The sequence below is a fragment of the Lycium barbarum genome, chromosome 7 (genome assembly GCF_019175385.1).
Source record: "Lycium barbarum isolate Lr01 chromosome 7, ASM1917538v2, whole genome shotgun sequence".
NCBI classification, from domain to species: Eukaryota; Viridiplantae; Streptophyta; class Magnoliopsida; order Solanales; family Solanaceae; genus Lycium; species Lycium barbarum.
In genome coordinates this window covers 129106834-129178922 of record NC_083343.1, presented here as the reverse complement: position 1 = coordinate 129178922, position 72089 = coordinate 129106834, and the positions used below count along the sequence as shown (strand labels likewise).

At 36.3% G+C, this 72089-nt stretch overlaps 3 protein-coding genes across 4 annotated transcripts; 2 read left to right on the top strand and 1 right to left on the bottom strand.

Moving 5' to 3' along the window:
* Positions 1-2439: 2439 nt before the first annotated feature.
* Positions 2440-11468, top strand: LOC132604375 (protein arginine methyltransferase NDUFAF7 homolog, mitochondrial). Its single transcript, XM_060317858.1, has 14 exons — positions 2440-2625; positions 2741-2817; positions 4117-4228; positions 4354-4436; positions 6364-6429; positions 6560-6660; positions 7256-7374; positions 7600-7640; positions 8615-8700; positions 9536-9704; positions 9818-9934; positions 10445-10489; positions 10586-10717; positions 10808-11468. The coding sequence occupies exons 1-14, from the start codon at positions 2577-2579 to the stop codon at positions 10940-10942; spliced, it is 1332 nt and encodes a 443-aa protein (XP_060173841.1). The 5' UTR covers positions 2440-2576; the 3' UTR covers positions 10943-11468.
* A 1023-nt stretch (positions 11469-12491) lies between these two features.
* Positions 12492-15593, top strand: LOC132604374 (translation initiation factor IF-1, chloroplastic). The gene is made up of 2 exons (XM_060317857.1): positions 12492-12763; positions 14734-15593. The coding sequence occupies exon 2, from the start codon at positions 14777-14779 to the stop codon at positions 15242-15244; it is 468 nt and encodes a 155-aa protein (XP_060173840.1). The 5' UTR covers positions 12492-12763; positions 14734-14776; the 3' UTR covers positions 15245-15593.
* Positions 15594-22152: 6559 nt separating this feature from the next.
* On the bottom strand, positions 22153-39227 carry LOC132604373 (agmatine deiminase-like). Of its 2 annotated transcripts, none has more exons than XM_060317856.1 (10): positions 39011-39227; positions 28962-29075; positions 28753-28842; positions 28568-28652; positions 26341-26396; positions 26162-26240; positions 25528-25662; positions 23909-24141; positions 22982-23140; positions 22153-22494 (listed from the first exon to the last, which is right to left on the bottom strand). In XM_060317856.1, the coding sequence occupies exons 1-10, from the start codon at positions 39095-39097 to the stop codon at positions 22372-22374; spliced, it is 1161 nt and encodes a 386-aa protein (XP_060173839.1). In that variant the 5' UTR covers positions 39098-39227; the 3' UTR covers positions 22153-22371. The 2 variants fall into 2 exon arrangements, with proteins under 2 accessions (XP_060173839.1, XP_060173837.1); XM_060317854.1 differs by lacking the exon at positions 39011-39227 and adding an exon at positions 31452-31765.
* Between the last annotated feature and the right edge of the window lie 32862 nt (positions 39228-72089).

The window sequence follows — 72089 nt, the reverse complement described above, 5'->3', positions numbered from 1 at the left end:
GAAATCATAAGCTTGGGACTTTTAAATATGAAATCATCATCGTCGTCGTAATCATCATAGAAACATTCTCATCTTTAGCATCGTCATTAACATTGTAAAAACATGTCTGTTGTTGTTGTCATAAAAGCTTATAGAATCATAAATCTTTGACTTGGAAAATAGGGACATTTTGGAAAACATTTGTGGATTATCAAGAAAGAAGTCATACTTTTAAATCATGAACTCTAACTTTTAGAAGTAAGGAGGTTATGAAACATATGTAGGGAGTTATAACATAGGAATTTCTAGAAATAGGACCGTCGTCATCATAAAACATATTTATCTTTGGCAGCATAAGAACTCTATGAATCATGAATCTCTATCTTTTGAGAATAAGAATGTTCTTGGAAGACAGTTATGGATTCACATAAAAGGATCATGGGACATTTGGAAAACACCTATTGGATTCATAAGAAAGGAATCATGCCTTTAGAAGAAAGAGTAATAGCCTTAATATACCTTTTGATCTCCTTAACTACTCAACATTTATCCTTCCAAGCTCGTAAATCTACATGTAAACCATTTATATTATTGTTAGGCACATTGTTATACGCTCGTCTTAAACCGTTAATTTAAATCCATTTAGAATTTGCCGAAATTCGGGCAGCATCTCCCCTGTTTATATGCCTAGCCCGAAACCATAATATTAACGACCAATCAACAACAACAATACCAACATCATCAAGACCATTATCCATACCAATATATTTCCTAAAACATCCCACACGATGTTTTTCTAAATTTCTCAACTAACCAACTTGTGATACTACTATTTAATAACTTTATTTCCATAAAGAAGCCAAAATTAATACCAATAAGGAGAGTTTCATATCTTGTCCTTGTTATAACAATAATATCTCCCTTATCCACCTTGAATCCAAGCCGAAATCCACCGCAAAACGATGCTATAATCGTAACTATGCGTTAGCCGAGCCTTGATTAGCCAAAAATCACTTCAAACCCTCACTTTTTCTGACATATTTGCCCCTATATGTGTGCTGGGATTTAGGATCTGTTTTTGGAGCTGAAAAATGGGGTCTTGACCCTTTTATAGGTGGGCAAAGTCGGCATCACTGTAGCAGTACTGTGGCAGTACTGTAGCAGTACTGTAGCACGCGTTTCTGCTTTGTCAGCCAAACTTGTAACGTCCATAATTATCTACTCCGATGTCCTATCGACGAGCGGTTTATTGTATTGAAAACTAGACTCGACGAAATTCATTTTAAGCTTTTAAAACACCTTAAAACTCCTTATATACCTAGAGATATACCCCTCCAAAGTTGACCCAAAATTCTATTCTTAATTTTGCCAACTTGTTCCAAATTTTCGACAGACTTATTTCGTTAATTTGTTTGGTCCCAAAATCTTCCGAAACTCTGATTATATGATATTTATCACAAATCATACTTGATTATAGTCATGTCCTTTGGTTCCAAGGCTGTCCTTCTCAGTTACGACTTGCAAGATCATAATTCATCCTTTACCTAAACCACTTACTTAATAATGTTTCGTTCCTCACACTCCAAAGTTGTTTTACCTAGCCATAGCTCGACATACTTACATTTAAATTTAACCAGTGCTTCTCCGAGGCACGGGGTGTAACACTGAAAGTGCGGGGTATAACAATAACTTCAGAAGCTTTGCTTGGAGTTTGATTTTATCGAGCATAATTTCGAATATCGTATATCTGCAATGGATATTACAAAAATATTAAGAAGATGTGTACAAGTTAAAATGATAATATCATACAAGTTAAATGATAATATCAAAATAGGTTGCTTTGTGAAATTTTTACCTCAACATTCGAGAAAACTCAGGCAAAATTCTTTTCCAATAAAAGAAAGGTCTTCTTAATTTCCAGTTTTGAGGTTGTGACTTTTAAACTCTTTTAATAAAAGTGACGTTAGGGTCAACTCATACGCTCTTATGAATGATTTTATCCATAAACATCTTGTTTATTTTCTTATATACTTTCTACTTTTTTAAAATACGTATAAGATAACTCTATTCATAAAGACTTTGCCAATATATTAAAAATTCACTTAGTTTTCTCTTATCGTTACACTCTAGATCACTATGCGAGGTAGTCGTGAAATTAATTTTTTGACTTTTCTTTTTGTCAAGTAGGGCTTAAAAAATTCATGCTCCTTTTAATAAACCTATGAATTTGATTATTTCAAAAGAATTAGCTATTAAAATTTGTCTGAATAAAAGAACAATTTCATTAGATGCACTAAACAACTAAGTACCTTTTTACAGCTCAAGCATGACAAATAAGAAATTAACACTGCACAGGAGCGGATTTATCCTGTGTGCACTCGGATAGCGGCTGCGATTTCCCTTGTCCGTAAAAAAAAAAAAAAAAAAAAAAGAAATCAACACCTGATTTAGAGCAAAAATGAGGAAAAAAAATATTCCCAAAAAGAAAAGATGAAAATGCCAAAAGAATAATTCCTTAAACCCTTTCAAGAACAAAACCACAAATGTCAAAAACCCTTCAAATCTGAAACTCAAAATTAACAAAATTAGAACTTGTTATGGCACCTCTATCACGAAATCTCTTCTCCATATTCAACAAACCCAAAGGTTATTTTTCTTTCTTTTGCTCTATAAACTAATTTTCATTCGTTTATATTAATTTTCTTTTATACTTAAATATTTCTTTAACTTTTACTGAAATTTCAATATTTTTTGTTTTCAGTGATATCCTTTGAGTTCTTGGGTCAACCATCTCTAGCTTTGTTCTCTACTCATATTGTTGGAGACACACCAATTCTTGTAATTTCTCTAATTCTCTTTATTATTATGTTAATTAATTATAGTATATGATTGCATTTGGTAGCTGGAAAAGATTTTAGTTTTTGGAAAATGTTTTCATTATCTTTCAGAGGTATTTGTAAAAGAAAATAACTTTGTGAAAAATTTGTTCTTGGTGAAAACACTTTTTAGCTATTTAAGTTAACAAACAATGGGAAATGATTTTGTGTCGAGGAATCGTTTCAAGAAAACTTTTTTCTGGCATACCAAACACACCCTTTAGTTTTTTCTTGATTAATGTGAAGGTTAGAGATATATGTGCATTTGGTATGATGGAAAAGATTTAATTTTGGGAAAATGCTTTAATGATCTTCAGATATTTGTAAAGGAAAATCACTTTGCTCATAATTTGTGAAAAATTTATTCTTCAGATATTTGTAAAGGAAAATCACTTTGCTCATAATTTGTGAAAAATTTATTCTTGGTGAAAACATTTATCACTATTCAAGCTAAGAAACAGTGGAAAATGATTTCGTCGAGGAATCGTTTCAAGAAAACTTTTTTCTGGCATACCAAACACACCCTTTAGTTTTTTCTTGATTAATGTGAAGGTTAGAGATATATGTGCATTTGGTATGATGGAAAAGATTTAATTTTTGGAAAATGCTTTAATGATCTTCAGATATTTGTAAAAGAAAATCACTTTGCTCATAATTTGTGAAAAAATTGTTCTTGGTGAAAACACTTATCACTATTCAAGCTAAGAAACAGTGGAAAATGATTTTGTCGAGGAATCGTTTCAAGAAAACTTTTTTCTGGCATACCAAACACACCCTTTAGTTTTTCCTTGAATTATTGCTTTATGTTTATTGATTATAGTATATGTGCATTTGGTATGCTGGGAAAGATTTAGTTTTTGGAAAATGCTTTCATTATTTTCAGATATGAGTAAAAGTAAATAACTTTGCTCATAATTTGTGAAAAATTTGTTCTTGGTGAAAATAATTTTCACTATTTAAGTTAACAAACATTGGGAAGTGATTTAGAGATATATGTGCATTTGGTATGTTGGAAAAGATTTAATTTTTGGAAAATGCTTTCATTATATTTGGAGATATGTGTAAAAGAAGATAACTTTGCTCATAATTTGTGAAAAATTTGTTCTTGGTGAAACAATTTTCACTATTCAAGTTAACAAACAGTGGAAAATGATTTTGTGAAGGAAACATTTCAAGGAAACTTTTTTCTGGCATACCAGACACACCCTTTGGTTTTTCTTTGATTTATTGGCTTATTTACACGTTCTTTGGTAATGTGAAGGTTAGAGATTTTATTCACAAGGCATTGTATGATCCAAATGTCGGGTATTTCTCCCAGAAATCGGCATCAGTTGGAGTGCTTGATAGTAGCATTAAGTTCAATCGGCTTGAAGGTATATTTATTTTACTTTACTGTTTCTTCATTTATTCGATGACTTAATAGGGATTTGTTGAATTATAATGCTACATAAGTTCTAAAGAAATTGATAAAAGATTTGTTGATTTTTAAATGTTATAGGTAGGAAAGCATACATGAAGCATTTGGATAAGATTTACAAGCAGAGTGATGTTTCATGGTTTACTCCAGTGGAGCTTTTTAAGGTAATATTATTACAACAACAACAAGCCCAGTATAATCCCACTGTGTGGGGTCTGGGGAGGGTAGAATGTACGCAGACCTAACCCCCACCTTGAAAGGTAGGGCGGCTGTTTCCGAAAGACCCTCGGCTCAAGAGAGGAGAAAAAGAGAGGAAAAGACAAAAGGTTAGATATGGTCAAGCGTATCGAAAACAATATGAAAGGGAAATGGGGGAGGGGGAAGGGAAATGGGGGAGGGGATTACAACGTGGGGATTCGAACTCTCACCAACCAGGTGAAAGTTCAGTACCCAACCAACTGAGCTACTAGATCCCTACAAGGTAATATTTTTGCTTTTTATCCTTCTAAATAAATGTATTATATGTAAGAAAATTATGTTGACTATCTCTTAGGATATTCTTGGGAAAATTATTTATCTTATTATGAGTAGAGAATAATTACTTATCTTTATCGTAGACTAATGTTCCTATAGTATTATGTGAGAAGCCTCTCTTGTATATTGTCAACAACCAAAGAGTTTTTTTTTAATTTTTTTTTTTATTTTTTTTTATAGGACTTTTATATCATTCCGTGTCAACCAACCAGTCAAGTCAGCTCTGCGCGACTAAATGTCAAGTTAAGAGTCTTTGTCTGTTGACCTTTTAAGTATTAAGTCAACCGTCCCTATCTGTTCAAGGAGAACCACGTTAGGGGCTACATAGCTATTTAGTCAGCTGCGACATCTTTGTTCAACCATCAGTGCCCTGCTATGAAACTATAACTACTTTCGGCATACTCGAGTTGACTTTTCAGTTTTCACTTATTAGCTCAACTTTTTTCACCACCTTGAGTTTGAGATAGCGCGTTCAAAGTCAACAGAATTAATAAAGTTATATCTTAAAAATTGCTTAGATTTAATGAACTTGAGCATAGAATATTATGTAGGATATGCAAGAATGTTCTGTAGGTAAGAGAAGAATTATTACTTTATCTTACGTATAATAACACTACCTATACAAGGAGTCTCTCTTGTATATTGTCAATAACCAGTTTAAGAAGACTTCTCTTTTCTCTTCAGCTTATCTTGTTTTCACAATGTAGTAGCGCACTTCTCTAAGAGCCCGTTTGCCAAACTTCAAAATTTTGCTTGTTTTGGAAAGTACTTTTCGTCAAATGTAGTTTCAAAAAAGGTTCTTCTGGATAATAGCAGTTTGTGGTTGGCCAACACTTCTGTTAGCATTGCGGAAGCAGTTTGTGTCTGGTAAAGCATTCCAGAAGTGTTTGAGCATCTAATTACAAAAAAGAACCTGTAAAGATTCACTTTATAAATAGTACTCCCTCCGTGTGAATTTATATGAACCCATTTGACTGGGCACGACATTTAAGAAAGAGGGAAGACTTTTGAAACTTGTGGTTCAAAATAAGCCTCGAAAATTTGTGTGGCTGTAAATCATTCATAAAGTGAATTTGTTTCCAAATTAGGAAAGAGGTCATTCATTTTGGCACGGACTAAAAAGGAAATAGGTTCAAACAAATTGAAACAGAGGGAGTATTATTTACGTTGATAAATAATTTAAAAGATATTCAGATAAACAATTTGAAATGTTTGTTGTGAGAGACCTTAATTACGCTTTTCAGTCTCATTTAAATAAAAGTAAAAAAGAAAATCACAAAATCGAGAGAGGGAGCATATTTATGATACATTAGTCATGGTTGTGTTGTCAACAATGCATGAGGTGACTTTTTGTCCATATTGTTTGGTAAATATAAATTTATGCTGAGGGTATTCTTGTGCTGAAAAAAGGTACTGTACTATATTTTTATTTTAAGGCAGTTTAGTTCAGTTAGCCAAAATTTTCATGTATGTGAATCTTTCCTCTTCACGGCCTTTTTGTTGTTTACTACTAGTCTACTTGCTAGATGAATTCATGTCATATGGAATTTTCTGCAGCCCTGGTATGCACATGGGATAGCTGAATCCATTTTGCGTACTACAAACCTATCCGTTCCATTAAAAGTAAGGTCCTTAATATTGAAAGAACATAGCTTTTTAGCTGCATGCTCTTTATTTATTCATCTTAAAATTTTACTTTATTGATAAATCCTTCACTCGTTTTACATGTTGGCTGTCCTCTTTTTGGGTGTAGATATATGAAATAGGTGGTGGATCAGGAACCTGTGCAAAAGGCATCCTGGATTACATAAAGTTAAATGCACCTACAAGAGTTTATGATAATATCAGTTACACGTATGTGATAATGCTCCGAATGCCTTTCCAAATTGAGAATGCTACACATGATGAACGTATTTGCATGGCTTTAAAGTTAAAAGAGTAAACCATTCTTGCAAATTATGCATGAAATGAATTGAAGAACAAATTTCTTTAAGTACCTTAGGCATCCAAAAGGGGTTATAAAGGTCTTGTGCTACTCCATTAAATAGAAGAAGCACTTTAACTATTTTCCTGTTACCAACATGACGCCAAAGAAAAGTTGATGATTTACTATATGTTTCTCGTAATTTAAGAAAGTTCAAGAATCCGAAAAAAATAATTAAGTAATGTTAGACACATGTCAATGTTGTGTAACAATAAAGTGATTATATCTTTTTCTGATTGTGACAAGAAATGATTTGTAAAAATTATAATTTTTAAATCAATATTAACCTTATAGTTGAAGCATCTAAAGTTTAAAAAGGGTGTCCAGTAAGTTTAAAACACATGCTGAGCAGAATATCAGTGCAACACAGTGTATGCTGTTCCTTTTATCATTGTTTTCTGCACAAGTGCTTCATTCAATCAATCCTTAAAAGAATTACTGAAGCCCCTCTTCTCTTGAGTACAGTTCGGTTGAAATCAGTTCCTCACTTGCAGCAAAACAGATTCAAACTGTTGGCGAAGTTGATAGCCACTTATCAAAGTTTAGAGTTGAGCGTCGTGATGCTACAGACAGGAATGGATGGGGTATGATGCCGTTATTTATCTGGTTGTGTTCTTTTTTTGCACTATTGCTTAACAGCTTAAGTTGCGTTGCCATAGATGATATACATGCACTGCCAAGTATATCTCATTGATCCTATTATGGTGGATTGAAATTCAGTTCCTTTTGGTTTCTAAAGGTTGATCTATTCTGCACTAAAAGATCAACCTTTAGAAACCACACTAAAAGAAGTTTCCTTGATGAAGCAGGGGATGTATATGAACAACCTTGTTGGGTTATCATGTTAGAGGTATGGCTACTTTCTTAATTCTTCTTTTTTTAAAAGGTAATAGTTTTATTAATGCGGGAAAAACTCCCGTATACAAGCCATGTACAAAAAAGGAGAGAATCTACACAATTGATTGTTCTATACAAATGTCACCCAATCTTCTATGTAGACAAGGACTATATGGGTGCACCACCAACAACAACAACCCAGTGAAATCCCACAACGTGGGGTCTGGGGAGGGTAGAGTGTACGCAGACCTTACTCCTACCAAACTATATGGGTGCACCAAAAATTAAGAATATGAGGCTATTCCTCAGATGTACAAAATCATTTTCTATCCTCAAAAGCTCTCCTACTTTCTTTATTCTTCTACCCCCCCTTATGTGACACTGTTCAAAGTTTATGGGACACTCTTTCTTTTTTAGTCAGTCCCACAAAGGATGACTCCCTTTCTATATCTAGTAACAATTTGACTTTAAACTTCTCATTTTACCCTTAATGGGGTGATTTATAGCCACTCAAATATCTATGGCTTATTTTAGACCACAAGTTTCAAAAGTATTCCTTTCATTCTTAAACTCCGTGCCCAGTGAAACACCTTCACATAAATTGAGACGGACGGAGTTTATTTATGTTCATAGGAAAATCTGTTAAATTTCTTTTGTATTAAAATTGAGTGACTTTCTTACTTGGTTGTTTATGAAGCTCAATTTGATGAAAGAAATTAGCTAGTTGGTGAGAAATTGACTCCTCTCTTACAATGGCGATTACAAAGATATGACACACTCGTAATGAACACTTCGCAAATTCTACAAGAATGTAATCTCAATTCATGTATTTTGGATTCTGCAATACTATTGAACTGTGAGCCTGAAAGATTCTGTCCTCAGTAAGAGTAAAATTGCTGGCTTAAACTAAGTAATATATCTATAAAGTAGATATTGAACCATCAACTTTATTCATTGAGCTTATTAACGATTGGAGTAATCTTTTAGGTGCTTGACAATCTTCCTCATGATCTCATTTACTCTGAGAATCAAACGTCTCCATGGATGGAAGTGTGGGTTGAAAGAAAACAAGGGTAATTCACTTTGTACTGTTGAAATGACATATTGGTGTTTTCTGCTCTGGAATTTTTTTAATTGAGCAAATTTTACATTTTTGACTGAGATGGTTCTTCAACAGTATATAGGCGGATAGCCTTCTGAATGTCGCTAACAATGCAGTATTTGCACAAGCATATTTATCTGTCATACGTACATGCCATTGGTTTTTTTGGTCAAAACTCTGGTCAAACTTTTTAAATAAACCGATCGAAGAACCGACAGAGCTCAGTTGATTTTTGTTTTCCCCTTTTTTTTTGTAAAAAATAAAAAGACCGAGCTCAGTTGGTTTTATTTAAAAATTTGGGATCAAACCAATCGAGTCGGTCGATTTTCGGTCGGTTTGAAAGTTGGTCGGGTTTTCTCTGGTCGTTTTTTGCCGGGTTTTTGGTAGTCACCGTTAGTTTTTAAGTCCATTCTGTTAGTTGGACCAAAGGTGCTCCACTTTAGCAAACTTAAGGGACTAAAGGTTATATTTGAAGGACCAAAATAGACCTACTCCCATAGCTAAGGGACAATTTTGGCTAAAAACTCCCTTTTGGTTGATAAGAGAACTAATAGAAGTAGTAGTAAGTATTGGTTTTTTGTCATAAGGACCTCTGATGCCACTCCACTCAATACAAATATGGAAAAAGGAAACTACACAAAGAAGTAAGAGAAGATAAGAGAGATAAGTTTGCTTTGTAGCTGGATTTAGCTTGATACTGAATTATTATGGATTGGTGATTTTGTCCATTAGTAGTTTTAATGGCCAAGCAAGATTGTCATTCTGTCTATAATGCTCAAACACATATCTTTGTCTTCTTTTAACAGGGAAAAACTCTCAGAGGTGTATAGGCCAATTCAAGACTCCTTAATCAAATCTTGCATGGAGGTCGTAGATATGCCTGATGCTACAACGGGTGGAAGCGCGGTTATGAAAAATATTTGGGCAAAAGTGTTTCCTAAGCCAAGATGGTGTTGGCTTCCTACTGGTTGCTTGGTAATTATTCTGCAATGTTGATTGAGCTCTTTCCTTAGTTTAGGTTAACATATTAAATGCTCATGCTTGGAAAAATATCATATACTCATGCAGTACTACTTCCTAAAATTCAGAAACTTCTAGAAGTTTTACATGGAGCTTTACCGAAGATGTCTTTAATCGCTTCCGATTTCAGTTATCTACCTGATGTTAAAATTCCTGGTGAAAGAGCTCCACTGGTTTCAACCAAGGTACATTCCACTTTTTCTCTTTATGCCATTGATTTTCTGTGCTTCTTTGTAGCCTCTCTGAATTTTTATTATACTCGTACAACTAAAACATCTTGGTCAAATAGTTTATCAAATGAGACTGCTGAGCTCCCACATTGGCTTTTCAGGGATGGGATGATCTATTTATATGGTCTTGAAGAATCGTCACTTCAGTGATGGTGTTGAGTTAGAACTGTTTCACTACTCTTTAGACCTTTTGCAAGCATGTAGGTTATAAATTTACAGATTGAGATTTGTTGAAAAAAAAAAATTGGTATCAAAAGAACCAATGTGAGTGGTTGATTGCAATAGTTTCCTTTTACTTAGTATTTTTTCTGGGACTTACCCTTTTTCTTGCAAAATGTTACATGGGATAATCCCTTGTCACTCAAAAGGCAAGAGCTTGCTTTTAGTGTAGCACTTTTTTCCTTTTAGGCAATTTTATTATAACAAGTTTACCGAATTCTTGTAAATTCTTCATATTAAATGCAGAAAGATGGCAGCAGCTCTGATTACAACAGTTATTTGGATGCAAAGGTGATCTGATCCTTATCTTTTGTAATTCTCCCTGGATTTTATCATGAAATGTTGTTTATGAGAGGTATTTGTCTGATGAAATGTTTTTATTTGCAGGGGGACGCCGACATATTCTTTCCAACAGATTTTTTGCTCTTGGAACAGATGGATCATTACTGCTCTGGGTGGATGAGGCAGCAAAAAGATGGCGAGTCATTGAAGCGGGGAAAGAAAAGGCGTACTCTTTCGGTAGTTCCTACTCTTCAGCTGTGAGAAACCAAAGTTGTCCTTTTCTATATCTCGTTGGTTTATATTCATTCATGTAAATATTTGTTGTAGCTCGACACAGCAGCATTCATGGAAGAATTTGGTCTCCCAACAAAGACGAGAACTAAAGATGGATATAACCCCCTCCTGGACGACTTCAAGAACACCAAATTTTATTTGAGCGTTCCCACACACAACATCAAATAGACCATTCCGCTTTTTCTCTTCTATAGCAAGGGCATCAAGAAGGCACGTGATACAAGTGTAGAGAGGACACTTACCAGTGTGGCTTGAATTGATGAAACACATTGTGCAGGCTTCAGTTCAGCATCTACAACAAGTGTTGAAGAGGCTGGAGATAACCGAGTTCTTGACGTTCTTTTATAGCGATGGTACTGAGGTAGCAGTATCAGGGGGTTCGTTTTGATCAGCTTAAGAATGTTTCTGGTTCTTGGTTTCGGACGTGTTAACGATGGTATCAGGAGCTGAGAGTGTAGAAGACATTGATAATATTTATTTTTCAGACTCTTCAGAGTTCAACAAGAGTCACAATGGATTTGGTGAGAGCATGGTAAACTTAATACAAGATTACATGTCAGAGAGTTCACTTCCGAGCAATAAAAATATAGCACTGGCAAAGGTGTTTCTGATTTTTTCTGTTCTGTGCACTTCCTCAAATGACCATATTTACAGGAAATAATGAGAATCTATTGGTTTCTAATTTCTGTGTTAAGTGTTTTCTTCTTCTTGACCCCACTTGTGAGATTACACTGGGCATGTTGTTATCAGTGTGTGTGTGTATTTTTTTTTTATCTTTTCTTCTTCTTCTTCTTCTTCTTCTAAATTTTGGTTTTCTAATAATCCTTTAAGCTGGTCTATCAAATTTGTTTCAAAATATATGGTCTAATAAACAAGTATGCTTCATGTAAGCATTATGTAAAGAACGATTAACAAGGCAGTGTAAGTTTTACAATTTGCTTAGGATAATTATCAATAGAGGATACAAAACTATTCCTTAAACATCAATCGGAATGAACTGTTAGACCTTTAATGATTAAGTATATTTATCTTTTCAATTTTTATGTGTAATATCCTTGCATGGAGAAAGTGTAGTAGTATTAAAGTAAAAAAGGTTAAGAATAAAATGTAGTACCATAAGAGACGCACCTCGTGTACCATCTCAAAAACTATCAAATTTATTGACTTTTACTGATAATTTTGTATTTGCTATTCCCATCAACACACTATTCAACATGTGATTTGGCTAGCATAAAAATAATCTAATTTTCTAGCCAAGAAAATAATCTAATTATGATAAATTCAAACTTTGCTTCTTGAGATTAAAATAAAATGAAGTATTGCATTTTTTTTTTACTTTTCCTAGTCATTTTAAAGGGAAAAAATGTCATAATTTCAAATTAGGTAGTGTTTTTACTTTTTCATCTTGTTTCAAAATAAGTGGTGTTATACCAAGAAGACATTAGTGAAGTTTTTTCAATTTTACTCTTATTTGAATAAAAAAAGTTTTACGTAACCAAGAAACTACTAGACGACTATCTTTTTCAAGGTATTTATTAATGATAAGTTACTAAAAATACATTTTACTTTCTAGGAATCAGTAATTTTCTTAAGAAGTGTACTCAAGCTAAAAATATCACTTATTTTGAAACGGAGGAAGTATCATTTTTAATTTAAAATGAGTCAAAATGATAGTAAATAAATAACATATAATCAATTTTTTCTTTTCTCATTTTTTGAAGGGATAAAGAGAATCCTGTTTTGGTCCTTTCCTCTCTTATCCAAAATATAAAGGCAATACTAATTTTAGTTTCAAGACTGAAAATAGTGAGAGTAAATTACTCTCTCACCGGCGCCGAAAATATATTAAACGGCGAATTTGTGTCCATTTTTTTTGCAGATAAGGACCTTAAGTTTCAAGAAGTTCCAAATTACACCCTCATCTTCTCCAGCAAAGTTGAAACTACTTTCCCGTTTATCATTTGCAGTTTTTTCAGGCGAAATTGAGTTGTAAGTTCTCACTTTCTCTAAAAAATTATTAGTTTCAATTAGATAATGGTTTTGAAGATGTTTGTTTTTGGTAATTTTGCCGTTCTGAAATCATAGTTTGGATAATTAGAGAGTTTATTACTCCCTTCGTCTCAAATTATTTGTTTACTTTCCTTTTTAGTCCGTTTAAAAAAAAGTTTTTTTTTTTGTTGTAACTCTTTAATTTCAAATTTACACGTGTCATATTTAAGACAATAAGATTAAAGGATATTTTGGTACATTTTACATGTTTTACACCATAAGGTTCAAAGTCATGTTTACTTTATTAAACTCCGTGTTAAGTCAAAACCAGACAAAAAAAATTGAAACGGAGGGAGTACTAAGTATGTATATTCTTATTTGCTTCTATGTGATAATGGCTCTAAATATGTGTATTCTTATTTCACCAAATTGTTATGAGAAAAGTTGCAACTTTTAGTACTTTTCATGTAGTTTTCAAATATATTAATTTTAACCTTAAAACAGATGAATTAATCTAATCCAATTTAGTTTCAAAGTTTAGTCAAATTGACTCTCAAAAAGCGAACAATATCACGTAAATTGGGACAGAGGGAATAGCAGTTAATACCTCTAAATATTTATATAACTTTCTGATACTAGATTATTTTAATGAATGAAAATCATTTTAGTAAATATTCATATAGTTTATTTATCAGGTTCTGTTTGATTTATCAAAAAAATAAGACTATGAATCTCCAAGTCAGTGGTTGAGCTAGGAGCTGGCAACAACTTTTGCAGAAAAGAAGAAAGAAAGTAAATATCAATTTATACAAAATTTCGAGCTTTAGGAGGTGTCAAAACTCAAAAAAGTATACTTTGAATGCTTTCAAATCTTTTAGAAATTTGTAAGGTGAAAAACATGAAAAGCTAGGGAGCCGCTGCGTTTAAACCCCCTTTGTAAGTTCTGACGGTAGTTCAAGCCGAGCTGATAATGTTCACACTAGATAACGGTGCCAGGGAGCAAGAAGAATCTTATTGAAATATGTAATAATGGTGAAAAATTGAGAATCAGGGATACTTTATCTTTCAAGTGTGATTCCTACGGTGTTACGTTTGATGTGTTAAACCAACTTGGTTGTATTCGAGGGAGATAGCTCATTTATTCTATGTGCCAAAGTAACTTTCGACATGTAAGGAGATGCGAAATTTAGCAAAGGAAGTTGAATTAAGAATAATGAAATGCAAATGAACAGCCTTAAAATTTTAGCTTTGTGACACTATATGTGGCGCCTTCACTCTTAAGCTTCAGACTTTTGTTGCCTTGTGACACTTATTCATTCTGGCCCTTTCTTTTTGTCTGTGTCTGTTACTTTTACTTTCTCCTCCCTCTCCCCAATTGGCACCCATCAAGTGTGTATTTTGTGGTTTAAATTTGACAAAGGAAGACGAGGACAGAAAAGGAGGGAGATTAACAGTAGTATGGTTTGCAGTGGGACTTTTATAATTGTTGAGAAGTGCAATGAAAAAGTGTGTGTATTGAGTGAGCCTCCAGTGGAGTTTATATACAAAACAAACTCAACAGATTGTGCTAGCTAGCTCCTAGAAAATAGGAGCATATAAACAGTATGGGAACATCCTAACTGAATGATAGAATGGACAAACTTAAAGCCTAAATTTAACTGAAGCCTCATCCAAATTTACAGCTAGTGCTGAGTAATATGTGCACTGTTAACTTTTGGGTTGCAATGGTGATTGGAGGTTCGACCTAGGAGCTGAATTGAAGCTGTTGGAGTGGGATGAAGGAGGAGGAGGAGAAAAAAGAGAAGTAGCACCGGCAGAAGGAAAAGATAACATAGAAACACGAGGAGATCGAAAGAAAACCTTTATATGACTGAAAAAAGAACATAAAAAAAGAACTAATTTTGTGTTCTCTTACATACTTCTTTTATCTTATCTTGATGGTAGCTGTGTTGTCTTTTGGCTATTCTTAGATTGCTGTGTTGCTGAGTTCGTGTGCACCATAGACTAGCTATAATGGCATCTCTCTCATGGTGGAATCCCGCTCCTGGCACAACTGCAATGACCGCTTGTTCTCCAACTCCAATGTCCTGTAAAACCTCTAACTCATTAGCACTGCCCCGCTCCTTGTATGTCAGCAAGCTGGCAAATTTAATGAAACAAACGAAGGGTCTTTTGGTTAAAACACAGCAACAGTCAAAGAAGAAGAATAATTTCACCAATTCCAGAAGTACTACCAGCATTCAGTGTCTCTCACAAGAACAGAAATGGACTCATGAAGGTTCCATAACTGAGTCGCTCCCCAATGGCATGTTTAGGGTCAAATTGGATAATGCAGATGTGGTGCTGGGATACATTTCTGGGAAGATTCGAAAGAATTTCATACGGTTGTTGCCCGGAGACAGAGTCAAAATTGAAGTAAGTCGGTATGATTCCAGTAAAGGACGCATCATTTATCGACTCCGTGGTGGTCGAGAAGGGTAGAAGTCAGTGGTGGTGGAAGGCTATTTTTGTAAGTGACCATTTTTGCTGATGAACCACCATTCACTTGTTCCTATCCTTGCTTATGAGAAGAGAACCTAGAATGTATATTCTTATACTTGGGATATTCATAGGCATTTACTTTTGTTCTTGAAGTTATGTTTTGATAGTAAACCAAGTCTGGGAAAGCAAGACCTGCGTACCTTTCTGGCTATTTTCTTAGTTGTTAAATTTGCAATTTAGGAATCGTCTTGCATGGAAATAGCTGAATGTTATTGAATTCCTCTACAGACTTTTGTTGCCTATTTTGAGTTCATCCAATACAAACAGAAAAGTTCACCTTTGCAATTCATTTGCTAAGAGTTTATGTTCTGGGCACTAATGGTGTAAAATTATATATTGAATGCCGAATGCGTACAAATTCTTTACACTGTCAAGTCATAAGACAATAAGTCATTTCAATAGAAGGTGATGAAATGATGAACATGTCTAGAGCCCTGCCATTTTTTTTTTTGGTCTGTAGCTGCATGCTGGATTTGCACTTCCCTTTCAACTTAGCAACATGTAATGACTTCTGAGAAACATAAATCCTGCAAAGCATGCACAAGCATGAATATTTTATGTGTTAGGATGAGTTATGTTAACTCATATAAGAAAGGACATTAATTGCCAAAAAGATTTTGTGAGCAAACTTAATCAAATATAGGATGATCATCTACGCCTGCTGTCATGGCTCAGTGGCTTGCAGAAAAAAGAACTGGCAATAGATTAGATCACTTGTCAATTCGGGACATTTAATAAAATTGGAACAACACAAATAATCTATACATAATAGAAAGCTAAGCATAGACAAGGTGATGTGCACCTCTCTATGGCTTAGAATACTACTATTTATCTTTTTTCTCCACATTTCTCCTTCATCTATCTATTTATTTTATTTTGAATAGCCTATTCATATCATTTAATTCATCTTAATTTATTAAAGGAATATAGAGTCTATCCACGTAAAGAAATACTAATGCAGCCATAACTTGCCTGTTTCCCTCCCCTAATTGGAAGCTCAAATTGTGTTGTAGTAGTGTTTGCAAAAACATACTTTCTTTTATTATTTCAGTATTCAATTATTATAAAAAAAGGTTCCTAAATTTAGAGAGGTCTTTTACCTCCGCGCGAAGCTCGGATAAATTCCCTAGTATATCTATTAGCTTAAGATACAAACTTAATATGGAATTGACTGGTTACGTTATGGAGCCATCAAATGCACAAGGGAACTGTTTCTCAAGCGATCACCTCGGTGAAAACTAACCTTGTATTCTATGTGAGTCAGATATAAGGACTGAAGGGGAAATATATGAATCTTGTATGAAACAGAGTTGAAGTGTTCAACATGAGAAGGCATGGTAGGTAAAAAAGGGTGAGGATTAGAGATGTACACAGTAAGTTAGTATTGGTTAAACTTCATTGGATCATACCTCTAAGTAAATGCAATTTATACCAATATAATTAAGCAAGTGCTTTAACAATAGCTTTGGTAAACTTAACTGATATTTCATGTGATGAGAATAATTAAAGATACCCTTTTTAAATTTCATTATAAGACACTTATAGTATCTTTGCTTTTGGGAAGTCAAAATTACTTATTTTTCGAAAGAAAATACTAATAAGAAGTTAAAATGTTTGGCCAAGCTTTTAGAAAAAATGGCATGCCCCGAATTTGGGCCTGGACGTAACATGGCACCCGGTGCCTGACTACATGTGACTGAGCGAACCAACTGACTGACTGAATCAACATGTGGTATCATAACATACTGAATGCGAAAAATAAACTAACACATGTTGATATACTGAAAGTTTGAATGATACGTAATCAAAGTGTGGAAACACTAATATAAGTCTGAAGCATAACTGTAGCCAACATAGGTTAACATGAAAAGCCTGCGACTCCGTCTAGCTGTTACTCTAGTCTATAAAGCTTCTAATGAAGTACTGAAAACACTAACTGTATGTAAATACTAAAAGACAGTAAAGTAATAATAATGCCCCTAAAGAACTGGGGCTTACCACATAGCTGGTACAAGAATCCTAACACTCTGAATCGTCAACCTGTAAACCGTTTCTTGCATCTGACGATGCAGGCCCCGGCGAAAGGGGACGTCAGTATATTTGAATTGCACTGGTTTGTAAAGCAACTGAATGAAAGAATTGTAAGTGGGGTCCTCAGCGAAAGGGCAGCCCAAATCAATAAACATGTAATAAGTACTGAAACTGAAACTGTAACTGAACATAATTACTTCCTATTTTGAATGAGAAACCACCTGTTTATCTGAGTAAATAAGCTACGGCCTCGGGCCCAAGTATACGTATACATAACTATGGGCCCAAGTCATAAGATCCAAACCAAAGATTGTTATATATCATTCTACAATGCCATGAAATATATGAATGTCAAGTCGACATTTGGTAGGGGATTTGGGCGTGGCATAAAATGCAAGGGGATAGGGATAGGTTCTTTTAAGCTCAATTTGTGTAGGTAAGTCCCTGTGTAGGTGAGTACATATATCCGCTTTTGGTACTCGTTTTGTTCAGTTTACTTCCCCGTCTCAATCATCCTTGTCCTCTTCTTTCTTTCTCCTGACTTTATTTGAAGTTAGTTTGATATAAGGGCTAAATATACCCCTGTACTATCGAAAAAGGGTCAAATATACCCTTCGTTATACTTTGGGTCCAAATATACTTCTGTCGTTATACTTTGGGTACAAATATACCCTTCCACAGTTAAAGTTGATCCCAATCCTACGTGACATTAATATTTTAATAAAATAAATATTATGTGGCATGACACCCACTTACAAACCCAATTTTACCCCTCTCCTCTCTATCTTCTTCCACCACACCTACCCTCTATTACTACCACCCTTATGCCCACCAGTCCACCACCATTAATTGGGTATTTTTTTTTAATAATTTTTAGAACTTACGGAACATGTCCTTTTTAAACAGCATGAAATATATTTTTGAAAACTATGATACAAAATCAGTTTTTTCAAAATTTATATGGGAATCTATGGATCAAACGTTGGCATAGTGTCACCGGCTAAGCATTATATATACACGAAGCAGAAAACTTTTTACAACAAAAACCAAAGAGCAAAATATTTGCTCCAATTAAATTTGTGAAAAGATACACAGTAAAAAAGCCAAATATTTTCTAGATCAAAAATCAAAGAACTTCTTCACACAAGTCATAGAATGATAGAAGTAACCCCGTCTTTCGTGGGCGTCTTTTTAGGCGTTATAACATCATTATTATCACAACAAATTAAATTAAGTCAGTCACAATGTAGAGAAGAAGAACAACAGTATTAGAGGGGGAGGTGTAGTTGGAGAAGATAGAAAGGGGAGGGGTAAAATTGGGTTTGTAAGTGAGGTGGCATGCCACATAATATTTATTTTATTAAAATATTAATGCCACGTAGGATTGGGGTCAACTTTAACTCTGGAGGGGTATATTTGTACCCGAAGTATAACGACAGGGTATATTTGAATCCAAAGTATAACGAAGGGTATATTTGATCCTTTTTTGATAGTTCAGGGGTATATTCGACCCTTTTCCTTTTTTTAATACTAATTGAAAAGTTCTATTTTGTTAATCCCTTTACCTACTAGACACTAACTCTTCTAGTGTTTCTCCATGTCCGGTGTCTTATCTTCTTTTTTCAAGTCTCACTACTATATCCTTCCCCTGGGTTACTGCTTATGTTCTATAGTAACAAATCTTTTATGACATGTAGGCCTCATTTGTTTGCACTTAATAGAGATCTGAATCTGAAAGGTTCAGAGTTCTGACGTTAAGCTATTAAGTGCATTTGCTTACATTTAGATCTAATCACTTATTTAGTCTGAATAGGTCTTAATCATTAAGATCTTGAACGAAGTCTTACTTTCATTAAGAGGTATTTTTGTCTGAATTTTATTTACACCATTCGTTCCATAACCACCAGCTCCACCCCTCACCCCTGCCCCCACCACCGTCCCCCACCCACCACCAACCGCTACCCCCTCCCCCGTCCCTCACCCACTACTAGACAGTCCCCCACCCACCACCAATCCCCACCCCACCCCACCCATCATCACTAACCACATCTGCCATCACAAGCACCACCGCACCATCACGCCAATCACTACAACACCAACATACTAGCTCCACCACAGCAACTTTCACCATTACTAGCCACTAGCATCAACCATCACCACCACCATTACAAAGCATCTCCACGATCATTAATGGACATAAATGTTTTTTGTTATCAAATAATAATTTTATTTTTTGAATTTATATATATTTTTCTATTATTTAGTTACTTTTTTATTTGAATTGTATAATTATTATGTTTAAAATAAATACATTTTGCACATTCAAATGTTAAAAAACAAACAGTCTTAATCATTCAGTGTTCAGATCTAGAGACAACATCTTAATTGTTCAGATGTGTATTTAGATTCAGACGTCTTAACCTTAATGAAAACAAATGAGGCCGTAGACATGGATCCAAAAAATAAAACGAAATTAAAGAAGACCTATATCGTAAAATCAACCCACCCATCCACCCACAAATGAAAACGGGTCTTCATCTAAAACCCCTATTTCCCCTCTTCAGAATATATCCTCTTATAGTTTTACTAATATAGAGTTATGAATAAGAAAAAGAAATATTTGTTAGTCTTTCCAGTTTTACTAATATAGAGTTATGAATTAGAAATTTATAGATTAACTTTCATACAATAAGAAATTTATAGATTAACTTTCATACAATATGTTTATTTGAGATATCCATCTGAATATTTCATGTCGTGAGAGATGTTTCACCGAAGATTGGAGATGTGAATTGGTTCTCAGGCATTAAGAATGCGAATGAACTAAAATTCTTCTTTTCTTCATGTTACGAGAAGTAAATCTAAGATTAGTTCAATGTCTTCCTGAATAACCAGTTCTTGAAAAGATTTTTGTCCATAGATTATACTAATAAAATGATGCTCACAATAAAAAATGAAATATCTGTAACATGCTAAAGAAGAGACTCAAAAACCTGGTATGGTTTTCATTATGTGCTTGTTATCTAGTTTGTGATGATTAGTGTCAGCCATATCGTTCGCAGGAATTAGGGGAAAAAGGGGATTCTATGATGTTTTTTCTAGTCTCCGGTAGATTAGCATGCACTGAAAGTCGAGATATTGTTATTATTTGTGGGGCAGATCAGGGTGTGTGACATGAATCTTCTTTAATTTTTGTTTTAGGGAGAAGTGTCAAATATATCGCTCTACTTTATTTTATTAGTCAATTTTATCATCCGTCAGTGAAAGTGAATAAATATACCCCTGCCGTCAACAAAGTTTACGCATGTACCCTGTTTGGATGAAAATCCCATATCAAATTAAATTACCCGATTTTAAAAAACACCCAATTCCTTCCCCGACCTAACCCCCCGACCCAGCCCTGATTTCATCTTCTTTTCCAACAAGAATGCTCAAAAAATTTGAGCCAATCTCCTTCGATTCTCAATCAAATGAGCTCAAATTTGAGATTCGAATTCCTGAAAATTCAGTGAACAAATCCGAACCACCAATTTCTTCAAACAAACAAATCTAAAAAATACTTAACAAATGGACAATTACTCAAAATTCAGTGAGCAAACTTCGCAAATCGACAATGTAATATTGGCTGAATACACGAATTTTAGTGGTAACTTCAACTCTATAGCTTATCAGTGCCTTCAAAAGCTACTTGCTTCAAATAACAAGTTCACTTATAATTGTGATGGTCACATCTTCATCTGCCTTGTCGATAACGGCTTCAGTTAGTTCTCTTTAAACCCTGATAAATTTGTTTAAAACGATATCGTTTTCTGTTGATTTTTGTGTTTCTGTTTTTGGGTTTAATAGGGATCGAAGAAATTTTGAGTAATTATCCATTTGTTAAGTATTTTTGAGATTTGTTTGTTTGAAGAAATTGGTGGTTCGGATTTGTTCACTGAATTTTGAGGAATTTGCATCTCAAGTTTGAGCTCATTTGATTGAGAATTGAAAGAGATTGACTCAAATTTTTTGAGCATTCTTCTTGGGGAAGAAGATGAAATCGGGGCTGGGTCGGGTCGGGAAAGAAGTTGAGTATTTTTTTTAAAATTGGATAGTTTAATTTGTTTTGGGAGTGTAAACTTTGTTGAAGGCAGAGATATATTTTTTCACTTCACTAATGAAAGATAAAGTTGATTAATAAAACAAAGTAGAGGGATATATTTGACCCTTTCCCCTTTGTTTTATTTGTGGGGTTCATATTTACATGGCATAAAAGATTAATTTATATTGTCATGTCAGATTTTTTAATGACACATTTAACAGAGTGATTTTGTAAGAGAAAAGTCCTAAGTTGAGTGACTTTATTGATACAAAATAATGATTTTGCTACATAATTTCTCATAGTTAAGTGATCTTTTGAGAAATTTACAAATAGTTTAGTTATGAAACTCACAAAATGATGATAGTTTAAGATTTTTTTTTAACCTATTCACTAAAAAAAAATTCCACATGACTACCACTTGAAATTCTTTGAAGGATCTTTTGGAGCGTGATTATATTCCTCTAGCGAGCGTTTATAATATGAATTCATAATAGTTTAGAGAATTCTGAGAACACCCAATAATTTACCTACGAAATTTACAAAATATTTGGGATTCTTTCATAGAAATCGCAAAAAGGGTATGTTGCTGCCATTTTGAAAGGATCAAAAATCACTGAAATAGTTTTAGGGGGTGTATAACCTATTCATCTCAATGTGTTGCATATGTCTAGGTATGAGGATCTGCATCTGTATTTCAGTGAATAGCCAAAAAACAGTTGCTATTGAAGCCTGAAGCTTACAAAAAGAAAACTCATTATCAAAAAGCAATTTGAGCTTTGACCTGGATCCACACCCAAGAGTACAAAGCTTTCTTTGGGTAAGTCTATATCCCAGACATTATTTTTGCCCTCCAGAATCTTGAAAGAAAAAGCAAATTTAGGAAATAAAGTTCATCTTCCACAAGAGATTACAAACAATATTAGTTATCACATGCCAAATATTAGTTATCCCTCTGCTAAGATATGGAGCCAGTCATGACCTTGGGTGAATATTCTGGGCCGGTTGGCTGCTGCTGTGTGATACAATGTATATTTCCACCTCCCAATACAATTTCCCTTGCACCTTCAATTCCTACAACCTGCACCACCCATTTTCAAAACTAAATGAGCTCTGGAGGAATAATTCAGATTTTATTACTGAATATGAGGAAATATTGGGTGTAATAATGAGTTGGAAGCATGAATTGACTGCAATTGATGAAGTCATTTCATTGCATATTGCATGTTTAGTCATGACTCACACAGTTAACTACGCATTAGCACCTCCCAATTACAATGTCAAATCAGCGGGTGCTAAATGATGAAGGAAGTATGTGCATGCACGCGGGTGCTAATGCATCGATGCATAAGAACATCAATAGTCATTATTTATAATGATATGCTTAGTCTAGTTTGTTCCTTTCTTTTTTCAGTGCACTCTGAATATGACTAAGTGATTTTATATCCTGATCAACTGAGATCACAGCAATATTTACTGCAAGGGTAATTTCGTATACTGGTCTTCTCATTATGCTCAATGACTAATGATCCTTGCAAATAGTAACCAGATCAAAATTCTTTGATTACCTCATAATCTGGAAATGCCAGTGAGAGGACTCTAATAGCTTCTTCATCCCATTTTTTATCCCCAAATTGCGGAGTAATAATTGCACCGTTAGCAATGTAGAAGTTTACATAAGAAGCAGCAAGCCTTGTACCTGAAGTCCTAGTTTTACCATCACCATCCTGCTAAGACAAAAGTAGGATGATATCAGAATGATCGACTCCAAGAAAGAACTGAGAAAGATGCTTGATTTTCTACTTTCAGACTGTAGTTCCTCAAGAAAGTAAGTAGAAAAGCGAAGCTGGAAAAGTGCTTGGGGGACTTTGGAAAGATTACAATTGCATAAGATCTATAATTTCACTAATATGATGTTCCTCAATATATAATTTTGTTTCGGAGAATCATGTTTTTCAAAAATACATAGGCATATATCCCCTGAATCGTGAATATTTCAAGCAGCCGTTACAGAAAGTCAAGTTACATTCTGTCTTTTCACAGAACACGAGCAAGAAGTCTGTCAAATGCCTGGAGAATTAAAGGGCAACGCAATTGCTCCGGGGACATTAACTTTTGAGTGAATTCAGTGATGCAAAAGGATAGTTGTTTCAATTAATTATATACAAAGATTTATTATTACTGTTCTGTGAGCAAAATGAAAAAAATTCCACAGAGAGCAAGACAACATCATAAAAACCAAATGTAATCCATATACAGTAACATTTGATCCAAAATTTCAACTGATAAATATCCCATGAATGTTTTGCATATAAATAGAAAAAGAAAGAGAAATAAATCGCATTAACAAATTCTGGCAAATCATATTAACAAATTCTGGCAAACATCGACTTGAGATGCATCGACTTGTTAGACAGCTCTGCAATTTCTTTTTTATTTTTAATTTATTGAATGACAGCTATGGAATGATACCAAAGAGGTAACAAAAACATCACCTGAAATAGTCCATCTTCCTCCTCGTCTGTCATATAGAGTGGCCCAGGTACATGGAGTTTGATTACTTGTATTTTTCTACCATTGGCATCAGAAGTATTTTCGAGAATAGAGAGGGCTTCAATGGATCTTTCATACTGTGGATCAGACTGATCATCAATCCAAGACAGCAAAACAACACCAGGCTTCACAAAACAGCACATGTTATCAATATGACCATTTGTATCATCATCACCTGCAACATCAACAGTAAACAAAAGCCTTAACTGTTCGCCTCTGTATGATTATTTTGTAAAAAGAAAAGGAAACATCATCAAGGTCCAAATGCATAAATTTTGAAAGATAAAACAATAAAACCACGAATTCATTGAACGGTTAAGATCCCAATACGTTATTTGAAAACAACACTTAAACTCTCTAATAAAAAAAGTTTTATAGGTTAATAAACTCTTAAGTAACTAGAAAATTTCAATATACCAACTTTGTTCCGATTACTAAAGTTAATGATCATTTTATGCAGATCCCTTTGGATTGTTAATTAGAGAAAAGATTTGATCGTGGTTCTGTATTATAATTAAAATATCAGGTTATTTAGATTATTTAAGGGTATTTTGATCCTGCCACAATGTTATAACCGACTCAATAGTCAATTCTTTTCTTATCTTCAAGGATTCTAGTAATTTCTTCTTCGCAAATATGAAAACACTACAGATATATCTGAGTTTTAAAGACTTCTTTGTAATGAAATCCTTATAATTGGCTCAGACCTAAAGGTCAACGCCATTAAGTTAGCTAAATTTATACTTATATTTCTGGTAACTGATAATATCCTATCTTCCAAGAACATTAATTATAAAAGAGTCAACTATAATGTGATTTAGATTTTGAAATTTCAGAAGATAATAGCAGCATCTAAGGTTCCTTGCAATGTGAAGTCATGTACAGAACATAACTATTTCAATGTAAACAAAATAAAATTCAAGATGCTACACCAAATGGTCTAGAAGACTAGAACAGCAATACATCTCTCAGACTTATACTCACTTTGTAACTGCTACCTTAATTAAGAGGAACAAATGTCAGACATAAGTTAAAAAAAGAACATTCATAGGACGAATATAAGACTCCCAAGAAATGAGAAGCCCAACTTCCAGGAGAAAATGCTCCATCAAGTTTTTATCAGTATTTTCTCCAATAAAATCTTCTTCTTTTTTTTTTTTCCATATCAGGTTCAATTCTTAAAACCTTACACACTTGTTTAACCCCAAACTGCAATTTACAGTCTCTTTTCCCAAAATTCCTCTCTCAAAGGGCCAGCTTTTACAAAAAAGTTTCGACCAAAAAGAAGTCTTGGAGACCTCCAAGTGGGAACAGCACATATCAAAAGGCACCGATGGAAACAGTCATGCTAATTAACCTATGAAATTTCAACATTCTCAGGGCTGTTTTGTCTTATGCAAAAATGAGAATGGATACGCATCATCCTAATCACACAACCAAGGATAGAACTTTGTTAAATCCAACATCACATGAAAGCATGGACTTTTGCAGGTCAAGGACACAATTCGACTATATTAACTATGTGTACAGAGAAATAGAAGTTCATGAGCAGAATGAATACCAAACAACCCTCGAGGCAGCCAAATAACCTTCCTGACTCCAAGATATGCTTTTAGTTCATTCTCAATCTGTTCTTTAGATAAATGGGGATTCCTGTTTTTGTTCAGGAGGCACTCTTCTGTTGTGAGACAAGTCCCTGAAGAGAAGATAAAAGAGGTAAGACAGTATGCTCTTCGCATCTAAACAACAATCATAAGAGTGGTATCTGAATTTAGAATACACTATGCGATTCAAGGCAAACAGATGAAGACACCCCATGGAACTGGATAACCGTGTAAGTACATGAAAGTAAATTACCAGCAGAACCATTCAACTCTTTTTTTCAGCATTCCGAATTCAATTTGGCACATTCGATAATTTGTATTTACTAGCTATTAGATTACAGATGTCATTTAGTTTAAGAGTTAATAAATAAGTTTTGTACAGAGAAGCTATGTGGTTTTTGACTTCCATACTTGCTTGCTTAATATCTTACAGGCAGATGATCGGGAGTTTGTCTATGACTGGTGTTTCATAAATAGATCACAGCTAACAAAATTAACTCTCTAATTATTACTCTGAAATGGAGAAAGAGGCTCACTTTCAAATTATAAAGAAATCAAGTCGAGTTCATAAAATTAATAAAATGTATCTACCTTCTCCATCAACGTGAATGCTTCCACCTTCAAGAATCATAGAGTGCTGAAACCTTGGGACCTTTTCAATTGCCAAAATCTAACCAAAAAGAACAGAATGGTTAACTCAATGGAGTGTATCTAATAACCAATAATGTACTATCAACAAGACATATTTGCAGCATTAGAAATTTGCAGACCTTTCTTGCAACAAGAAGGTCATGACTCCAGTCTTCGTAACAGCCATCATCAACACCTAGATATTTCAAATATCACAATCATGAATGTGTTTTGCCAGAGAGAAAGAAAAAAAAAGAAGGTGCTTTGCATCAATACAAGGGCAATGATATCTTACTGAATATGGTTTTGGGACAATATTAATATGGCAAAACAGAACCAAAGCACACATGTGATTTAAGCAAACATACACAGGTGTGTTTCTCTTTGTAGAAGTTCTAGGCAATCAAAGCAGAATACAACAACAACAACCTACCCAGTATAATGCCACCAGGTGGGGTCTGGGTGGGGAGAGTGTACGCAGACCTTATCCTTACCTTGTAAAGGTAGAGAGGTTGTTTCCGATAGACCCTCGGCTCAAGGAACAGAATACTAAACACAGAAGATAAACATCGTGATCCCTTCAATAGATCAACAACAACAACATACCCAGTGAATCCCACAATGTGGGGTCTGGGGAGGGTAGAGTGTACGCAGACCTTACCCCCACCTTAGGTAGGGAGGTTGTTTCCGGAAGATCCTCGGCTCAAGAAAAAGCATAAGAAAGGTCAAATACGGGCAAACAAATCAAAGCAATTATGAAAATGAAAACAATGAAAGTAAATAAGCCATTATAAACCAACAGATACTCGCAGAAATCAAGAGACAAGAAACTATAGAGAAACATAACTACTCGTAAGAAAGGATAAACGCGACTACCTACTAGCCTTCTACCCTAATATGAGTCCTCCATACCCTCCTATCTAAGGTCATGTCCTCGGTAAGCAAGAAATGCGCCATGTCCTGTCTAATCACTTCCCCCCAATACTTCTTCGGCCTACCTCTACCTCTTCTGAAACCGTCGCTGGCCAACCTCTCGCACCTCCGCACTGGGGCATTTGCATCTCTCCGCATCACATGCCCAAACCATCTCAGTCTCGCTTCCCGCATCTTGTCTTCCACTGAGGCTATTCCAACCTTGTCTCGGATGACTTCATTCCTAATCCTATCGCTCCTAGTGTGCCCACACATCCATCGCAACATTCTCATTTCCGCCACTTTCATCTTTTGAACATGAGATTTCTTGACTGGCCAATACTCCACTCCATACAACATAGTTGGTCTAACCACCACTTTGTAGAACTTGCCTTTAAGTTTCGGTGGCACCTTCTTGTCACACAACACTCCGGAGGCAAGCCTCCATTTCATTCACCCTGCACCAATACGGTGTGTGACGTCATCATCAATCTCCCCATTTCCTTGTATAATAGACCCAAGATACTTGAAACTATCTTTCTTCTGTATGACCTGGGTGCCAAGCTTCACTTCCACGTCAGCCTCATGCACTATATCATTGAACTTGCACTCCAAGTACTCTGTCTTGGTCCTACTCAACTTGAACCCTTTAGACTCCAGAGTTTGTCTCCAAACCTCTAGCTTAGCGTTAACCCCGCTGCGAGACTCGTCAATCAGGACTATGTCATCCGCAAATAACATACACCATGGCACCTCACCCTGAATTTGCCGCGTCAATCCATCGATCACCAAGGAGAATAAAAATGGGCTAAGAGCTGATCCCTGGTGCAACCCCATCACCACTGGGAAGTGCTCTGAGTCTCCTCCCGTAGTCCTTACCCTGGTCTTGGCCCCATGATACATGTCCTTGAGCCCTTCAATAGATCGTCAAACTATATTTCTATGGATTCCATATGACATGACAAGCTGCAGAATAATCGTTTCATATGCTGGAACTGGAATGCTAAGAAATCCACAAGCATTTGGGATGGGAAAACTCAACATAAAGTATCATCATGTCAGATTGGCTATTAGCTAAACTATCTGATGATTAACATTTTGAGGAAAAGAGATTTTCTTAGTGGGATCAATGAGAATTTTCCCTTGACAATAAATACGCACATTCCTGATTCTAGCGCATATAGCTTTTGAGATCACCCGATGGAGGACTAATAGTTTTCTACAAACAAGATAATCATGAGTTCGAACTTTTCGTCCCGTAAATCGGACACTCTGAGTATATTTGTTAAGCCTCCCGAGAAAAATATAATAATTAATGGAAATCGGATTGCGTGTCGTAACTAACAGTTGAAAACTCCTGGGACAGGATACTCCAATTGATAACTTTTGCATGAAAAAAGAAAAGCAGCATAGAAGTTCCTCATAGATATCAAGAGTGGGATCCATATCGCTTACCACCCCAGCTATTGAAGGTCCAATCAATCCCTGCAACACTTGGCATTACATGTTCTGCATTTGCTGCAGTATTTCTGATGACAAACTGCAAAGATAGAGATACATATTTCATGTAACTCCCTTTGTGGTGTGACGGTTAAAAGTAAATACAATTTGAACTCCACAGAAAGGAAACAATAGCTCACAGTTGGACCAGTATCACGAAACCAAGAATCATTCATGCTCATCTCCACAACCCTGATATGTTTAGGCAACAAGCTGCGTGCATTTTCCCACTGTTCAACATAGATATGTGTTAGAACCACAAGCGAGGGGAATATGATTCTTTTTAGCACTAAAGGACTATGATGATGTAATAAGAAAACTCTTTTGGTGCCTTCCAAAAACTGCCAACCTGAGCAGCACTAGCACAGACTGTTACTGGTTCAAATCTTGAAATAGCAGATGCTACAGTTGCAAATACACGCTGACCATGCACTGCATTATTTCGCCAGTTATCTGGACGCTCCTACATCTCAAACATAAAGCTATCAGCAAATAGAAACCAAACTTTTCTCTGGTTTTCTTTTAAGCAATTATTAACAGAATATTATGCTCCGCGAAAAATTAAGCCTAAAAGGGAGGGAAGGAAAAAGAAACAAAATTGGGAGAGATTACTAGTTGAACAAAGAAGAAAATAGTTGCCTTTTAAGAGATTTTAATCAGTCATGTCAAGATGCCAACCATACAGATGATATCATAAAATGTCCTTAAGAAATCTGAAATCTGCAGTTGAAACTGAGAGATTGCTCACATTGCTTAATCTACTCAACCAGTCATGCTCGGAGGTGGATTTAAGAGTTTATGGGTTCTGGCAACTCTTGTTAGCCATCGAACCCACTACCCATTTATGCGATTGGGTTCGCAGTTTATATGTGTACACTAGTTAGCGATACCCGGGTAGTCAAACTTAATTACATAAGATAACAATATTTTACTAATAATAGCCAAAAAAAAACAGGAAAGCTATAATCTTTCTCATGTTAGGCCCTAATCAGTTTTACAGCTATTTTTACACAATGGAGAAATTGTGATTACTTAATTAGATAAAACCGTAGAAATTGTGATTACCTAATCTTTTTTCATTTTCTATCACTGTATCAAAGAAGCAAATTAAAGATGCGAAGACAGATGAATCTAACAACGTACAAATTTTTAATCTTTTCTATGTCTACCAAAACTCCATAGTTGGTATTGTAAATTTAGTTTTTCCTTTAGCAATTTAGCTGGTATAAATCTTAATATTGAAATATAGTAAAAACTGATCAGAAAGTAATCCAAAAGCAGTAGAAGAAATAAGGAGTTTAACTGGAGCCACATAAATGTGTGTGGAAGCATGTGTCACCTTCATGTGACATCAACAACTGCGATTTACCAAAGCTCACAAGAAGGGGCAATACGGTACACTTAGAAAGGGCTGTAACTTTAAAATATATATAGATAAATCAATGAAAACAAATTATTCAATCGAAATGACATAAATGCTCCTGGGAATAACAGGCAGGCATGTTGACCAGCTGCCTGATTATTCCCGTTTATTAGATAGTAGAAAATATAGCGGATTTCCCAACACATATAGAGGGTGTGGGCCAAAGCTTCTTAGTTCTGCCGAACCTGTATAATATACAACACATCCGCCTCTGGCCGTACACTACTAAGATGGAACTCCAATACAAAGTTTCAAACAGAGATTTCTCACACTTACGATACGAAAGGGAACTAAAGATAACTTTAACAGATAATAGAAAGGAAATCAGGAACTGTGATCATAGTTTGCTGAGGAGATCAAGTAAAGTTTCTTCTCACTTGCAACAGAACAGTTTTTTTTTTTTTTTTTTGGGAAACAGGTAACATCTTGTATTATAGACCAGTACTTGGGAAGTACTGAAAACCCCTTTACAAGAGAGAAAGGAGAAAAAGAAATTTAAACAAAAGTCCTTGAAGCATAGCTGCAATCCTAAAATGAATCAAGAACATCTAGGATTGTCTCTGTATCTTCAGGGTATGCATTTGTATACCAAAAACAAAGTAGCATAACACAGTTGAGCTTGAACATCTGAATTGTACTACTTCTATTCTCAAAACATCTGACATTCCTTTCTTTCCAGATTGTCCACCATATACATGCTGGGATGATCCTCCAGTTTAATCTGCTCTTTGCCCCAATCCCAGCCTCCTCTCAGCTAAAAAGAGTTTTTTTCGTCACCATTCTGAACTCTAAAGACAAAGTGTCTCTTTAAGAAAGGCCAGCAGGCTCTGATAGACATCCGTAAGGTCACACCACATGGATTATTTGCAATCCAGTTCCCCATACTTAATGGCGCAATACTTAATTACATATGGGCATGTTACTGAATTACACTGCTATATTCGGTAAGCTTAAATGCATTCTTTAGTATATATATTCTGTTGGTGTAATTATTTTTGAGTTATCAATCAAAATCAACCTTTAGCTCTTCTTAATATAGCTTAGCTTTTAGCTAGATTTCTCCTCAAATTCCATTTTGTATCACAAACGTCCACGATGGGCCATCATCATACATATCCACACAGCTAACTTACCTAAACCTAAAAAAGAAAGAACCAAAAATAAATGAAACTTTTACTAAAAATAAAAATTAACATAAGCAAGAACAGTACCAACATATCCCGTGTAGTCCACAGGTAAGGTCTGAAAAGGATAGGATGACAGACGTTAGAGAGACTATTTTTAATAGAGTCTCCGATCCGCTTAAAAGAGAAAGCAAGAACAGTACCATAAACAACATAGGACCTATTCCAAGAAAGAGTAAGGGGCATAAAACTTTCAGCCCATAACAAGTTGAAGAAAATAGAGAGTTCTTACAGGCCAACCCATCCAAGTATGAGAGTGAGGTTCCCATTCTGCAGGCATACCATACCCATTTTCAACAGGTGTTCCTTTCATATCCATCACTAACCTCCTCTTCTTCTTCTTCTTCGTCAGCCCCAACACAAGCTTACATATATTTATATTGTGTTTTATATGAACCCATCACTGCATAAAGAAGGGAATCATCTGATGTGATCCCTTATTAAAGTAATTAAATTATGACGTCCCTCACTCAAGTATCAGTTGCCATAACTCACACAAAGTAAAATTTCTCAATATGTATGTATTTGCTTTCATACTGCCTTTAAATTCTTGTGTGCTCTTTAACAATATTAAATAGGAATAAGAAATAGAAACACGCATAAATTATGACACCTATTAGGCGAGAGTCCTACAAACCCCTAAACTTATTTTTTTATGTTATTTAAACTTATTTTTTTCATATTATTTATGCCTTCACTAATTTTCTGGTAAAAAAATAAGTTAAAGTACCGTATGTGAAAACACACGCTTATTAAAAAAAAAGAGGGGTTGTGATGTTTTTTTCATTTGAAATGACCCGATTTCATCCTTTCGCCATCCTTCTTTCACTGTCACGATCTTTATCTTTTTTTTTTCGGAATCACTTGATCAAATTATCTCTCTATATTTTCTTTTTGTGTACCTAAACATAGTTCTTTATTTATGGTTATAATTTCATCGAGACAATGAAAGGAGGACAAAGGTTTTGAGAGAAGATGAGGATTCAGTCATTTGGGTATGAAAGAATCAAAATGAAAAAAATATATTAAGACCTTTTTTTTAGTTTTGAATAAGAGTGTATTTACACATACTACGTTTTACCTTTCTTTTTACTAGGTAATTCATGAAGGAGGTAAATAATAAGAAAAAAATAAATTTAAAGAGGCAAATAATAAGAAACATAAGTGCTAAGGGTCATAGAATTCTCGCATAGTTTAGGTGTGCAATTAATAATTTCAGCATAATTTAAGTGTGTTCCCATGTCTTATTCCTATTAGATACATTCATGTTCACTTTAATTTAATTAAATTATCCTTCAAAAGTGAAAGTTGGTTCATGATTTGAGATGAGAGAATACAAAAGAAATAAATTATTTTATCCTTTATATAGTTGATACTAATTGTGTGAGATTTCTTTTGTCTCGCAACTTAATCAACTCAAAGTTTGTGGAACAAAAATATTCTTTCTCCGTCTCAATTTATGTGATATAGTTTGATTGGGCACGAAATTTAAGAGATAAAAGAAGACTTTTGAATCTTGTGATCTAAAAGATTTAATTTTATTATTTGTTCTTTTATAAATTTTTAGTACCTAATAAAACTGCTTTTTATGCTATATTATGGCTGCATATAACAATAAAAATTGTCTTTTAAAATAAATTTTGTCCAGTCATTTACGCTTATTAGCCCAATTTTGATAAGCTGAAATGGATTGAGCTAATAAATGTATGGATAAATGACCAATTCAAATTTGAGCGGATTAGGCGGGTTAAATTTTCATGAGCTAATTTTACCACCTCTACTCACAACATTTTCAATTAAAGAAAATTTTTAATTTTAATCTGCACATTATTGTTAAAGATTAACTCAAGGATAGAGTTTTAAAACCTGATTTTAAGGCTACATTTTCTAAAGTTGAATAGAAAGATAAGATTTAATCTTCAAAAGTAGAGTAGTCTTTAGCTTTGTATTCAAAATCAAATCAGATGTTTATCCCTTTCTAATTAGAACTTAAAATTAATGATACTAAAATTATTTGATAACTCTGAAAAATGACATAATTCACTAACAAAATGTAAATTAAAATTAAAAAAAATTGAAGTAAATATGTCAGTAATTGTAACGACCCATTTGGTCGTTTAACACTTTTAGGCCTAATATCCCTAAAACACTCTTTTCGTGGTATAATTTTGGTGTTTATAGCTTGTGATAACGGATGATTCAGTTATTTAATTGACGAGTAAATTTTAGAATATATGTATTTAATGTGTGTGAATAGTTTATTTTTAAAAAGAGTTATTTTCTTTCGTTGTGAAAATTAATAGTACAAAAATCTATCCTCTTGATATGAGATTGAGAAAATTAGAATTTGATAAAATATATTTTCTACATATCTCAATATTTATAAAATCATTATGAGATATTTTTCATTTACTAATATTTTAATCAAGAATTTTATATGAGAAGATACTCTGTAAGCACAATCCATGTGAATCTATGGAATCTTAGCAGCAAGTGACTTATATATATATATATATATATATATATATATATATATATATATATATATATATATGAATCTTGACACGTACAGCTAGTATAGAAATATTATTTTTGGAAAGTAATGGCGTATAGAAATATTTCTTTTGGAAAGTAATGGCTAGTGGGGTGGGGCTCACGGTCCACAAAGGGACTTCTTTTGGAAAGTAATTGCTGCTAGACATGCTCCACGTGGTTGATAACAAAAAGGATGACTGAGACTTAATATGGTTAAAGGTGGCACATTATAAAGGGCAAAGGTATTAATCAGGTGGACCTTATAACTTCACTAAGTCATATAATTTATTTTTAGGTAGAATACATCTCTTGAACTTTACATATATGCAGCAACAACTTTACACCTTGGAAAACTGCTAACGCACTCAAAATATAGAATAGGCCGCATCATTAAGAGCATGTTTGGAGAGCCGTAATTGCAATTAGTGTAATTATTATCTTAATAATTATATAATCTAGTAATTATATAGTATTATAAGTATAATTATCTGTTTGTTTATAATAGTGTAATTACAAGCGTGCTGTTTGGTTGTACAAGTGTAATTACTCAGTTAGGTTAAATTTAAAAATAACATTTGATTATGAAAAAATTAAAATTAATATTTAAAAATACGTGCCTTTATAAATGATATTAAATTAGTTATTTAATAATTCATTGTTTCTTGAAAATATGTTAATTAATAATCATATATTTGTAATTAATATTGTAAAAAATAATTGATATATAATTTCAAATTAATAATATTTTAATTTTAACTGATTATAAAATGTAAAAGCATACCTTTTTTGTGAGAACATCATGGGATTGAATGCTTGACAAAAAAAAAAAGAATCTTTATAAATATAATGTCATAGCATTATTCAAATGTTTGATAATAATTCTATCAACTGTAAGTGAAAAATAAATAGCGTGCAATGTGAAATAACAAGTCAATAGTACTAAAACACATATTTTTAAAATAGAAAATGTAACCCAAATTCAAAATCCAAAAGAAAAAAATTTAACATAATACTCTTATGTCAAATTCCAACATTACATAACTAAGTTTCAACGTAACATAAGTAAATACTCCTATAATTCAAAAGAAAGGGAAAATATAAGTCTATAACCTCATTCACAATGAAATTCTATTTTAATAACGCCACTCATTATATGTCAAGTTTGGTAATGACTTATTCTTTCTAATATTAAGAGATATAGTTTCAAAAATTAGAATATTAACACGATTATGCTAAATGAATAAAATTAAAAAAATACAAAAATACGAGCAATTACATGAAACCACAAAAGGTAAGGTTGGTGTCACACCCCAATTCCACTAGGGTGTGATGGGCACCCGACCCCATATCCGGAGCCGAGCGAGCCCACATATTCTTATTACACACATAATTTATTCAGACGCTGAAAATAAGATAAAAGTAAAATGCATGTTAAGCTTTCGAAATCCATCTTTTATCGTTCTCAATTTTTGGCAAAATCCGTAATTATATAAAATTTACTACATAACACAAAAATGACATATCGGCTGATGGAGCCTCTTACAGACTGATAACCAATACCCACGACTCTGTCTGCAAAGTCTCTAACATAAATTCAGAAATCATAACATACAAACTCTGACTCGGCAACACTCCGAGAACAAATGGAGCCTGCTAACCCCACTGGAACATCTTTTATAATAACTTCATATCATCTGGGTGTACCTGCGCGGCATGAAACGCAACCCCCAAAGAACAGGGGGTCAGTACGAAATATGTACTGAGTATGTAAAGCATAAAGTACAATAAACAGAATCATAATCAGGTCCAGAATTCCAGAAATATGGCAGATGAAAATATATCGAAATCGAAGGTACCGAAGTATAACAGACAGTATCATGATCGGGATCGGGAGTACAGACGTACAACAGAAGGAATCATAATCAGAGTCAGAAGTACAGAAAGTAAGTATCATAACCGGGATATCAAAGTGCTTACTCATAAAGCAGAGATAATGCATGTCAGAACATATGCCATATCCGGTCCCCATTATGGGACTCGGTGAACAGACGTGGTCGCCACCCCGACACTGGCGCCACAACACATCATACGCCGGATTAGGAAATAGCTCTGTAACATATCATATCATATCAGAGTGTGCACATATCATAGCATATCAGATGACCATATCATATCATATCATATCATATCATATCATAGCATATCAGAATAAGTGTACATTGCACATCATACTCCACAACCCATGTACATGTATACCTGCCCCCTCACCATCGAGGCACGGCGAACAATGCAGTGGAATACGCGTGATAACATATCCTGGCCCGGGCTCAGTGAAGGAAACATTGAGGCATCCACGAATGGAGTAGTGAGAAACTAATGCAAAATAAAATATAGCACATTTACGGAGACTCAGTAACATAATACATACGACAAACCATATGACAGAAGCGGAGCAGTAATCATGGTGTATGCATTTCGGACATCACAATAGCATATGTCAAAATAAGCTTTCTATAATCATTTTCATGTTTCAAAATATATTACGGGACTTATCAAAATAATTCAAATGAATGTCATATATTTCCAGAGACTCAATAAGACCTATCGGATGACAAATCAAAATAATGAAATCGGACAGAATCATAGTGAGTGTATTTCGGATGTCATAATGGATTACGGAGAAATAACCTTTCTACGATCATTTCCATGTTCCAAAATAGTTTATAAGACTTAAAGGAGCATTTAAAACAATTTTTAAATAGTAGTTACAAGAGTAGTTAAAATATTTCCTTTAGAACCGCTCGAAGACAAATCATAGATACAAAAGGGTAAAATCGGAAATAGTGGTCCGCCTCGGGACAACCGAAGCGAAGGGCTCGAATTACGTATATTATGCCTATGGAATCGCCTATAGAGGTCTACGGACATTCCATAACTTTCTAGACAATTTGTAAGAGTTTACATAATTCTTTCAACCAAAATTTCCTTAAAGGATTCAATTCCATTAAATGAAAAAGGGGCATTTTCGAACGCGGATTCCGATGAACAGAACGCTTCCCGAGATTCAAATCCGATCCTAGTACACCTAGGACATGCCAAAAAAAGAAGATGGGTGCCCAAATTCAAATCCCGTTTCGCCCAAAATTTACAATTGGTCACATTTACCAAATATAAATCATAAAACTTTAAGAATCAATCTTAACCAATACTTGTCTACAAAAATTTGGGCAGCATCTCCCCTATATATACAACATCCCCGAGATTTAACTCGGCTCAAATTAGCAACAACCATACCAACAACAATACCAACAGCATCAACAATCGACTAGAAACGCATTCTAACATAAATAGTCTTCTTTTCCAAATAATGCAACAACTTTCATTCCAACTTCACATTTTCAATTCAATACCAACATTCACATATCCATTTACTAATCAAGATCAATCCAATGCAATTCGAAAAACATTTCATATCATTTTACAAAATATTCACAAAATATACAAATTTTCCACCAAAATCATAATTCATCCGAAACTTCTAATCTTCAACATACATATTCATAACACATTTTCATCTTCCAATTTCATCAACAATAATCATAATTTGCACCTTAACAATTTTATTTTCATCATTACATAAATCTTTCATAAAATCACAAAACTTACCATAACAACTTAACAACCAATATTTCATGCCAATATGGATTAGTATCCTTCCAAATCCACCAACTAACATAATAATCCACATTTAGAACTTCACTTCCATAATTACATAAAAACTACATTTATTTTCATCCAAAATTCTCTTCAAATATAATTCCATAATTCACAATGCTAATGGACGAATTTATATCGCTATTTTCCCGTTCTAATCCGTTAAAACTTTAAATAAACTTGTTAGCAATGAAAAGGAACCTTATCCATACCTTAAGAATTCAGCCACCACGTTATCACTCTCCTCCTTGGTTGATCTTTAGCTCAAATTGAAGACAATGCGACGTACAACACTTTTCTCTTCATGAGCTTCGGAATTCGGGGCTCGGATTTTGGTCAAAAATTGATTTTTCTCTCTAAAATCTTCTCTCTTTTCCTCCAGAAATTTCTGGATGTTTAGGTGTGAAAATTAGGGTGGAAAGGCTGAAATTTTACTTATATAATCATGGGTCATGAGCCTAACCCGGTTGGGCTCGGATTGGGCCTAGCCCAATGACCTTTCTGCCTTAAAACGTCCATATCTCCTTATTCCGATGTCACCTTGGAACCCATGACCTATGGTTGGAAAGATAATTCAATTATCTACAACTTCTATCTCTTGGTATTTTTCCAAATTCCAAACTTATAATACTGTTTTTTCCCCTCGAAGTGAGGTCACCCAAAAACGTTTTCTTAAAATTGGAGGACTTCCACTTTGATTTGGCCCAAGGGTCCTTCTTGAGTTGTGTTTAACTTCACATACGTGATTCATATGACTTTTCAGATGTCCCAAAAAAATCTCGATGTGTGGGCCCCACCTCAGTAAATAATCTGACGTTCAAAAATACGGGAACAATTGGGAATGAGAAGAAAGGAAATGAAATATAAATACTTAAAAATAAAATATATTTTAAAAAGTAAAAATAAAAAAGAAATTAAATAATATAAATAAAAAATAAATTAGAAAAGGAAAAAAATTAAATTAAATTAAAAAAATTAAATAATAGAAATAAAAAATAAATTAGAAAAGGAAAAAAAATTAAATTAAAAAAATACTTAATTACATATCGGCGTGTTACTGAATTACACTGCTATGTTCGGTAAGCTTAAATGCATTCTTTAGTATATATTCTGTTTGCTGTAATTATTTTAGAGTTATCAATCAAAATCAACCTTTAGCTCTTCTTAATATAGCTTAGTTTTTAGCTAGATTTCTCCTCAAATTCCATTTTGTATCACAAACGTCCACGATGGGCCATCATCATACATATCCACACAGCTAACTTACCTAAACCTAAAATAGAAAGAGCTAAAAAAAAAATGAAACTTTTACCAAAAATAAAAATTAGCATAAGCAAGAACAGTACCAACATATCCCGTCTAGTCCCACAAGTAAGGTCTGAAAAGGGACGCAAACCTTAAAGAGACCGTTTCTGATAGATCTCGGCTTAAAAAGAGTAAGCAAGAACAGTACCATAAACAACATAGGACCTCTTCCAAGAAAGAGTAAGGGGCATAAAACTTTCAGCCCATAACAAGTTGAAGAAAATAGAGAGGTCTTACAGGCCAACCCATCCAAGTATGAGAGTGAGGTTCCCATTCTGCAGGCATACGATACCCATTTTCAACAGGTGTTCCTTTCATATCCATCACTAACCTCTTCTTCTTCGTCAGCCCCAACACAAGCTTACATATATTTATATTGTGTTTTATATGAACCCATCACTGCAAAAAGAAGGGAATCATCTGATGTGATCCTTATTAAAGTAATTAAATTATGACGTCCCTCACTCAAGTATCAGTTGCCATAACTCACACAAAGTAAAATTTCTATGTATTGCTTTCATACTGCCTTTAAATTCTTGTGTGCTCTTTAACAATATTAAATAGGAATAAGAAATAGAAACACGCATAAATTATGACGAAATTGTTACTATACACCTAAATTAGGCAGAGTCCTACAAACCCCTAAACTTATTGTTTTATATTCTTTGAACTTATTTTTTTTATATTATTTATACCTTCACCAATTTTCTGGTAAAAAAATAAGTTAAAACACCTTATGTGAAAACACATGCTTATTAAAAAAAAAAAGGAGGGTCGTCGTGATGTTTTTTTCATTTGAAACGACCGGTTCTCATCTTTTCTCATCCCTTCGCCATCCTTCTTTCACTGTCACGATCTCTATCTTTTTTTCTGAATCACTTGATCAAATTATCTCTCTATATTTTCCTTTTGTGTACCTAAATATAATTCTTTATTTACGGTTATAATTTCATCGAGACAATGAAAGGAGGACAAAGGATTTGTGAGAAGATGAGGATTAAGTCATTTGGGTATGAAAGAATCAAAATGAAAAAATATATTAAGACTTTTTTTTTAGTTTTAAATAAGAGCGTATTTGCACATACTGTATTTTATATTTCTTTTTACTAGGTAATTCACGAAGGAAGTAAATAATACGAAAAAATAAGTTTAAAGGGACAAATAATAAGAAAAAATAAGTGCTAAGGGTCATAGGATTCTCTCATAATTTAGGTGTTTAATTGATAATTTCGACATATATAAGCAGCAAGTGACTAATATATATAAACAGCAAGTGACTATGTAAGCACCATCCACGTGAATCCATCGAATTTTAGCAGCAAGTGACTAATATATATATATATATGAATCTTGTAACGACATAGAAATGCTTTTTTGAAAAGTAATTGCTAGTGAGGTGAGGCCCATGGTCCACAAAGGGATTTTTTTTGGAAAGTAGTTGGTGCTGGACATGCTCCACGTGGTTGATAACAAAAAGGATGACTAAGGCTTAATATAGTTAAGGTGGCACATTATAAAGGGCAAAGGTATTAGTCAGGTGGACCCTACAACTCCACTAAGTTATGTAATTTAATTCTAGGTAGAGTACTTCTCTTGAACTTTATATATATGCAGCAACAACTTTATACCTTGGAAAACTACTAACGCACTCAAAATATAGAATAGGCAGCATTATTAAGTCACGATCTTAGATAGTAATTTATTTCATAAAGACAGATTTATGCATTAACAAGTTTGTTCACACCAACGGAATTATATTTTCTAGCAACGTTTTCATACTTGAAGAAGATATTATAATATTTTTTCAAGAAGAGATGTTTATTTCGTGATTGAGACATATAGGTTATGTCCACATCGATTACGTGATTTTAATATTGATTGTTCTCCTGTTTATAGCAAATCAAAGATTTCTTCAAAGTGGAGTAAGGTGGAGTAAGGTGGAAGAAGAGTATCTCTTGACATATAAGGTAAGAACTATTATCTCCAAGATATATTTAAATCCGTCCAGGTCATAGGTAAATTGTGAGATGAGAACTACCGGATTAATGACAGAAAATCGTATAACTTGTTGTTGTTGTTGTCATTGATTATGTGTTAAGAATGAAGGAATCTTGGTATTTAAAGTTGTAGTTGTTTATATGAAATTGTTGAGATATGAATTGGATTTTGTGAAATTATGAGGATTGTTATGGTGCTATGTTCTTATGGATTAGATGTGCATAAGGTTGTTGGAGTTGTTGTTGTGATTTGGAACTAATTTAGAGTTCGCATGGGGTGAATTATTTAGAGGAGATGCCGCCCGAATTATATGATCCTTAGATAATGAGTGAAATTATTTTTCAATAAAATTTCAAATCTGCCCTATTGGGCCGAGAAAAGGACCAAAATCATCCATAATGTTTGAGTTTGGATCAAAATCATACATATTCTTTCACATGGAACACTAATAGTACATTATGTTTGCATAAGTGGTGCACTTTTAGTCAAACTCCCAAATAAATTTAACGGAAAAGAACAAAAATGCCCCTGAACTTTTAGAAAAGGTATAAAAATACCCTTTATTCATCTATTTTGCTAAAACTACCCTCAATTCAACTTTTTGACTCATTTATTCTCTTTGAATAACGGACAACACTAATTTTTTTTAAAAAATAAAAATAAATTGCACGTGACATTTTATTACTGAAAAATTGATTTATTCTTTTAAAAAGAAATCTGAAACCTTGAAATTTTTTTAAATTTGATTTTTTTTAAAATTTGAAAAACTTTTTTTAACGAGTAAAACCTTGACTAACGGACAACACTAATTTTTTTTTCTTTTCAAAATGTGAAAAATTGGATTTTTATAAAAATCTAAAAAAAAAAAAAAAATTTATGGAAAAACTGTGTTTAAAAAAAAAACAGAAAACTATATTTTTTTTAAATCTAGAAGAAAATTATGGAGTATTAGTTTTTCACATTTTACTTAAAAAAAACAATCAGTTTTTCAGATTTAAAAATTGAATTTTCTAAAAAAAAAATGAGGTTTCCACCCGTTAAAAAAAGTTTTCCAAACTTAAAAAAATTCCACATGTTTTAATGAAAATCCAATTCTGTTATATATATATATATATATATATAAGGCTTACTACATTTGTTTTTTAAAGAAACGGATGTTGAAAAATTATTTTTCCTTATTCTACAAATAACTATTTTTCAGAGGGTAGTAGGCTTGGAGATTAAGCCAAAGTGACGCTGAATTTTTATTTTTATTTTTTGGTTGAAAAGTCAGACACGTGAGTTGGGTAAGGTTTCCAGGAGAGTGGGATTAAATTTTCAACTGGCTGGGTTGAATTTTTGTCATATTATGTATACCTTGACAAACTGTGTGGACATATCAAGGCACTATTTATTCTTTGTTTTAGCATCAATTATTTTGCATGAGAAAGAACGTGCACTACAGGCCAGAAATGAGATGGAACTATTTCATATGATTTCGATCTTAGACTTGGAAATAATGGGCATGAGTCTGACTCTGTCTGAAGTATCTAATTGCTGCAATACCGATGTTTGTTTGTTGTCTATGACTTTCATCTTTAGCCCTACGTCTGTAAAAATTTTAAAAAAAATTAAAACAAGGAGTAACAGCTTATCTTGGCGAACATTTGAACAAGATATGTCAAATTACTTTATTACTTGCTTTGATTGTCAGACACTAGAAGAAACACGTCGCGGGTTAGAAACGCGGATTCAGGTCACTAACGGATCAGGATCTGGAATTAATTAATTAAATTAAAATTAAAGAAATTTTGACCCAAAAAAATTATCAATCAATCATTTGACTAAATTCAAATCCCAAAGCCGAAGCCGAGCGAGCGACGATGACGGCGCGAAGGGTCCTTGCCCCCTCAACCCTTTTAGCAACCGGAGAAGGTGTAATGTAGTATATACACCTCTCTTTTCTTCTCTTCTTCCTATGTGGTACAAATGCTTTAACCAAAGCAAAAATGACCTTTTATATTCCCTTCACTTTCCATCCCATCATTTCTCATTCACCAATGTCAAAACCCAACAATCCACCACATGAATGGGGAATGTCCATAATATAAAAGAATGCGCGGACAAGTGTGATATACAAGCGAAAATTGACTGCATCTGGATAAGTAGATTTCCATTTGAACTTTCCGTAGTGAACTTATATCGGACATACTCGATCAATCAGTAGATTTGATATATTTAAACCGTCGAACTTTGTTGTATACCTAGACAACATAAGTCACACAATTAACCCTCAACCGTTTATGGTTCTCATGGTTGTGTTCGTTTCAGCCATGAACACCGCATGGTTTTATGAGTGCATAGAGAATGGGCCTTCACTGTCATTCCCCTTTAAAGCGGCTTACACTTAACACTCACATGGGTGATTTCTAAACATGTGGTCCTATAGCCACATTATCTAGTCATACACTGCCAGATTTAGATAATCATTAAAAAACCTTAATGCTTTATTAACTCATTAAAAAGCCATAAAGTTTTATCCTTATTTCTGAACATTGTCTTTATCTGAGAATGGGCTGAGTTATTTGAGAATGTTGAACCGTCAGTCATAACTTTGTTTGACCTCTTTGAACCTAACTCTTGGGATCTACAGTCTACTAGGTAGAGTTACCGCCATGATGACTTGTCCTCGGCCTTAACCCCATTCCCATTGATGATCTACTAACTCCCTCTCTAGATAAGCCTTTTGTAAGCGGATCTACTACGTTATCTATTGACTTTACATAGTCAATCGTGATAACACCACTAGAGAGGATTTGTCTAACGGTATTGTGTCTCCGTCGTATGTGACGAGATTTTCCGTTATACATTACTCTCCCTACCCTACATATTGTTGCTTGACTGTCACAATGTATACATATAGGAGCCAAAGGTTTGGGCCAGAATGGAATATCTTCTAAGAAATTCCGAAGCCATTCAACTTCTTCACCGGCCTTGTCTAAAACTATGAATTCAGATTCCATAGTGGAACGGGCGATACAAGTCTGTTTGGATGATTTCCAAGACACTGCTCCACTCCCAATTGTAAAAACATATCCACTCGTGGATTTAACTTCAGATGATCCAGTGATCCAATTTGCATCACTATATCCCTTAATCACTTTGGGATATTTATTATAATGCAAAGCATAGTCTTGAGTATGTTTCGGATATCCCAAAACTCATTTCATTGCCATCTAATGTATGTGATTGGGATTACTTGTAAACCGACTCAGTTTGCTAATAGCACATGCTATATCTGGTCGTGTACAATTCATGATATACATCAGACTTCCCAGCACTCTCGCATAGTCCCCTTGTGATTTACTTTCACCTTCATTCTTTTGAAGTGCGTAACTCACATCAATTGGAGTTTTGGCAATCTTGAAATCCAAGTACTTGAACTTGTTAAGTACTTTCTCTATGTAGTGAGACTGTGATAATGCTTTACCTTGTGGAGTTCTATGAATTCTGATTCCTAGGATTACATCAGCAACTCCTAAGTCTTTCATGTCAAATTTGCTAGCCAACATGTGCTTTGTAACATTTATATCTGCCATATCTTTGCTCTTATCAGCATGTCATCAACATACAAACAAACAATGACTTCGTGGCCTGGAGTGTTTTTAATGTAAATGCATTTATCACACTCATTGATTTTAAAGCCATATGCCAACATGGTTTGGTCAAATTTAGCATGCCATTGTTTGGGTTTACAAGTTTGCACACTTTCTTTTCTTTACCAGGAACCACAAAACCCTCAGGTTGTTCCATGTAAATTTCTTCTTCCAAATCACCATTTAAGAAAGCTATTTTAACGTCCATTTGGTGAATTTCAATACCATACACGGCTGCCAGAGACACTAGCACTTGAATGGACGTTATTCTTGTTACAGGCGAGTATGTGTCAAAATAATCAAGACCTTCTTTTTGTCTGTAACCTTTGACCACAAGTCTTGCCTTATATTTTTCAATAGTGCCATCAACTTTAGTTTCCTTTTAAAGATCCATTTAGAACCTAAAGGCTTGTTTCCAGGAGGAAGATCAACCACTTCCCATGTATGGTTATCTAAGATTGATTGAATCTCACTATTGACTGCCTCTTTCCAAAATGCTGAATCAGAAGATAATATTGCTGCTTTAAATGTTTGAGGCTCATCTTCAAGCAAGAATGTCATAAAATTTGGTCCAAAGGAAGTAGATGTTCTTTGACGTTTGCTACACCTTGGATCCTCTTCACTTGGTGTACTTTCTTTGGTTCTTCTCGCGATCGTTTGGATCTTTTACTTGACGACTCACATTCAGTTTTATACGGATAAATGTTTTCAAAAAATTCAGCATTATCTGATTCAATTACCGTATTAACATGAATCTCGGGATTGTCGTATTTGTGAACCAAAAACCGACAAGCTTTGTTGTTTGTAGCATAGCCAATAAAAACACAATCCACAATTTTTGGTCTGATTTTTACCCTTTTAGGTAAACGAACTTGTACCTTTGCTAAACATCCTCACACTTTGAAATATTTCAAGTTGGATTTTCTTCCTTTCCATAGTTCATATGGAGTATATTATGTTTTGCTGTGGGGCACTTTGTTGAGTATTTGGTTAGCTGTAAGGATAGCTTCCCCCCATAAGCTCTGCGGTAAACCGGAACTTATTAGTAAAGCATTCATCATTTCTTTCAATGTTCGATTCTTCCTTTCCGCAACTTCATTGTATTGTGGTGTGTAGGGGGCAGTGGTTTGATGAATATTCCATATTCCAAACATATCTCTGCAAAAGGTGATTAGTATTCTCCACCCCTATCACTTCTAATCATTTTTATCTTTTTATTCAATTGATTTTCGACTTCATTCTTATATTGATTAAATGCTTCTATTGCTTCATCCATACTATTTAGCAAATAAACATAACAATATCGAGTGCAATCATCAATAAAAGTTATGAAATATTTTTTCTCACCGCGAGATAGTATTGACTTCATATCACAAATGTCAGCGTGGATTAAGTCTAAAGGACTTGAATTCTTTTGAACAGACTTTTACGAATGCTTAACAAACTTTGATTCAACACATATTTGACATTTAGATATATTACACTCAAATTTAGGCAATATTTCAAGATTAATTATTTTTCGCAAGGTTTTGTAATTGACATGTCCTAAACGAACATGCCATAAATTATTTGACTCCAATAAGTAAGAAGAAGCAAATTTTCCATTAATACTGGCAACAACCATTACATTAAGTTTGAAAAGACCCTCGGTGAGGTAGCCTTTTCCTACAAACATATCATTCTTACTAAGTACAAATTTGTCACTAACTAGAACACACTTAAACCCATTTTTTATGAGTAGTGCGGCTGAAACTAGGTTCTTCCTAATTGACGGAACATGCATGACGTTGTTGAGAGTCAGCACCTTTCCGGATGTCATCTTCAACAAAACCTTTCCATATCCTTCAACTTTAGCTGTTGCAGTATTTCCCATGTATAGCTCCTCTTCGGGTCCAGCGAGAGTGTAGGTTGTAAATGCTTCCTTAATGACACACACATGTCGAGTGGCGCCAGAATCAAGCCACCACTCCTTTGGGTTACCAACCAGGCTGCACTCAGACAACATTGCACACAGGTCATCAACATCTTCCACCATGTTTGCCTGACCCTTGTTTTTCTCTTTGTCCTTCTTGGGGGCACGACAGTCGGGAGCTTTATGGTCTGCTTTACCATAATTGTAACAGTTTCCCTTGAACTTTTCCTTGTTAGGAACCTTCTTCTTTCCAAGAAGCCTCTTCCTTTTCTTGTTCTTTTTCGGAGCAACATCTTCAACTACACTTGCCCCTTCAATCGGTGAACTCTTACAGTACCTCTTCTCAGCGGTTTTGTTATCTTCCTCGATCTTGAGACGAATCACAAGATCCTCCAACTTCATTTCCTTTCTCTTGTGCTTAAGATAATTCTTGAAATCTTTCCATGAGGGTGGCAACTTCTCAATCATTGCAACCACTTGGAATTCTTCATTCACTACCATACCTTCAGCAATAAGGCTATGGAAGATAAGTTGAAGCTCCTGAACTTGGGTTCCAACAGTTTTTCCATCCACCATTTTGTAGTCTAGAAATTTGGCAACCACAAACTTCTTCAAGCAAGCATCTTCGGTTTTGTACTTCTTTTCAAGGCACTCCATAGTTCTTTGGAGGTCTCTACTGCACTGTAGATGTTGTACAAGTCATCTTCTAAGGCACTCAAAATGTAGCCTTTACACAAAAAATCAGCCTGTTTCCAAGCCTCAGTAACCATGAACTTTTGGTTGTTAGGCATGTTGGCGACAGACACAGGAGGGTCCTCACTGGCGAACTTTTGCATACCAAGGGTGGTAAGACAAAAGAACATTCTCTGCTGCCATCCTTTAAAGTTGGCACCAGTGAACTTTGCAGGTTTCTCAGCCGGTGGCACAGCGATACAGGTTGTAGGAGTAACCACTGGTGCAATACCCGCAGAGGGAGTTCCAGTCTCAATTGCCATTATTTGTTTGTCACTGTCAAATGCACAAACTGTTTTAGTTAATAAAAGCAGAATATCAATTAAATCACAAACTTAAATGATGAAGATTTTATTTCTTCAAATCGCAACATAGTTATGAACTTTGGTATTCCAACGAAGTTTTTATATCTTCGAGTCAGAATACTAATATTCATATGGAGTAGAAAACTATACAAGTTTTAATCTCCTTAAATAAAATACAGATTATAATATTATAAATAATTTCCTTAAGATTGTTGGCAAAATAATCTGTATAAGTTTAAATAAAGTTTCAAAATGTATAAAAACACTTAGTAAAATCAGATTACACAATCTGTAAAAATTTAAAAACCAGTAAATTACAGAAACTGAAAAATGAACAGAAGCAGTGTTGGAAAAATATTTTCAGAATATAATCGAGCCCACTTAGTTCAAAGTGTGTCCCTTAAGGAAATTATTCCCTCACAGTACTCGAGGTTGATGGAATATCCCCTCCCAGGATAGAACGATTATCTTATCAGAATATTAGTACTCTAAATTCTGGTAGCGGCGAACCACTCAATAACAGTATATCACATAGAAAAAGAAAACTTTTACGAAGAGTAGAAGAATAGAAAATTTCAGAAAATTCGTAGCATAATCTGAATATTAACTGGAATTTATAGCCATTAACGCACTGGTTGAGAAAATGTTTGCAACCTTTCAGAAAATATACAACAACAACAACAACCCAGTGAAATCCCACAACATGGGGTCCGGAGAGGGTAGAGTGTACGCAGACCTTACTCCTACCAAGGTAGGACGGGTGTTTCCGAAAGACCCTCGGCTCAATAGAAAAAACATAAAAAGAGGTCAGATAAGGCGAAGAGATTCAAAGCGATATGGAAATGAAGTAAAGCAAGCGACACAGATAACGTAGAATAATCAAAGCACAGGAAATAAAAGATAATAGCATAAATCAGAGCACAAGAAATTATACTACGATAATGCGACTACTAATAAGGCAGGATAATGAGACTGTCTACTAACCTTCTACTCTAATGTGGGTCCTCCAAACCCTCCTATCTAAGGTCATGTCCTCGGTAAGCTGTAACTGTGTCATCTTGTGTCTAATTACCTCTCCCCAATACTTCTTTGGCCTACCCCTACCTCGTCTGAAACCATCCATGACCAACCTCTCACATCTCCGCACTGGGGCATCTGTGTCTAAAAAAGGAGGGAAATTTAATCCGGGAAGAAACGGGTCGCGGGTCAGGCACGCGGATCCGTATCACTAACGGGTCAGGATCTGAAATTAATTAATTAATTAATTAAATAAATAATAATTAATTATTTAATTATTTAAATTAAAATTAAAGGAAGTTTGGTCCACAACTGAGCGAGCAACGACGACGGCGCGAGGGGTCCTTGCCCCCTCAACCCTTTTAGCAACTGGAGAAGGTGTAATGTAGTATATACACCTCTCTTTTCCTCTCTTTTTCCTATGTGGAACAAATTCTTTAACCAAAGCAAAAAGGGATCTTTTACATTCCCTTCACTTTCCATCTCATCATTTTCCATTCACCAATGTCAAAACCCAACATTTACCATGTAACGTATTTCTATTAGGTGTTATTCGAAAATTCAATGTCAGGAATATATTTTAAAAGGATGTAAGGTACATGCATTAATAGTAAAGTTTCTTATATACCATCAGGTCAATTAACGGGTTATAATAAATTATTTTTTGATTTTCAGGTTACTATTAGGCTACATAGTGTAGTAAATGAACTTGATGGAGTAAATTTTTTTTTTATATATTAACAGTGCATAAAGTTTGAACTCATTTTAAAAATAAAAAAACATCTTTCTTGACTGGCATGATAGATTAAGTCTCCTTGTGAAATCTGGGGAAAAAAAGAAGTTACTGAAAATATTCTTTTAACTAAATATTGGACTATCACATAATGTATTTCGATTAGTAGTTACACGAAACCAAAAGTTAAAAATATATATTTTTTGTTTTAAAGAAAGAGAATCAGCCCACATAATGGACCAAGTCTCCTTTTGAAACTTAAGGCAACAGGAAACCCAAAGTCAAAAATATATACAACAACAACAACAACCCAGTGAAATCCCATATCTTGGGGTCTGGGGAGGGTAGAATGTATGCGGACCTTACTCCTACCAAGGTAGGATGACTGTTTCCAAATTCAAAAATATATATTTTTTTTAAAAGAAAGAGAATCATCCCACAGAATGGACCAAGTCTCCTTTTGAAACTTAAAGACAAATTTGCTACAAATTCGTACTGCATAGTAATCCCTTTCTCCATATTTAAATGTCATATTTTTCATCTTGGTTCATATTTTCTTATTCAAAAATAATTTAATTTTAAATTTCTTATTCTGTCCTTAAATGAAATGATTTATAGCTAAATAAATATCGACAATTTATTTTAGACTATATATTTCAAAAGTCTTTTTTTTTCTTAAATTGCGGGTCTAGTCAAACACCGCCCCATGAATTGAAACGAAAGGAGTAATGTATTTCGGTTAGTTGTTGCTTGAAAACCTAAAGTCAGAAATATATTTTATAAAATAGAGAATAATCTTTTAATGAACCACTGCATAGACTAAGTCTCCTTGTGAAACTTAAAAAAACAAATTTACTGCAAAAATGGCATTACAGTCAAATCTCTCTATAACGATGTTTGTTCGGATAAATTTTTGGTTGCTACAACGAAATACTATTATAAGGAACGTCAAAACATAACATGAAAAATCGGTTCCAAGGAAAATTTACCTGTTATAGTGAAATATCATTATAAAGGAGGGTTATTATAGATTGGTCTGACTATACTCTATAACAATGTCGCTTGCCCGGATACTCTTTGATAGCTATAGAGAAATGTTATAGAGAACATATAACATAACGTAACATGGAAAATCGGTTCCAAAAGAAAACTTACTTGTTATAATGAAATGTTGTTATAAAGAATGACTATTATAAAAAAATCAATACTACTATATAATAACTACTTAACTGTAATCTTCTTCTGCGGTTAATAGTATATACTAGCAAAAAATATAAAGAGTAGCCATGCTCTGGAGCATACTCAAATCATCATTTTCTTGTTCAAATGTAAATAGAATCAAATTCTTTAGCATGATATGTATATTTCCTCTTTCAGTTTTGTTATGTTCCATTGTTCCTTGTCAGTCTTTGCCCACAGGCGGGCTGCAACTTGACTGCCAATCTTTGCTTGCTATTTCCCACAACTTGTTTAGTCCATCACTAAATTGGTCTTCTTTAACAAGTTGTTGTTTATGGGAAGTGTTGATTGTTGTAGTAAACAAAAAAGTGTGAGTCATATATGTTAAATTGAGATGATTAAGATGTATAATTGATAGGGTTGAGAGAGAATTGGGAATTTTTCTGATTTTATTCTTATTCAACTGAAGAAAGAAGAGAGAGAAATCCTCTACATATACTTGTTGCCTAACTAACTCAACAAACTAACTAACTACTTATTAATATGGGACTAATAGTAACTAACTACCAACTAATTAAATCCAATATACGTGATCACTTCCAATACTCCCCCTCAAGTTGGAGGGTGCAGAATGTCCAACACTCCTAACTTGTTCATCAAATATGAGTGTTGCTGCCTGCTTAGCCCCTTTGTCATCAGGTCTGCTTGTTGGTCATCTGTTCTCACAAACTCAGTCTTGATTGTTCCTTCCTTTATTTTGTCTCTTATGAAGTGACAATCAATCTCTATGTGTTTAGTAAGCTCATGATATACTGGATTTGCTGCTAACTGGATTGCTGCCTTACTATCACTCCAAATTGTCACTGGTTGATGTACTTGTACTCCTAGCTCTTTAAATAACCCCAGCAACCAAGTGACCTCTGCTACAACCGCTGCCATGCTCCTATACTCTGCCTCAGCTGAGCTTTTGGACACTGTTTGTTGTTTCTTTGATTTCCAGGAGTTCAATGACTCACCAAACTTCACTGCATAACCTGTGATGGACCTTCTTGTGTTTGGAAATGCTGCCAATCTGAGTAACACCAGCATGTCAACTCTTGTGTATGTTGTGATCTAAATATGAGGCCCTGTCCTGGTGCATTTTTGAGGTACTTGACCACTCTATTAGTTGCCTCCCAATGTGACATTTTTGGTTCTTGCATAAACTGTCTCAGTTCCTGAACTGCAAAGCTAATATCTGGTCTTGTAATGGTGACATATATGAGTTTCCCTATTAACCTTAGATACCTTGAAGCATCTTCCAGAACTTCATCACCCTTGACCTCAGCAATTCTGTCATACTCCACAGTTGTTAGCTTGTTTCCAACCTCTAGTGGTGTGACAGCTGGTCTTGTGCTTGCTAGGCCCATTTCTGATATAAGCTCCAGTATGTATTTCCTTTGATTAAGGACAATACCAGGTTGTGATCTCAAAACTTCTATTCCAAGGAAGTATTTAAGTTCCCCCAGGTCCTTGACTCTAAAGTCATGATGCAAAATTCTCTTGGCCTCTTCTATAAGAAGACTACTATTCCCAGTGATGAGCAAATCATCTACATACACTAGGATTATCACAATATTGACACCTGATTTCTTTGTAAAGAGTGAGTAATCATGTGGGCTTTGTGTGAACCCTGCAGCTACCAAGGCATCAGTTAATTTTATGTTTCATTGCCTTGATTCCTGCTTCAAGCCATATAAGGATTTTAACAGTTTGCATATTTTAGTCTCCCCCTGTTTCTTGAATCCCTCTGGTAACTCCATATATACTTCTTCATAAAGGTCTTCTTGTAAGAATGCATTGTATACATCCATTTGATGAAGATTCCAACCCTTTCATGCTGCTAGTACAATCATAGATCTCACAGTGATCATTTTAGCCACTGGAGAGAAGGTCTCATGATAGTCAAGGCCTTTCTTTTGGCTATACCCCTTTGCCACTAGTCTTGCCTTGAATCTTTCAACATCTCCATTTGATTTATACTTGATCTTGTACACCCATTTGGAACCTACTGCATTCTTCCCATTTGGAAGGTCAACAATCTTCCAAGTATGTTTTTCTTTTAAGGCCTTGATTTCCTACTTCATGGCTTCTATCCATTTTCCATCTCTTGAAGCTTCCTTGAAAGTTCTGGGCTAAGAAAAATTAGAGAATTTGGCCAAATAGATTTTATACTGGTTTGATGTTGCTGCATATGACACATATTTGTCCATAAGATATATACTAGTTCCATCATGACTAGCATTGGAAATATAGTTAGTTAACCATCCAGGCCTTTTAGTCATCCTAGTTGGTCTTTCATTAGCAACAGGAGCAATAGGGGGAGTAACAACAGTCTGCAATGGAATTTGTTCAGCTAAGTCTGGCAATGATCTTGCATGACCAGTAAGAGAATCTGGTGGATCAATCTCTTCTTCCACTACTTCTGGTGTATCTGCCACCTCTGGTGCACATGATGTGATTGTGGTTGTAGGAGCAACATCATGATCTTCAGTCTCAATGCCATGTCCACTAGCTCCATTGTCAGGTGACAGTGGCCCCCTTGCTCCTACTGTTGGAGACTGTTGAGGATAAACCTGAGCCTGAGAATCATAAGAAGAGGGAGTTGGACCTAGTTGAAGAAAGGTGTCAGGACTTGAGTCTGATTTGGTGATAAAGGGAAACTCAGTTTCTCTAAACACCACATCCCTGCTAACATAAAACTTATTAGTGGATAAGTCAAGTACAATATAACCCTTTTGCGTCTCTGAGAATCCCATGAATACAGCTGCTTTGGCTCGTGAGGCAAACTTGTCTGATCTAGGCAATGTAGTGACAAAACAGGCATCCAATTATTCTGAGATGATCAAGAGAAGCCTTTTTGTGAAACATCAATTCATAAGGAGTCTGACCCTTCAGGGCAGTTGACGGTAACCTATTTATGAGATAAACTGCAGCCTTGACACAAAAATCCCAATATCTCGTAGGGAAGTGAGCTTGGAATTTGACTGCCCTGGCCATTTCTAAGATCTATCTGTGCTTTCTTTCAACCACCCCATTCTGTTGGGGCGTGTAAGGGAAACTGCTTTGATGAACTATGCCTAAGCCATGTAACAAATCACAACACTGTGAATTAAAAAATTCAGTACCATTGTCAGACCTAACAGTTTTGATTCTACAATTAAACTGAGTCTTAACATAGGGAACAAACTGTTTCAAAACAACAATTACTTCAGTCTTCAATTGCAACAGATAAATCCAAGTATATCTTGTGTGATCATTAACAATAGTGTTGACACCCAATTTTGTCCCGCCTCTCCCCCGAAATACCTATTTATACTTCTGGTATTTTGAGAAATTAAAACATGCACTTAAATTTTACCATAATTATTAGTCTTTTATTAACACCCACGTTTATTATCCTACTGCAATTATTATTATTATTCTTATTTTTATCATTATTATTATCACTATTATTAATTATTGTTACTATTCTTAAATTATTATTATTACTAATTTGTCATTAATTATTATTATTCGGGTTATTCCCAATTACCATCATTATCATTATTATTATTAATTAATATTATCAGTGTTATGTTGTTATCAATTATTAATCATCATTATCATCGTTGTTTCATTATGATCGTTATTTTCATCGACAATTGTTATTTATTATTATTATTTTATTAGCATTATTATCATTATCATATCGTTTTATTACTGTCATTATTATTATTATCAATTATCACTTTTGTTATCATCAATAACTGTTATTCTTTTATTATTATTATTATTATTATCATTAATTTATTACCATTTACTGTTATTTTTATTATCAATAATTGTTGTTTATTATTATTATCATTATTTTTTTTATTTATTATTATTAATTACCATCTTTAGTATTATTATTAATTATTATCATCATTATTATTGCTACTTTGTTATTAATCATCAATATTTGTTATCCATTATTGTTGTTATTATTATTATTATTATTATTACTATTAGTATTATTATTATTATTATTATTATTATTATTATTATTATTATTATTATTATTATTATTATTATTATTATTATTATTACCACCACAATCATTATTAGGGGGCGTCAGTATTATCATCATCAGTTATCGTTATCATTGTTGTTGATTATTAATACTATTATTATTATTACTATTATTATTATCATTATTTGCAGCGTTGTCACCGCTAGTTATTCGTTACGGTGTTTAGTATCGTTGAAACCGGCATTTCTCGGCATTTTATCAACTCCCGCGTGCACATCGCATTTATTTCGCGCATTTAAAATGATAGCTTTATTTACCGTTAACATTTTTTATCACACGGTCATTGCAACAGCATAAAGTTTATTATCCGGGTCTTTTCTCAATCACACATTTTTTTTTTCTTTTCGTACCAGGTGATATTCTGGCACCCTTAGTACATCGTTGATCAAAATCGGTCTCTTACTCAAATTTAGAAGTCAAACTATTTCTTGCGCTCGGTCCGCATTTTGACTTACCGGACTCCAAATTAAAGCCTGTTTGACTCCTGATAATTTTGGACTAGTCCATATCCCTTATCTCAATTTTTAGAATAATTCGTGTTTTAATTTATTAGCTTATTCTTTTTAATACCCAGTCTAAAATTGACCCGGTCCACAAGTGGACCGGGTCCGATCCATTTTGTCATTTGAATAAGGGAACCCTTTTAGGGTTCCCCTTCATTTTCCCCATTTTTTTTCCGCCGCAGCTCAGCCTTCCCCTTTCCCTTTCTCGTCGCCACCCATCTTCTCCGTCGCCACCCATCCTCACCGCCTCCAACCTCCGCCACCTACACCCCTTCATCGTCACCTACCATCATCACCAACCCACCACCTCCACCTTCCACTCCATCGCACCCTCACCCCCACTGCTTCATCTGACACACCCCTACCACACCACGTGATCCCCACCTCCATTCACCATCACGCCCTACTGTCGTCTCTGACACTCCCACTTCATCATCATCCCCCATCTCCGCCCCATCCTCTCCTTCCTCCACGCGTCTGGCACCCCACGTTACCTCTCCCACATCTCCACCATGCCCTGTCCCCCACGCCTGTCCTTCGCCTGTTCCCCGCTCCTCTTCTCCCTTGATTCCCTTTATCATTTTTTTTTTCTTTTCAACTCAAAACCCTATAAATGGGGTGGAATCGTCTCAGAACAAAGGGGGTTTTTTTTTGGAAGTTACCTGAAGAAGTAGAGGATTTTTTCGGATCGTTGAAGAACCCCCCCAAGAATGAGATCTTTGATTCGTAAAATTTCCCCAAAACACAGTTTGTTTTTAGTCTCAGCAACCCCCTAGAAATAAGCATCTGTCTAGATTCGAAGCGTATAAAAAATCGGGATTTTGGTATTTCGAAGTATATTTGAAGTGTTCAAGGTATAGATCGAAGACTCGCCTCACTTCGCTGCACCCAAAGAAGGTAATTCTCCACTTCTTTCATTTTCATTGCGTTTTGCCCTTTCTTTTTTTTGGTTGCTCTGTGTTGTTTTAGCGTGTATTCTGCGATTAAAGCACGTTTAGTTTGGCTAAGTTAGATGAACTTGTTTATATGTTTTCTGTGTTAATCCGTTTGTGTGGTTGAGCATGTCTTTCGATAAGTATTTATGTGTTCATGCGTTGTCTGTTTGTCTTGGTTGGTTAATTTAGTTTAGTTTAGTGGCATTGTGAATATCCATGGTAAGTTAGTTTAATCTCGGCGCAGAAGTTAAAATATTTGGGTGTCCATGTTTAGTTTGGTTTAATTTCCAGTGTGGTAGTTCAACAATATCTATTTGTCTATGTCTTAATTCAGTTCAATTAGTTCTTGGTTTATTAGTTATGTATTCATATAAGTTCGCACGAGGATGACTATGTTAACTAGTAATGATACGTGATGTATTAAAATCCCGTGTGACCCCGCATGTTTAAATGTTAGTTCAAAAACAAGATCTGAGCCCTCTGTGTCGTATCTGCTATCGTTTAGGTTGATCTTTATGAGCATTCAGGTGAAGATGCTTAGATTTGGTTATGTATAAGCATGATGAATATAGGATTCTAATGACATCATCAGGTCCAAACAGAATTAATAAGGATCTAAATTCAACTGCAAATTAGCTTATACAATATAATGTCTCTGGTTTAAAGAATCTGGGTTTTCAATGTTTTCATGTTTGTATCTTTACCTGCACCTTGCTTCATCTGAATTCATTTTAATGAGCATCTGCTCATCTGCATACGGTATAACTGTATTTGTATTTTGATCTGGGTGTAACTGGTTCACATGTATGCCTTTCTTTGCTTCACTGCATATACATACTGGGTGCTTTCCTATCTGCTCTGTATCCTACATGCAATGCTTTGACTTCATCAGCTTACTAAGCCACCTATCTCACCCTGTCCCACATAGCTGCCTAGCTGAAACATAGAAATCTGAAGAGCATATTGTGAACTTTTATACTTTCTCTCAGATTGTTTGTTGGTACTCAAATGATTTTAGGACTAAATAGATAAGAAACTGGAGTATGATCTTCTGCTGCCTAAACATGATTATTGTGTAAGCCTGCAATAGTATCTTATGTATGACATATAATCCCTATCCCTTTATAGTTTAGTTTAACTCATGCATTTGTTGTTTACATTAGTCATTCTTCTATTTGTGGAATCTGGCTTAATTAGGTAGCTCTGTTTAGTATGTCAATCATGTAGTTGGTAAGTTGTTAGTTTTGGATAAAAATGTGAAGTGTTCTTGCCTCATCAGTGTCAAGATGTGTCCTTGTGTTTCATATGCTTGTTAGTTAACTGCTAGATCAGTCTGGAAGCTGTTATTGTTAGTGGATATTATGATTGTTTTACTTATATTAGTCTTAGAAGTTTTTATCTATATCTTGCATATAAATTAGTTGGATGGTTAGCCTTAATGTGGTCTTTCTGAGTCAGTTTTGTTATCATGTTGCTTGTGAACTACCTGATTGACATCTCATGGTAAAAATGCTGGAATAACTGATTTAATTTTGCCTGCACTCATATAGAATGAGTAAAGGATAATTTAGTTCTAACACACCCAGTTCTGAACATTGCTAGATTGACTGATATTTGTTTTAAAGTCCTACCTTGGCCTAGAAGTTAGTCAAATGCCTCAACCTGGTTAGTTCATATATATGTATATATACCCTCTAATGGACTGTTTCGTTTACTTACATCTGTATGTTCTAATTTAAATCTATATTTGTAAGTTTCTGTGGTTTGATATCTCTAGAGAACTGTAGGTTCTGTATATGTATGAATATCCCCCATATCTCTGTGCATGATTGTTGTGTCCAGTATGAGCCTTTGCTTATCCCTGAATAGTTTGGCCTCTTATGGTGCTTACATGATTCTTTGAAACTGAATTTTAAGTCCTAAAAGCATAAAAGAAGCATGAGTCAATAACTTAGGATAGGAACCTGATTTCCATACCCCAGCAGGCTTGAAAAAAATGAATTAAAAACACAACATGTGTATGATCAGCTCTGAGTGTCCTAAGCATCTTTATGTCAACTGTGGGTGTTGCACTATCACAATTTACATTTGGTTTGGTTCTCTTCTTGTTTTTTTTTTTGTGTTGGTCTTGTTTCTAATTCCTGAATCCTTTATCTCGCTGGCATTAATTTTAGATTGTTCCTTCTCATACATCCTTATGAATATGTATATATGAGATATACATTAAATATACACCTGTATCTACATAATCTATCGCTTTGTCTTGAGTCATATTTACATAGTTTCCGTTGATTAGATTAGATACTAATCCCTTTCTTTTATTTTGTCGCATGAACATCACATACGAGTCCGAGGGGACTCACATTCTCCCATACTCGGTACTGGGCTAAAAGCCCAACGAAACCTTCTCTGTCTGGCCATCAACTACAGCAAAAAATAAAAATCAATATTCTGGGCCAAGGCCCAATTCCAACAGCAGCAGCAGCAGCGGCCCAATAAAAATAGAACTGCTGGGCCGAAGCCCAACAACGACCAAGGCCCAACAGCCCCCCAAATGGCTGGGCCCATTTTGATTCATTTTTTTTTTCTCGTTTGATTATATATTATGTGACTAACGTTTTTATTTTGTTTTATCCTTGCCAATCTAGAGGAACTTTTAGATGAATTAGCGGATTAACCTTAGCTATGGGTAGCCGACCTAAGATAGAACTAACAATCAATCTCACAAATTATTTTCTTCTCTTCATGTTTTTATTTGAAATAATCAAATTTGCAAAAAAAAAAAAAAGGGAGATGACCATATATATATATTCTAAATTAAAGATTCACATATTATTATCTTGAGAATTTTGAAACATCAATAACATGCAAATAGGAATTAAAGATTTTTGAACTTCTAAAAACGCAAAATCAATCAATACATCATCGTTTAGTTTGCTTCAATTATTTATTAAAGTTTTACGCAAAATCCGCGTTTTCTTTTGCTTACACATTTCATGCGAATTTTATTTTAAATAACATCATTATTTTAAAATCTTTGCGATAGTTATAAGTTCATTTTAAATGTCATTCGCAATTTCTTTTATGCGAATTATTATATTTTCTACAAATTTTATTCTAAATAACACTTTCCATTTAAAGCCTTAATAATATTTATAAATTTTATGGCATTCGAAGTCTCCTTTTATACAAATTATATTCTTTCCTATAGGTTTTATTAGTATTTTATTTTAAGAACTTTAACGACATTTATAAACTTTTATTTCAAATAGCATTCTAAAATCCCCTCTTGTGCAAATTACTAGTTTCATTTTAAACAACATTATTATTATTTGTTCTTTTATAAGACGGCATAAATTGTTATATTTTACAAGTCTCACCTGCATAAGCTATTTTTTCTTAAAATTTAAATACTATATCCAACATTGAGTAATTAACCTAAGTTTAGCCGGATAACCGTGTTTAACGGATTCTAAAGGATGCCTAACCCCTTCCCTTTAGGATGATATAGAACCCTTACCTAGAATCACACTGGTTAAGCAGACCATTAACAGAGGTTTAGTTTTAACTTTATCTTAGTTAATAATTAGGTGTCCTAATTCACCGTGAAAATCAATTAGGTGGCGACTCTTTAAAACAAAGCAAGAAAAGAATCCCCAATATGTTGTACTCCACTCTAACCCGGTTAAAACGGGGTATAACAGCTTGGCGACTCTGCTGGGGACTCTAGGTTCTAACCATGACAAACTTAGGTTGATAATTAATTTGTTGGATGTTTGGTTGTTTTCTTTATGCTTGCTTTTATTTGTTGCCTTGTTTGTTTCTTTTGTGTTCTCTTAAGTATTTGCTTTATTATGAGAAATTTTCTATGTAATAATATGTTACTGCTTTTCTTAAATTGGCATCCCGTTCATATTTCCTCCACTTTTGGAAATCTCACACTATCACACGTACACGCGAGGTGTGCTTAGCGCACCCGCAAATTTCTTCGTAGAATCCAAATCTTAGGAGAGTTGGCGCGTGCGCGGGGGTGTCCGAATAACGGTGACCGCGTAGCCTTCTCACTCGAGTAGTCCACTCGGGAACCTTGTGTCTAGTAAGCCAAATCTTAGAAAAACTTAAGATAGAGCTTTGCCACCAATTTTATTAAGTCATGCATGCATAAACCTTAGGTGGGTCAATCTTTGGTATCGGTTCCACAATTAGAAAACCTACCAAATCGTCGACGGGTTTGCATAACCCAACGACCAACAAGCATATTATGTGTAACGTGATAGTGATAGATGGGTCCAAGCCTAATCATGACACTTCGAGTTTGGGAAAGTCTGTATTTTATTTTTATTTTATTTTTGTAGATGGATTTCGTCCCGCAGATTCCCAAAATTAAGATGGTCCGCGGCGTCCCGAGCAAATTGAAGTTATGGTGGGAAGATCTAGACTTGGGTAGTAGACTGGCGGTCACGAGGATGTTGAAGTTCCTCCCTTCGCTGCTTCAAATCGCTCCTGACAAGCATATAGTTAGAACTTTACTCCAATTTTGGGACCCTGACCGAGCAGTTTTCAAATTTAAAGATTTTGAGCTCACACCTACATTGGAAGAGATAAGCTACTTCACGAATTTAAAATGCCAAGGGAAGGTTCAGATTACCCCGCACAGTCAATCGGGAAAGAAATTTCTCCGCTATTTTGGGTTGAAAAACACAAAGGAACTTCGGTGCTTCGAAAACAATTGGGTATCGCTGGACTATTTATATGAGAGGTATGGGCGTCAAGATGGGTACAAGTTGTTCAGAAAAGAATTTTTATGCACTCCGGCACATTGGCAAGTTAGACGACCTATCGTATTCGCGGTAGCCTTACTTGGGATTTTGGTATTCCCACGTGAATATGGAAAGATCAGTACCTGCATTTGTTCTGTGGCTCGAGCGCTTTTTGAAAAGGTGGATGGTGCACAACTCACTTTGGTCCCAATGATTTTAGCAGAAATATTTCGGGCTTTAGCGAAATGTAGACGAGGGAAATCGAGTTTCTTTGAGGGTTGCAATATTCTCCTTCAGATGTGGGCAATGGAACACTTTTATCAGCGTCCGAATATGGCAGATATATGCTTAGGTGAGTCAAACATGATTACTAGTTTTTATGAAAGGATGAAAGCGTTCGTATCTCCAGTTGGCACTCGCGATTGGTATGGGTTCTTAGCTTCCCGCACGTGCAATCAAATTCAATGGAAGTATCATTTGTTATCCCGTACCACGGCTTACGTAAGAGGAAAGAAAAATTATTACATTAAGCTTATTGGACTGAAGGGCCTCCAGCCATACGCCCCGGTGCGCGTACTTCGACAGTTTGGTATAGATCAAGTAATCCCTCTCCAAGCTGACATGAGCGGCTCTGAAATATCTTTTGGGCAGGATTTTAGAGTCCCTAAAGCTGGCTTAATCCTAGATGAATGGGTTAACATTAACCCCACAAACATTGGGGCTGGACCGGCAGAAAGTAGTCCGGAATATCGCGCATGGCTGCAAGAAGATTATGGTAGCATAGAGCCTAGCCCAGCAGGCGAATCGGGTTTTGAAGATAGACTAAAAATGATCTGGATAAAACATGCTCGCTTGGGTACCCTTGTCATCACTCCTGAGATGTGGGATCAAATGACGAACATCATGCAATATTTTGGGAATACCGGAGCACAGTCCAACGTTGATGGAGCAACATCTTCAGCTCAGCAGCCAGCATGATTAAATTTAGGCCTAGGTTGTGGATTGTTGTTGTATTTTATTATCTTTTGATGTATCCGTGTTTGTTTTGGATGTACTCGCTTTTATTTTATCTAATGGCACTTGGCCTTTTATATCCAAACTCGCATGGTTACGATTAAATGGCTTGGATCACTCTATCATAATCCCGAAATCTGCGCTAGGCCTACCTTTGGCACAAAAGGGTCCCTTGCATAATAGGACGCATTGATTTCCTCTCGATACGCTTTGTTTGCTATTCAATATATGCTCGTTCGCAATATGTTTGTTTGCTATTTCATGTATGTTTGTCACGCAATATGTGCTTATTTGCTACACAATATGCGCTCCTTTTCAACATTGTCTGCTAAATTTTAGCATTAATTTCACAGCAAGCATTTGCCCTATACTAACGTAGTTTTCTTCATTTTGAAGGTTTATTTTCTTTTGTTTATCCCCCAGAGGTTGATTCGTGTTGACTGCGAACTGGCAGACCATCCATACTTCACGAGATCAAAAGCACGAACATCCGGCAATATGAATGATTCAGGGGCATCCGAACAGACTGGCTTGGGACTCGTCACTCTTCCAAGAGAGGAACCTGAGGCTTCAGGAGGGGGAAATGACGAACTCATTGCCCAATTGTTGCAACAAAATGGCCAATATGCAGACCGAAATTGAGCGACTGCGAAATCTCACCAACCTATCCATCACACTGAACGCCCCTCATCCGGAACACAGAACGAACACCACAATCCCACCATCCTTTTCGCCTGTCGATTCACCCGCACCTCAGCCCTCTCCTACCAACCCTGCGCTTTACACGACTCATCCAAGTACTTCCAACCCCCAACAAGCTAACCAACAGCAATCCACTTCACATCAATCGAATCCACAACAAGCCGTTCCACCCCAAATCCACTCACAACCAACCATGCCACAACCAACTGTCCAACAACAAACCATCCCGCAACAAACCAACATACAACAAACTACCTCGCAACCAAATGACCAGCAACAAGCCAACCTCCATCAAGTTAACTTCCAACAAACCAACGCACAACCTTTCACCACTCCTTACATTCCCCAACCTACAGTTACTCAAATTAACCCGCACACCCAAAACTACCCAGCAGCTCAACACACCCCACTGGCGCATATTGCTAGCCATAATACGCAATATGCGGCAGAAGCTCATCCTTTCACTACCCAGGTACAGGCCTTGCAGCATCCAGAAGTTGACCCTTATGAAGAGTTGGAAAGAGAAGCCAGGACGAGGGCAGATGAAGAGGTGGCGAAGGAGCTTCGCAGTCTGAGGGAAGCAGTCAGGAATATCCAGACCAACAGGGGATGTGAAGGACTTGAATACGAAGATCTGTGCATTCATCCGGACATTGAGTTACCTGCTGGATATAAGGTGCCAAAGTTTGACATGTTCGACGGGAAAGGAAACCCTCGGGCTCATTTGAGATCGTATTGCGACAAGCTGGTCGGAGTAGGCAAAGACCAAGCCATCAGAATGAAACTGTTTATAAGAAGTTTAACGGGAGAGGCACTGGATTGGTACACATATCAAGACCCGCAGAGGTGGCACAGTTGGGGAGATATGGCCCAGGAATTCATGGACAGGTTCAGATTCAACACCGAGACTGTCCAGATCGGTTCTATTTGATGAAGCTGGAGAGAAAATCAACAGAAACTTTTCGGGAATACGCTATGCGCTGGAGATCAGAAGCCGCAAAGGTCCAGCCCCCGATGGCAGAGAATGAAATGACAATGCTCTTTGTACAATCCTTAAAGGATCCCACATACTACGAGAGAATGTTAAGTGTCATTGGGCAGAAGTTTGCTGAAGTCATCAGAATGGGGGACTTCATTGAAGAAGGGATTAAGACGGGGAGAGTTACGAATCTTGCGGCCTTGCAGGCCACAAGTAAGGCTATTCAGGCAGACCCTGCTAAGAAGAAAAGAGACGGAGTATCCCAAGTCATGGCCATCCAAGATCAAAGACCAACCCAAAAATTAACCCGCCAATATTCCTCGCCCCAGCCCTCACCCTACAGCCAGTATACCCAAACACCTCAGTCTTATTACCAACCCTCGCCTACCCCCTTTCCTGTTTACCATACTCAACCAGCATACTATGCACCTCGAACCCCTTCCTACCAAAACCCATCACAACATCGTCCAACATACACAACGCAACCCCAGTACCATCCGCCAAACCGCCCACAAAACACCCCTAGACCACGCCCAAATGTCGAAAGAAGACCAACCAAAACTTACACACCATTAGCCGAACCTTTAGCCCAACTGTACGAGAGGCTGAAAATGGCAGGGATACTCCAATCGATTCAAGGAAGAACTCCTGACCCCATCCCGGGATGGTATGACGGGACTAAACATTGTGCATATCATTCGGGAATTGCAGGGCATGATATCGGAAGCTGCTTTGCTCTCAAGGATAGAGTTGAGACATTAATCAAGGAAGGAGTCATACAACTTAAGGAAGCTCCCCCGAACATAAACAACAATCCACTGCCGAATCACGGCGATGCAAATGTGCACATGATCACCCTTGATGAAGACTTGCAATCTGGAGGGGACTATCGTGCCAGTTAAAGAAAGGGAGGAGGTTGAATCGTCAGCTTGTGTTGCTCCAATAATCACAGTTCAAAAGAGGGCTCCATTCGAAGTTCTCACCCCGGGGCCCAGGATCACAGCTTTCGTTGCCCCAACACCTTCTCGCAACACCAAAGCGGTCCCTTGGGATTATCAATCCGGTGAGAGAGATAAAGGGAAAGGGAGAGTGGTCGTGGAAACCATTGCCACCGGAATGACTAGGTCTGGACGGTGCTATGCCCCTGAAGAGATAGCACGAGGGGCGTCTAACAAGGAGAATGGTCCGAAAAAAACTGTTACAGAAGCTGAAGTCGAAGAATTCTGGAGGAAAATGCCGACGAAAGAATATTCTGTTATAGAACAATTGAAGAAAACACCAGCTCAGATTTCCTTGTTTGCATTGTTGATGAACTCTGAAGCGCACAGGAGTGCCCTAGTGAAAATACTAAGTGAAGCCTATGTTCCCGCTGAGACTTCCAGTGAGAAACTGTCGGCTATGGTGGGGGAAATCCTTGAGGCCCATCGAGTATCTTTTCATAATGACGAGTTGCCACCTGAAGGTTTGGGGCATAATAAAGCATTGAACATCACCTATCAGATGCAGGGATAAGTTCATCTCCAAAGTATTGATCGACGGAGGCTCAGCTGTCAATATATGTCCTGTCGCTACTCTACGAGCCTTAGGGATCGATGTCGGGAAACTCCGCGGCAGTCAGGTCAGTGTCAAAGGTTTTGACGGAGCCCAAAGAGATGTTGTTGGAGAGATTGATCTGTTTCTGGAGATTGGGCCTGTGGAGTTCACAGTGAAGTTCCAAGTGATGGACATATCTACTAGCTACAACTTGCTGATCGGGAGACCATGGATCCACATGGCTGGCGCGGTTCCTTCCACTTTGCACCAGAGTTTAAAGTTCGTGTGGGATCATCAAGAAGTAGTAATCCATGGAGAAGGCAATAATTCTCTATACCCGGAATGTTCAATTCCTCCTATTCAAAGTGTGGAAAGGCTAGACGGATCTGTTTTCCATATCAAGGAGAACGTGTGCACCGCTCAAGTGAGGAAGATGGAATTGCCACAGGTACTTATGATGGTGGCGTGGGAGATGCTGAGAAATGGCTTCCGACCCGGTCAAGGCCTCGGCCCGAACTCAGATGGAATTGTGGAACCAATTCAACTGCCTGGGCACAAATATACTTTCGGGCTCGGATATGAGCCCACCCCCGAGGAGATTGCTTCAGCTAGTCTCAGAAGAAAGAGCGACGTTCCCTTGCCAAAGCCTGTTCCTCGCCTGAATCAGTCATTTTCTAAAGCTTCCGATGCTCAAGCACCACAGGAGATATTTGAGAATACCCTCCTGGAAAATTTTAAGAACTTGTTCATCACTGAAGAAGAAACCGAATGCAACATGGTTTCGGACGGTTGTTCTGAAGATTCGACTATTCGGGATGCAGAGCCGGGATGCCGCTTGAACAATTGGACTTGTACCCCGCCCCCATTTCTTCGAGAGTCTTGGTAGACGAGTTGTATTCAGTATTTAATGGAACCGACACGATTCGAAATTGAGGCCGAATCGTGTCCATGCTTTTGTCATTTTTTGCCTCCAAACCTTTCAAAGTTTAAATGCAATTTTCAAGTCGTGCTTTTATTTATATTCTTCCCGTCTTTGTTTAATTAATTTTCTTTTACTTTTCAGCAATCAAATAAATAAATCTGCCGATAGTGCGAATGTGACACATAATGAAACAAGCAAGCCCGTAGGAAATGCCGAGCAAGATTCTGAAGAATATGAAGAAGATATGCAACCTGAAGGATTAACTAAAGATTTCGAACATTTTGAGAATAAGCCAAAACCGAATCTGGATGAAACGGAAGTTATAAATTTGAGTAATTCAAAAATTATGATGGAAGTGAGAATCAGTGTCCATTTGACCCCGTCGCAGAGGGAAAAATTGATCAAACTGTTGAAAGAATATATAGATGTGTTTGCTTGGTCTTACGATGATATGCCCGGACTAAGCACTGACATCGTCTCGCATAAGTTGTCTCTTGATCCATCCTGTCCTCCGATAAAGCAAAAGAAGAGAAACATTAAATCGGATTTGAGCTTGAAAATCAAAGAAGAAATATCCAAACAGTTTGATGCGAAGGTCATTCGGACTACAATGTACCCCACTTGGCTAGCCAATATCGTTCCCGTACCAAAGAAGGATGGCAAAGTTAGAGTATGCGTGGATTACCGGGATCTCAACAAGGCTAGTCCAAAAGATGATTTTCCTCTCCCGAATATACACATGCTCATTGATAATTGTGCGAAGCATGAGATGCAGTCTTTCGTGGATTGTTACGCAGGATATCACCAGATTCTAATGGACGAAGAAGATGCAGAGAAGACAGCATTCATCACACCTTGGGGAGTGTACTATTATCGGGTAATGCCTTTTGGGCTCAAGAACGCAGGAGCTACCTACATGAGAGCCATGACCACCATTTTCCATGATATGATCCATAAAGAGATTGAAGTCTATGTGGATGATATCATCATCAAATCGCGAAAGAGCTTAGACCATCTAACAGATTTGAGAAAGTTCTTCGACAGGTTGAGGCGATACAATCTGAAGTTGAACCCCGCAAAGTGTGCATTCGGTGTTCCTGCAGGGAAATTGTTGGGTTTTATTGTGAGCAGAAGAGGCATAGAGTTGGACCCCTCGAAGATAAAAGCCATTCAGGAATTGCCTGCTCCAAAGAGTCGGAAAGATGTGATGAGTTTCCTCGGGCGTCTCAACTACATCAGCCGGTTTATAGCACAATCGACGGTGATATGCGAACCAATAATCAAGTTATTGAGGAAGGATGCTCCTACCAAATGGACTGAAGATTGCCAAAGAGCCTTTGACAAAATCAAAGAGTATTTGTCTAGCCCGCCTGTTTTGGTACCTCCAGAAGCTGGAAGACCTTTGTTATTGTATTTGTCCGTATCAGAAAACGCTTTCGGATGCGTATTAGGACAACATGACGAAACAGGAAGGAGGGAGCGGGCAATATACTACTTGAGCAAAAAGTTCACGCCTTACGAGGCGCGATACACGTTATTGGAACGCACATGTTGTGCTTTGACTTGGGTTGCACAGAAGTTGAGACATTATCTGTCTGCATATACTACTTGCCTCATCTCAAGAATGGACCCACTCAAGTATATTTTTCAGAAGCCTATGCCTACCGGAAAGCTAGCCAAATGGCAGATGTTGCTGAGTGAGTTCGACATTGTGTATGTTACCCAAAAGGCTGTCAAAGGGCAGGCGATAGCAGATCATCTTGCAGAAAATCCTGTGGGTGGGGAATACATACCCCTTAAAACTTATTTCCCGGATGAAGAAGCGTTGTTCATCGGGGAAGATATCGCAGAAGAGTACCCGGGGTGGAGACTGTTCTTCGATGGGGCGGTAAATTCTAAAGGAGTCGGCGTTGGAGCAGTCTTGATTTCAGAGTCAGGGCAGCATTACCCCATTTCAGCAAAGCTCAAGTTCCCGTGTACCAATAATATGGCAGAATATGAGGCTTGTATTCTTGGCCTCAGAATGGCCGTTGACACGCATATACAAGAGCTTTTGGTTATAGGCGATTCAGATTTGCTGGTTCATCAAGTGCGAGGCGAATGGACCACTAAGAACCGGAAGATACTCCCGTACTTGCACTGCGTGAAAGATTTGTGTAAAAGATTCATCAAGGTAGAATTCAAACACGTTCCAAGGACACAGAACGAGTTCGCTGATGCGTTGGCCACTTTGTCTTCTATGATTCAGCACCCAGACAAGAATCGCATAGATCCTATCAAGGTAAATGTGCACGATCAACATGCTTATTGCTTCTATGTGGATGAGGAACCTGATGGAGAACCTTGGTACCACGACATTAAGAAATATCTTAAGACAGGAAACTATCCGGAAGGCATAACCAGTGTTCAGAAGAAAACACTTCGGAGATTAGCAAACCATTTCTTCCTAAATGGAGAAATCCTGTATAGGAGGACTCCGTATTTAGGGCTATTAAGATGTGTTGATGCTAAAGAAGCAGCCCGTTTGATTGAAGAAGTGCACGGCGGTACGTGTGGGCCTCATATGAATGGCTTTACACTGGCCAAGAAAATCCTTCGCGCAGGCTATTTCTGGATGACTATGGAATCAGATTGTATCCGTTTTGTGCAGAAATGTCACCGATGTCAGATTCATGGTGATTTGATTCGAGTTCCGCCAAATGAATTGAATGTGACGAGCTCTCCGTGGCCTTTCGCAGCTTGGGGTATGGATGTCATTGGTCCCATCGAGCCAGCCGCCTCGAATGGACACAGGTTCATTTTGGTAGCCATTGATTATTTCACAAAGTGGGTGGAAGCATCTTCGCACAAGTCGGTAACAAAGAAAGTGGTAGCAGATTTTGTTCGGAGCAACATTATTTGCCGATTCGGAGTCCCAGAATCAATTATAACGGATAATGGAGCTAATCTTAACAGTAATCTGATGTGGGAGATTTGCGATACATTTAAGATTACCCATCGCAATTCCACTCCTTATCGCCCTCAGATGAATGGGGCAGTTGAAGCAGCCAATAAAAACATCAAGAGAATACTGAGAAAGATGATCGATAATTACAGGCATTGGCACGAAAAACTGCCGTTAGCTCTTCTCGGATATCGTACTACTGTGAGGACTTCAACGGGGGCAACACCTTATCTTTTGGTCTATGGGACAGAGGCGGTGTTACCTGCTGAGGTAGAAATCCCATCTCTGAGAATCATCCAAGAAGCTGAGTTAAGTGACGCTAAATGGGTACAGAATCGATATGAACAATTGATGCTCATTGACGAAAAGAGATTGAATGCAGTTTGTCACGGGCAGCTCTATCAGAACAGAATGGCCAAAGCTTTCAACAAGAAAGTAAGACCGAGACAATTCAAAACGGGGCAATTGGTACTGAAACGCATATTTCCATGTCAAGATGAAGCTAAAGGAAAATTTGCACCTAACTGGCAAGGACCTTATATGGTCCATCGAGTATTGACTGGAGGAGTGTTAGTCTTAGCAGAAATGGATGGTGAAATTTGGCTGAAAGCTATCAACACAGACGCCGTCAAGAGATATTATGTTTAGGAGTTTTCTATTTATTTGTATGTAATATTCCGCAATACTTTCCATGTAATGGCACTACTCTCCCGTGGCGGGATGCGTAACAAACCTACACTGGGTTGGATTTTAAGATAAGATTTCCATCTTTTTGCGCCATATGAACTACGCTTGGCCTGATTCCCATGGGGGATACGTAGGCGGCCTGCATAGGCCTCGGTCATATTATTAGAAAATCCCATTTCATTCCTGTTTGTAATATGAACTACGCTTGACCTGATTCCCATGGGGGATACGTAGGCGGCCCGCATAGGCCTCGGTCACATCATTTTATTCCCTCAATTTTATTTCGCTTGTAATATGAACTACGCTTGGCCTGATTCCCATGGGGGATACGTAGGCGGCCTGCATAGGCCTCGGTCATATTATTAGAAAATCCCATTTCATTCCTGTTTGTAATATGAACTACGCTTGACCTGATTCCCATGGGGGATACGTAGGCGGCCCGCATAGGCCTCGGTCACATCATTTTATTCCCTCAATTTTATTTCGCTTGTAATATGAACTACGCTTGGCCTGATTCCCATGGGGGATACGTAGGCGGCCTGCATAGGCCTCGGTCATATTATTAGAAAATCCCATTTCAGTCCTGTTTGTAATATGAACTACGTTTTGACCTGATTTCCTGTCGGATACAGGATATGTAGGCAGCCTATATAGGCTCGGTCTCGCCATTTTAGAGGCTCAATATCCCTTGTGCCAGAAGCTGGGACAATTTTTTTAAAGAGCGTCGCCGCAAGATGACATCGAGAGACTTGGAAGAATATTGTTTCAACAGAGTCATCGGGCAGAGGAAAACATTGGAAAAGGGGCATTCGCTTTGTTTCACAATGTGTCACAGTTTCGAGTTCAGCAGAAACCATTTATCGCTATACACATATTTTACTATGTCTATTTTACTTTGAAATAATGTGATTGTAATCAGACTGTTTACCAGTTGTCCAAGACTTAAAATGAGCGGAGGTTACAAGTTCAGACGAAGTTGGAGGCATGAAGCGCCAAGAGCCGGATCCTCCAAGTCAACGCGAATCAACCCCCTCCCCAAACTTACAAAATTTTCTTTGGATGCAGGTTTCCAAGTTGCAGAAGCTAAAACATGTACAGCCTTGTAAGGATGGCGCGTCGAACGGTTTGAGAGTTCTTCCATCAATTATGCCTTTAAATGTCAATAATTTTCGGCAATCATAATGAGCTAATCTTGCAAATTATCCTTTTCAAATATATATCAACGCACAAATATTTTCTATTGCCTTCGAATACATTGCTTTATTTATTTTTAAGTACCCCTGCGTATGCTCACCGTTTCCATATCAACTCACCCTTTCATATGATGCATGAGCTGCGCACCGCTCTTTGCATCGCTTTTATATATTTACTGGGCCATGCACCGCCCTTTTAAATTTCTGCATAAGGCCATGCACCGCCTTTCATATGATGCATGGGCTGCGCACCGCCCTTGCATCGCTTTTATATATTTACTGGGCCATGCACCGCCCTTTTAAATTTCTGCATAAGGCCATGCACCGCCTATCATATGATGCATGGGCTGCGCACCGCCCTCGCATCGCTTTCATATATTTACTGGGCCATGCACCGCCCTTTTTAAATTTCTGCATAAGGCCATGCACCGCCTTTCATATGATGCATGGGCTGCGCACCGCCCTCGCATCGCTTTCATATATTTACTGGGCCATGCACCGCCTTTTTAAATTTCTGCATAAGGCCATGCACCGCCTTTCATATGATGCATGGGCTGCGCACCGCCCTCGCATCGCTTTCATATATTTACTGGGCCATGCACCGCCCTTTTAAATTTCTGCATAAGGCCATGCACCGCCTTTCATATGATGCATGGGCTGCGCACCGCCCTCGCATCGCTTTCATATATTTACTGGGCCATGCACCGCCCTTTTAAAATTCCTGCATAAGGCCATGCACCGCCTTTCATATGATGCATGGGCTGCGCACCGCCCTTGCATCGCTTTCATATATTTACCGGGCCATGCACCGCCCTTTTAAAATTCTGCATAAGGCCATGCACCGCCTTTCATATGATGCAGCAGCTGCGCACCGCTCTTCGCATCGCTTTCATATATTTACTGGGCCATGCACCGCCCTTTTAAATTTCTGCATAAGGCCATGCACCGCCTTTCATATGATGCATGGGCTGCGCACCGCCCTTCGCATCGCTTTCATATCGCCTGGGCCATGCATCGCCCTTTTAAATTTCTGCATAAGGCCATGCACCGCCTTTCATATGACGCATGGGCTGCGCACCGCCCCTTTGCATCGCTTTCATATTGCCTGGGCCATGCACCGCCCTTTGTAAATTTTTGCATAAGGCTGAGCACCGCCTTTCATATACCACATGGGCCATGCACCGCCCTTTTAAATTTCCGCATAAGGACATTGCACCACACCTGCCTTGTTTTATTATTTTATTAGTACCCTGCACATGCTCGCAGCCGCATTGCACCGCATTTGCGTCGCTGTATTTCAATATTTATTCTTACTGACTATTTTCATCTAGTTTTTAGTTTCGCAGGAGCTTTAGCGCAACGTGGAACTATTTCTTCGGCAGCGAACTGGGGCAATACGACGGGAAGGACAAGCAGACTTCTCGACGAGGGTCAAAGATCTACCTCGAACACTCGGCTCCGAATTCAAATTTCCCGTTCACATTCCAGCACAATCATGTTTCAGGGTTCTATCACAATACCCAGTGTCATCATAACTCGA

Excerpts from the sequence above, each read along its gene's own strand:
- LOC132604374 (XM_060317857.1), top strand. The coding sequence starts at position 14,777 with ATGGCATCTCTCTCATGGTGGAATCCCGCTCCTGGCACAACTGCAATG.
- LOC132604373 (XM_060317856.1), bottom strand. The coding sequence starts at position 39,097 with ATGGATATGAAAGGAACACCTGTTGAAAATGGGTATCGTATGCCTGCA. Across the intron at positions 29,076-39,010 it reads ATACTTGGATGGGTTGGCCT|GAGCGTCCAGATAACTGGCG; the intron begins GTAAGACCTCTC and ends TTTGAGATGTAG. Across the intron at positions 26,241-26,340 it reads ACCTTCTTGTTGCAAGAAAG|ATTTTGGCAATTGAAAAGGT; the intron begins GTCTGCAAATTT and ends CTTTTTGGTTAG.
- LOC132604375 (XM_060317858.1), top strand. The coding sequence starts at position 2,577 with ATGGCACCTCTATCACGAAATCTCTTCTCCATATTCAACAAACCCAAA. Across the intron at positions 2,626-2,740 it reads CATATTCAACAAACCCAAAG|TGATATCCTTTGAGTTCTTG; the intron begins GTTATTTTTCTT and ends TTTTGTTTTCAG. Across the intron at positions 10,490-10,585 it reads ACAGTTATTTGGATGCAAAG|GGGGACGCCGACATATTCTT; the intron begins GTGATCTGATCC and ends TTTTATTTGCAG.